Source organism: Helianthus annuus, chromosome 17, assembly GCF_002127325.2.
Source record: "Helianthus annuus cultivar XRQ/B chromosome 17, HanXRQr2.0-SUNRISE, whole genome shotgun sequence".
In the NCBI taxonomy this organism is placed as follows: Eukaryota; Viridiplantae; Streptophyta; class Magnoliopsida; order Asterales; family Asteraceae; genus Helianthus; species Helianthus annuus.
The window spans coordinates 171252899-171310274 of NC_035449.2; the positions used below are offsets into that span (position 1 = coordinate 171252899).

The 57376-nt window shown below is 39.0% G+C and overlaps 3 protein-coding genes and 1 non-coding gene across 4 annotated transcripts; 1 reads left to right on the top strand and 3 right to left on the bottom strand.

Annotated features, from left to right (window-relative positions):
• The first annotated feature begins 2566 nt into the window (after positions 1-2566).
• LOC110925220 (extensin-1-like) lies at positions 2567-5810 on the top strand. The gene is made up of 5 exons (XM_022169186.2): positions 2567-2708; positions 3556-3603; positions 3725-3766; positions 3902-4635; positions 5319-5810. Exons 1-4 carry the CDS (start codon positions 2567-2569, stop codon positions 4576-4578), a joined length of 909 nt encoding a protein of 302 aa, XP_022024878.2. The 3' UTR covers positions 4579-4635; positions 5319-5810.
• A 4359-nt stretch (positions 5811-10169) lies between these two features.
• Positions 10170-10275, bottom strand: LOC118489518. Its single transcript, XR_004887538.1, has one exon. It is a non-coding gene; the product is annotated as a small nucleolar RNA R71 (small nucleolar RNA).
• Positions 10276-24043: 13768 nt separating this feature from the next.
• LOC110925219 (ATP-dependent DNA helicase PIF1-like) lies at positions 24044-24997 on the bottom strand. Its single transcript, XM_022169185.1, has 2 exons — positions 24820-24997; positions 24044-24687 (listed from the first exon to the last, which is right to left on the bottom strand). The coding sequence occupies exons 1-2, from the start codon at positions 24995-24997 to the stop codon at positions 24044-24046; spliced, it is 822 nt and encodes a 273-aa protein (XP_022024877.1).
• A 480-nt stretch (positions 24998-25477) lies between these two features.
• Positions 25478-29429, bottom strand: LOC110925217. The gene is made up of 6 exons (XM_022169184.1): positions 29317-29429; positions 28694-28788; positions 28172-28610; positions 27120-28056; positions 26245-27017; positions 25478-25751 (listed from the first exon to the last, which is right to left on the bottom strand). Exons 1-6 carry the CDS (start codon positions 29427-29429, stop codon positions 25478-25480), a joined length of 2631 nt encoding a protein of 876 aa, XP_022024876.1.
• Positions 29430-57376: the final 27947 nt, after the last annotated feature.

Below are 57376 nucleotides of genomic sequence, written 5' to 3' on the forward strand. Positions count from 1 at the left end.
AGAAATTAAAAATGCGGTGTTTGAATGTGGTGATGATAAGGCTCCGGGTCCTAACGGCATTAACTTTCGTTTCATCAAGCGTTTCTGGAATTTCTTTGAAGATGATTTGGTTAGTATAATGGCTGATTTTCACTCCAACGGTATAATAAACACGGGGTGTGGCTCTTCTTTTATAGCGTTGATTCCCAAAGTTATTGACCCTATCGGGTTAAATGACTACCGACCGATCAGTTTGGTGGGAATAGTTAATAAGGTGATTTCGAAGATCCTGGCGAATAGGCTCAAAAGGGTGTTGGATGCGATCATTACCAAGTCTCAGTCTGCTTTCATTGGTGGCCGTTCCATACTGGACGGTCCTCTTATCGTCAATGAAATTCAGAATTGGTCCAAAAAGACGAGGAAAAAGGTTTTCTTTCTCAAGGTCGATTTTGAGAAAGCGTATGATAACATTAACTGGAATTTCGTGTTGGATGTGTTAGACCAGATGGGATTTCCTAGTAAGTGGTGCTCTTGGATTAAGGGTGTTTTGTCTTCAGCTAGGGCCTCGGTGTTGGTTAATGGATCCCCGACTTTCGAGTTCAAATGTCACAAAGGTATGCGTCAGGGCGATCCTATTTCTCCTTTCCTCTTTGTCATCGCCATGGAAGCTCTTTCTTGCATGGTGAATAAAGCCTGTAGTTTAGGGATTTTCAAGGGAGTTCCCCTCCCGAACGGGGGTCCGATCGTTTCTCATTTGTTTTATGCCGACGATGCGATTTTAATGGGAGACTGGGATATCGAGAATATCAAAAATTTGGTTAGAATTCTCAAATGCTTTCACGTGTGCTCGGGCCTCAGAATTAACTTAAATAAGTCGAATTTGGTGGGGGTGGGGGTGCAGCCGGTTGAGGTTGAAAGTATGGCGGATTTTGTTGGCTGCAAAGTGGATACGTTCCCGTTTAAATTTCTAGGCCTCCGTGTGGGGTCTAACATGAACCGGACGATAAATTGGCAACCAGTGGTTGATGTGTTTGAGAAGCGTCTTTCGCTCTGGAAGGCTTCGCTTCTTTCGATTGGAGGAAGAGTCGTTCTGATTCGCTCGGTGCTAGAAAGTCTCCCGTGCTATTATTTTTCTTTGTATCGAGCCCCCGTCAAGGTTATTAATGATCTGGAGGCTCTTATTAGAAAATTCCTTTGGGGAGGAAATTCGGAGGTGAAGAAAGTCCATTGGGTTGCTTGGAAAGGGTCGCTTCGCCGGTTAACATGGGCGGTTTGGGTCTTCAGCATCTTAAAGACATCAACACGGCTCTTTTGTCTAAATGGGGGTGGAGATTCAAGAATGACCAAGGCAGTTTGTGGGTTAAGGTTATTAATGCTCTTCATGACGGTAAGTCGGATTGGGATTTTCTTCCCGTAAAAAAGGGGTACGGTGGGGTTTGGAACAACATTGTCTCAGTCTTGAAACGTCCGTTGTTCGACAATATCCCGTTGCGGAATTTATGCAAGGGAGTGGTGGGGAAAGGGGACAGTATTCTTTTTTGGCTTGACCCGTGGCTTGATAATGTTCCTTTAAAAGAAAAATTCCCCGCTCTTTTCAAGTTGGAGGTGGTGAAGAATTGTAGTGTTTTAGATCGTCTCGGTGGCGAAGGCCTTTGGCTCTGGAGGCACGACCCGGACACCACCGAAGAGTTGGGTGAGTGGGAGTCGCTTAGGGCGGCTGTGGCGACGGTCTCGCTTTCGGCTGGTTCCGATAGGTGGAAATGGCTGGGTTCCGATTCGGTTGAGTTCTCGGTAGCGGCAGTGAAACGCTCCATCGTGTCCAGCCGCGACTTCAGCAATCGATACGTTACGAAGTGGAGTAAATGGGTTCCAAAGAAATGTAACATTTTCGCGTCGCGTGCGGAGATGAATAGGATTCCTACGGTGGAGGCTCTTGAAAAAAGAGGTATGGTTCTGATTGACGATGGGTGTAAATTCTGTAATGAAGGCCTGGATTCGGTGACTCACATTTTTACGGTTTGTCCCCTAGCCTTGGGTGTGTGGGAAAAGATTAGTTTTTGGTGTAGGATTCCGAGGTTTTTTATTTTTTCGTTTAGAGACCTGGTCGAGATTCATAAGTTCGGAATAAGAAGGTCGGTGGAGCGGAAAGCCATTCATGGTATCGTTCTCTCCGCGTGTTGGGTGCTTTGGAAGGCTAGAAACAACTTGAGGTTTAACGACAAAAAAAGTAGCATTGAAGAAGTGTTTAGTGAGATTATGGTAGTTAGTTTCTATTGGTTCAAATATAGAGTCAAGAATGGTAGTTTTGATTGGGGAGATTGGTGTAAATTTGTGAATATGTAAGTCTTGTTTTGTTTGTCCGTCCCGGTTTTCAGGTTCGGTTTTTTTAATGAAGTTAACCTTTCAAAAAAAAAAAAAAAATTATAGTGAGCAATCAATAGCATCTTAAATGCAGGCAACAAAGAATCAACAACCACATACCTCATTTGCTTTAATTTACTATATTACCATACCTCCATCTTTCTTTTTTGCTATATATATATGACTTAAATCATAACCATTCCCCACACCATTTCTTGACTCAAAAATGGGGACAACCAAAAACCTACAAACTTTTCTTTTATGGGTATTTGCTGCTGGTTTTTGTGCTGCTTCTTCAAGCTTTCAAGATGAGAAAAACATCTACTTTTACTATACTCCATACGCAGATGCTTCTCCTCCTTCCATTGGTATAAACTTTAACTTCTGAATGATGATATTTTATTCTTTGTGATTTTTTCTTATAGAATGTTATGCATTCTTTTGTTGATTCTTGATTTATGGGATTTGTTTGTAACGTAGTTTCTTAGGGTGAATACCTATTTGGAATAGGTAAACTCCCCATTCACCAAATCAGACAGTGACACGTCAATTCACCTAAATTGTTTACCTAATGCTCAAAAACGTTGGTGCTGGTTTACCTAATAGGGTTTAGGTAAACTATTTAAGAAAAAAAGAAAAATGTGTGATTAGTTGAGAAGAAATCGACCCCACCACACATCCATCTCTCTCCCCTTTCCCTCCCTCTCACCGAGTCGGTGAAGGTTCAATTCGGTAAAGTTGCTCGGTAAAAGGTTTAGAAAGTTTAGAGATTTTGTGTGATGAATTTTATGAAAGTGGTTTCTGTAACATTTTAATGTACCCTTTTGCTATATTATTGATTTGTGGAATTTGTTTGCTGTTTCTTATCAAAATCCACCGCCTGCTCATGCAAATGATCCACCAGTTGGTACGTAAAAGTTTAAAGATTTTGACTGATGAGTCTAGTAAAATTAAAATTCTTTTTTCTTTCGTATTTTAGCAAAAATATAAGTGTTTCTAAGAGGTTTTTGGATTTTGTTTCTAGTGATATTAACGTGGCAAGTGAACATTTTTGAATATGTTCACATTGCAAAACTAAACCAAAAAGTTCACAAATTTTTAGTGATGATTTTGTTTTGGCTTTTTTTTTTTTTTTTTTTTTTTTTTTTTTTTTTTTGGTAAGACCTTAATTTGGCATTTTTCTAATACCTGATTTATATTTTTGTTTGTTTGTAGTTCCTTACCAAAATGCACCACCAGCTCATGTAAATGATCCACCCGCAGGTGTGTGTGTGTGTGAACGTGTGTTTATTTGTTTGTAAAATCTGACATACGTTTTTTTATGATTCTTTAATTTATGGTTTTTTTATTTATTATTTTTTATTTTTGTAACGTCTGTTTGTAGTTTCAAATCCACCGCCAGCTCATGCAGATAATCCTTCCCCGGGTAAAAGTTAATAAAATATTATGTCATAAATCTTGTAAAATTTGTGTGTTTTTTTAACAGTAGAGTATCCTATTTCTATCTACTCTTATACCTTGTTATTTTTTTTATTATTGATTTACGGTGGTTTGTTTGCAGTTTCATACCAAAATCCACCGCCGGATCAATCAAACAACCCACCGTTAGGCGGCGGCAACACACCACCGGTTGATCATACACCACCTCACCACCACCACCATGAAGACAAACCACCAACTAACTGTGGAACACCACCACCACCATCACCATCACCACCACCACCATCACCACCATTATCACCATCACCACCACCACCACCACCATCACCACCATCACCACCATCACCACCACCACCACCATCAACACCACCACCATCATCTAGTGCCTATGGTGACCCCACTCCACCACCTCCCAGCGGAGGAAATTCCCCTAGTGGCACTCCTCCATCACCAACCGGTTGCAAAGACCCGTCAAATTCTACTCTTGTTAGACCTGTAGCAGCACCCTCCCCAAGTGAGCATCACAACCGTTCCCCACCACCACAATCTGGATACCACTACTACCCCCCACCTTCTACAACCACCCCACCACCCTCTGGACATTATTATCCTCCACCTTCTACAACCACCCCACCGTCCACTCCTCCTACTGACTCTCCGTCCACCACTCCTTACTACATCACCCCACCGCCACACCCCAAGCACACCACTCCACCACCACACCCCAAGCGCACCACTCCATCGTCTCACCCCAGATCACCCACCACCCCACGGTCTACCCCCTCCTCCGCCTGGTGACGTGTTCCGATCACCTCCGTTTTTCCCAAATATACCATTCTTTGGTGGCACATGCGAGTAAGTCAATCATTATATCGTTTATAGTGTACAAACTCCTGTTATACACGGGCAGCTCAGTGAACCAAGGGCGTTATTGGTTTACTGGTCGGACCAGAGAAAGTGGCCTATAGCCCTCTCTAAAACTGATGAATGATGAAGCGATACGTTATTAAAAAAATTGAAATATAAATATATAATGATTTTTGAGATAAAATATAAATATACTAGTTTTTTTTGAGTTTTGAGGTCAAAAGAAAAAAAATAGAGTTTAAAATAGTAAATTAATGGTTTAATGATATTTTGGAAAAAAAAAAAAAAACAAAAAAGCATTAAAAAAAAGTTGAAATCCCACCGACCACCTCAATCCGGTTTTTGGTGTCGGTTCAAATGAAAACAGTTCAAATACAGATAGTCGGACTACTGGTGATTTGGGATCATACCTCTTCATTTTGAAAACACACAAAAAAAAAAAAAAAAAAAAAAAAAAATCATTGGTGAAATATCCATGTCTGTCTTGGCCTGGATGAGGTCCCTGAAAAACATACACATTTAAGTAGGTAATTTTTTTATAAAATTCAAATTATATCACGAGCCAAAATTTAAAACAATATTGGTACTTAAAAGGGACAAAATTTATTAATTTTACACCTGAAAGTGCAAAATCTAACCATATCCTATATTATGAATCATTACACATACAGTTTCTGGAGGACACACCCAAACTTGATCCCAGATCTATGCAACTGGTGGCGTAGCACATTCGGCCCACTCTTGGGGCTAGGCAGCATTCCCGGGTTCGGCTCAGACATGAGCTTTCAGAACGCACTTTCAAACACCAGAACCGATGGCATTGGTGCACTTTACCGTGAAGGAACCGCTTCTTTGCTCAACTCTATGGTAAACCCGAACTTCCCGTTCGCAACCAACGATGTGGTAGAAAGTTTCGTGGCTGCACTAGTCTCGAATCAGGCGGCAGCGGCCCAAGCTCACCTTTTCAAGCTAGCCAATGAGGGTCAACTCCAGCCAAGAGTGTAGTTACCAACTGCATTGATCTTTGTCTATTTCATATAAACTTTTATTTATTGTTTGTAGTGGGATATTTTTGATAATTAGCCGCTACGATATATGATGTTCTGCACCATGTATGTTTACATGGATTATCAGAAGTTTTGGATAAAATGATGAATTTATGAGATTATGACTGTTGTTGACCATGGTCAAAGTATTTATGAAAGTAATGTGAAGTAACAGAAGTGGAGTTTAAAGGCATTAAAGAAGGGTTGGTTATAGCATACGTACTAGTACTTTAGCAAGTAAATGCTTTGGTACTCACTTTTGAAGCAACAAATTAACTCATGTACCCAATGATCTAAAATGGCTGGCATAAAATTCAAATATTGGGACACTTTTTGTTCTTAACCTCTTGGATTAGTAACTCGATGTCGGGTTTCCACGCATCTGGGAGAGCCAAGGGGCTGGCAGCGGTCGAGTAGTCAACCTTGGTCACAGCGCTCGGTGTTACGGTGGTTGGCACGTCGTTCCTTGCCGTTAAAAAAAAAGTAACTAACTCAATGTGTGTAACACATTAAAAAAACATTAATGTCCCACATTTCATCCACCCACGATCATAGAGATTACCAGAATTAAAATTGAAATTTTAAACTCTTAATAAGTAGCAGAGTTCAGTACCAACTCTGTTCAAACTTCAAACCCTAAACCCATGGAATCTCACATTATTTATCCTTTTCGAAAGCAATTTGTTCATTCATATTTCAACAATTATAAATCAACAAAACAAATATTCGACAGATCTGCAAGCAGTTCTTTTAGTCGTTTTATTGAACCTGAAATGTAACTCATATGTTAAAAAATACAATATGAATGAATTTGGCCCATTTCCTGTTTAGTTAGTCATTTAAGCTTAACCAATTTGGCCAATCAAAAATAAATTTAACCCGAATCAATTTGCTTATAAACGGTTAAAATGGGTTGCGGTTTGACCTATTATTTTTTCTTTTTGATTTTTTTATTCTAACTTTTGAACATGTCAAGAGGTCGACCTGTTTAATAAAATGGGTTAAACGTGTTGACCCAAATACAATACGTTTAATTAACAGGATTAAGCTTGTCAACCAAAATATGACATGTTTATTAAATGGTTAATCACACATTCACACATAAAGATCATTCATACTTACTCCTTACTCCTTTCATGCAGCTGAGGCTGCTTCAATTTTTTCAAGCTAGCTCACAATCTCACTTTTAGCACATATTATCCAATCTTTCATGCAGCAACTGCAAAAACACAAGAATGATACAAGTACGTGACAATGTAAACTCCTATAAAACATGTTAAAATATAGTTGTCCAAAACTTTTCAGAATCAGAGAAACCTCCTCCTCACTTGGTGGTTCAAGAATTTATTAAGGAGAAAAGAAAAGTTCAATTTTTCTAGCCAAATACAACAAGGGTGTTAGTATTATAAAATACACATCAATAATCATAAGTGTTGGTATTCGAACTTGCAAATCACAGGTTTGAAAATAAAATAACTGAGAATCAAAGAATAATAAACTTGCTTGTATTGAATGAAAAGTGATGATTACAATTGACATACTTGAACCCTATATATACTATACGAATAGATGCGATTGTAAAGACGTATCTCTTCACGAACGGTTGCGACTCTTGAACTTGTGGTTGAGATTGATCTTGAAGAGGTGCCTTGAAGAATCACGTCCCTTTTGTCTGTTCCCGTTGCCGCCAATCTGAAGGGGTGCGACCAGAGAGATGTCGATCCCTTTAGTTTGTAGGTTTCAAACTTTCATCTTGTCGCTTCCGGTCCTCGTACTTTCTAACTAATCTAATTACAACATTGACGGGTGGTCCGTAGGACAACCCTTAAAAGGCTTAAACTTAACGCACATTCTACATTTTATCCGGTTATTCGCGTGAATTAGGTAATCACAAGTTAATGGTGGTGCAGGTGTTAAAGTGTACAAGATGCAGCTTTTAGAGGGCTTGAAGGGTGCTAGAGGCTGGTGTGATCGAAATGTGTGGGAACCAAAGGGAAACAAAGGAAACGAGAGCAAAAAGTCATTCAAGGCCGTAACCTACGGCCTCTGCCGTAGGCTACGGCACCCAAAGAAGTGCCAAATTGTCCGCCGTAAGACAGGAGCAAAGCGGCGTAAAGGTTCACTGCTCACCGTAAGCTACGGCCTCCTGCCGTACCTTACGGTGCTGATGGAAGGAGTATTGTTCGCTGGGTGGCGTAAGCTACGGCAGGCGCCGTAGCTTACGGCGCCGATTGTTCCAAATTGGTAACTCCTGCATTAATTGGCCGTTTTATGGAGCTTTAAGGGTCCTCATCATGGGTCTTCGGTTACACCTGAATGGAACACGACTTGGGAGCATAAATTAGAGTCTTGAAGGCTTGGGAACACATCTTTTGCATAATCTTTTCACTAGAATCATTTGGGGAACAATCTTGGCACTAAATTCTGGTCTTGTCTTTGTTGGTGGAACTTGTGAACATTGTTATTTCTATTTTGTCATGATGTGTGTTAAAGCCATGAGTGGCTAGGTACTTTAATGACTATCTTGTGGTGAAGGTTTGTTTAGACTTTTGTGTTCTTATTTGCATTTCTAGAATATCAATCTCTTTTCATTTAAATTGATTGTTATGGTGTGTAATCGATTGTTAGTAACAGGTTGATTCTTATTTTAAACTAATTAGAAACCATACGTTCTTGGTGCCGTTGGCAATCGGGATATCATGGGTATAGTTAGGTTTGGGTAAGGGTTGATTGATCATCGGGTGATAACCTCACGTTCTCGGAATCTGAGTACTTCGTCCCCTTTCATCACTGCAATTGTTTATGCATGAACTATGTCTATGTAGTTCTTTCTAGTTAAATGATTAACACAAAAGTTGAAGCAAACCGGATACACAAGATAGTCGTTTATTTCTCAATTGTTTACAACTTCAAGTTTCATTTCGCAAATTAGTTAATTAATCTTAGTTTTTAAAACCAATCAAATCAAAACAACTCGTGAATTTTATTTTTCTTGCAATTAGTTTAATTTTAGTTAACTTAGATAACTTTCAAATAACACATTTTCCACAAACTCTCTGTGTTCGATACCCGCTTACCACTATTTACATAGTTGTTTTTGGGATTAAATTTGCGTGACCACGACATCACGTCAAATTTTGGCGCCGCTGCCGGGGAGTAGTGCGCAACGTGTGTTATTTTTGTTTTTGCTTTAAGTTTGTTATTTTTCTGGTTTACGCGAGGTGTGTTAGTGTGCAGGTATTTACAGGTGCATGCGTACTAGGAGCTCTCACAAGCTATCACCATTGGCGTTTGATCCGGAAATCGAGCGAACTTTGCGAGCAAACAGAATTTTGCTAAGGGAAAATACAATCAATAGTTCACCAACAACACCAGTTACACCAATTCGATACATGGATCCACCACCACCACCACCCACTACGGGTGAATTTACCTCATCATTCATACCAACATCCACTCAACCTTCACCTAACACTACCATTCCACCAAATACTACCGAACCCACCATACCTCAACAGGTTACACCAACCAACACCACACAGCCCATTACTACCCAAGAAGAACCAACCGTCACCTTTAACCCTTCCACTACTATACCACCATTATCCCATTTTTTCCCGGGTGCGGGTCCATCATATTCGAGCCATACTATGGCACCAATTTCGTCTATTGTCCATGCTACACCGTATCGACCACCAAATCAATCGGGTTTCCAATACTCGACTATTCCATTTGGGCAATCATCGGGAATTCAAGGAGATGGGTATGATGAAGGTTATGAGGAATTTGAAGGTTTTGATGAAGAAGGATACGGTTATGGGGGTGATGGAGAGCAAGGGGAGTACGGTTATACGCAAGGCCAAGTACAAGTGATTCCAAATGTTGGTGGGGTTCAACAACAACTTATACCTCAACATATTAGGCCAAGGCCACAAGGGCCGCAAATGCAACGTCCGGTTCCTTTGCAACAAGTTCGACCACAACAGGTGCAACCGCAAATTCAAAAGCCAATTCAACAACCAATCGTACCACAAGGGCCCATGCAAAGGCCAATGGGTCAAGTTCGTCCAAGAGGTCGATTTGGTGTGCCAAGGAGGCATCTTAGGGAAAATGCAAGGGGAATTGAAGCACATTTTAGACCGGTGATAACGCACAATCCTTCACCGGTGGTTATTCCTCATAACAACCAAGGGAGAACTTTTGAAGTAAGAACCAATTCGTTACAAAGTTTGCCGAAATATAAGGGGCTAGCAACGGAGGAGCCTTATTTCCATTTGGAAGCCTATGACTCAATTTGCAATACTCTTGGGAGTCAAGGTTTTTCGGCCGATGATATCAAGTTGGTACTATTTCAATTTTCTTTGGAGGACAAGGCAAAGAAGTGGTTCTACACTTTGCCTTCAGCATCTATTTATACTTGGGCGGAGATGCAACAAACATTCTTAGACGAATTCTATACCGCCCAAAAGACCAATGATGCGAGAAAAGGATTGAGAAGCTTTCAACAACAACAAGGCGAAATGTTCCATGAAGCATTCGAGCGTTTGAACATGATGATTAAAAATTGTCCACACCATGGGATTGAGCTTTGGGAGTTAATGAACGCTTTTCATGAAGGGTTGTGTGCCGAAGATGCACGAGATTTGATGTCCATCACAAATGGAACTTTTGGCACAAATTATGAGCATGAGGATTGGGAATTTTTGGAACAAATGGCGATCACCTCAAAGAGAAAGGCTCAAGCTTCAAGGAGAGCACGACCGGCCGTTACTCGAACACAAGTGCACACGGTTGATGATGGTAATATACAAACTTCTAATCAAATTTATGACGTTTGTGCATTGTGTAATGAAATAGGTCATGCGGCGGAAAATTGCCAAGGAATGGTTGAAGGGCAATTTGAAGAAGTTCATGCCATTCAAGGTCAAGGAGGGGGTGGTAGAAATTACAACATGAATTCTAACACTTATCACCCCGGGTTGAGAAATCATCCGAATTTTCGTTATGGGAACCCTTCGAATCAATCAAACCCGAACTTTCAAGGTAGCCAAGGGAATTATGGTTCGCGCCAACCTTACAATAATCAAGGTGGATATAGAGGTGGGAACAACCAAGGATACCAAAGGCAATACCAAGCGGGTCAAGAAAAAGGGGGGTCTTCGGGTGGAAATGAAATGATGGAAATGTTGAAGAGTATGCAAGCGGAGATGCAAAAGAGGAACCAAATGGATGACGCACGCATACAAAAGGATGAGGCGCGAGACAAAGCAATCCAAACTTTGACCACTCAAATGGGTCAACTTGCAACCGAAGTGTCCGAATTGAAGAAGGGTAAAGGTCAATTACCAAGCGACACTAAGGTAAATCCATCTCACGGTACGTCAAGAGGTAACAATGTTAATATTCATCATGTGAGTGTTTTGAGAAGTGGGAAAGAGTATAAAACCAATCCTTCACCGGATTTGGTTGAAGGGGTGGTTGAGGATATAACGGGTCAAGAAAGTGAGGAAGAAAACGAACCACCCATTGTTTCTTCTAAAAAACCCAATTTTGAAAAACCCGAAATTATTAAAGAAAAAGAAAAAGTAAATGAGGGTGAGGGGTCTAGTGAAGTACCGTTTCCTTCGGCTTTATTAGACCCGGGTAGAAAAAATTTTATTTCAAAACGGGGTCCTCAAAAAGAGGAAATGTGGGAGGTCTTCAAACAGGTTAAAATTAATCTTCCTTTGCTTGAAGCTATTAAACAGGTACCCGCTTACGCCAAATTTCTAAAGGAATTGTGTACTCAAAAGAGGCAACAAAAAGTGCCTAAATTGGTAGATTTGACGGAGCGGGTAAGTGCGGTATTGAAAGGTGACCTTCCTCCTAAGTTACAAGATCCGGGAACGCCTTTAATAAATATTCAAGTTGGAAATTTTCAAACTACGAGGGCATTATTGGATCTTGGAGTCGGAGTAAGTATCCTACCGGGGGGGTTATATGACCAATACGATTTTGGTCCATTGAAGCGGGTTGAGACAACGGTTGTATTAGCCGACTTGTCTCATAAACTTCCCCGGGGTATCATACGGGATGTTATAGTTAAAGTTGATGAATTTTATTATCCCGTTGATTTCCTTGTGCTAGATTACTCATCCGCGGACCCAATTCAACAACAAAATGTTATTTTGGGTCGGCCATTTTTGAACACCGCACATGCTATTATTGATTGTCGCTATGGCACAGTTGACATGACATTCGGTAATAGAAAAATGAGGTTGAATGTTTTTACTAACGGTACTAATGTGTATGGTGATGAGTGTTTCTTGGCAGATTTAATAGATGGCTATGACCCGAAGGTGTTCGAAGAAGAAATTTTGGGTTCTTGTGTTTGTGATATGTCTTTGCAGGTTCATACATGCGAGTTAGAGGTTGAAGAGAAGGAGCAAGAAGCTCTCGCGGTGAAGGAAGGAAGTCCACCATGGACTTACCAAACGGATACATTACCGGTGGAAATCGATTCGGGCACCAAGCCTTCTTTGGAAAGTCCACCAAGTGTGGAGTTGAAGGAGCTACCAAAGCACCTAAAGTATGCATTTTTGGGGGAAAATGATACCTTACCGGTAATCATTGCTTCCAACTTGGAGGTAGCTCAAGAGGAAGAATTGATGCGGGTGTTGAAGGCCCATAAGGCGGCAATTGGGTGGACGATAGCCGATTTAAAAGGCATTAGTCCATCAATTGTGATGCACAAGATTATTACAAGCGAGGATGCGAAGCCGACCCGTGAAACACAAAGAAGGTTAAATCCGAATTTGAGAGAGGTGGTGAAGAAAGAAGTCATCAAGTGGTTGGATGCGGGGATCATTTACCCCATTTCGGATAGTGCATGGGTAAGTCCGACACAGGTAGTGCCTAAAAACTCCGGCATCCAAGTAGTGAAAGATGAACAAGGTGAGCAAATCGCCACCCGCCCGGTAACCGGGTGGCGAGTGTGTATTGATTATCGCAAATTAAACGCGGCTACCTCAAAAGACCATTTCCCGTTACCCTTCATTGACCAAATAATTGAAAAACTTTCCGGTCAAAAATATTATTGCTTTTTGGATGGGTATTCGGGATATAACCAAATTGCTATTCACCCGGACGACCAACACAAAACCACGTTTACATGTCCATATGGTACATTTGCTTTTCGGCGAATGCCATTTGGATTATGTAACGCCCCCGCCACGTTCCAAAGATGTATGATGAGTATATTTTCGGACATGGTCGGGGAGTCTCTTGAAGTGTTTATGGACGATTTTTCCATTTTTGGTCCAAGTTTTGACTCTTGTCTTAATGAATTAGAAAAAGTTTTAAAAAGGTGCGTTGAGACAAACTTGGTACTAAGTTGGGAAAAGAGCCATTTTATGGTTCAAGAGGGTATTGTTTTGGGGCATGTCATTTCGGACCGGGGGATGGAGGTAGACAAAGCAAAGATTCGGGTAATTTCATCTTTACCCCCACCAAAGAATGTAAAGGGGGTGAGATCTTTTTTGGGACATGCGGGGTTCTACCGAAGGTTTATTAAAGGCTTTAGTGTAATCACAAAACCTTTATGTAACTTATTATTAAAAGATGTTCCATTTGATTTTACTGATGAATGTTTGCAAGCGTTTCATGTGTTGAAGGAACAGTTGGTGAAGGCTCCCATTTTGCAACCACCGGATTGGTCAAAGCCGTTCGAGATTATGTGTGATGCTAGTGATACAACTATTGGAGCGGTTTTGGGGCAAAGGGTAGATAAAAAGCCGGTGGTGATATACTATGCAAGCAAAACATTGTCCGAGGCGCAACTTAACTACACCACAACCGAGAAAGAATTATTAGCGGTGGTGTATGCCTTGGACAAGTTTCGATCTTATATTTGGGGAAGCAAGGTGATAGTGTATTCGGATCATAGCGCGGTCCGATATTTGATGGAAAAGAAGGATGCAAAGCCCCGGTTGATTCGTTGGGTGCTTTTACTACAAGAATTCGATCTTGAGATTCGGGACAAAAAGGGATGTGAAAATGTTGTTGCGGATCATTTGTCCCAAATCCCGTTGGAAGGTGTTGATGACCCAAGTGAAATCAATGAACGGTTTCCCGATGAGCACTTGTTAGCCGTCTCTACTTATGTTGCACCTTGGTATGCCCATTACGTTAATTATTTGGCTAAGGGTGCAATGCCAAATCATTGGACTAGGAAGAGACGACAACAATTTCTTAGTCAAGTGAAGCAATACATATGGGACGAACCCGACTTGTTCAAAATCGGGGCCGATCAAGTGATACGAAGATGTGTTCCCGAAACGGAAGTTCTAGAGATTTTGATTCATGCTCATTCATCGGCGTGTGGTGGGCATTTTAGTGGGAACAAGACGGGTTATCGGGTGTTATCTAGTGGGTTTTATTGGCCTACGATTTTCAAGGATTCTTGTGAGTATGCCCGGAATTGCATCAATTGTCAAAGAATGGGAAGTATTTCGAAACGTGATGAAATGCCGTTAAACCCGATTTTGGTAGTAGAAGTATTTGATGTTTGGGGAATTGACTTTATGGGTCCTTTCCCAAACTCAAATGGGTTTTTATACATTTTGGTGGCGGTCGATTACGTGTCGAAATGGATTGAAGCTATTGCCACAAGGACCAATGATCACTCCGTTGTATGTAAGTTTGTGCAATCTAATATTTTTGCTCGTTTTGGTGTGCCTAGGGTGATAATAAGTGATGGCGGGTCGCATTTCAAGAATTTCAATTTTGGGAAGTTACTCAAGAGATACAATGTGAACCACCGCGTTGCTACACCATACCACCCGCAAACGAGTGGTCAAGTCGAAGTTTCTAACCGGCAAATTAAAGAGATTTTAATGAAGACGGTGAGAACGGATCGGAAGGATTGGTCAAGCAAGCTTGACGATGCGTTGTGGGCCTACCGAACGGCTTACAAAACTCCACTTGATACCACTCCTTATCGGATGGTTTATGGGAAAGGATGTCACTTGCCTATGGAGTTGGCACACCGGGCGTATTGGGCAATTAAAACGGTAAACGCAAACTACGATGAAGCGGGTCGGGCGAGAAAGCTTCAATTGAATGAAATAGAGGAAATAAGAGATCAAGCCTATGAGTGTGCATCCGCATACAAAGACAAACTTAAAAAAGTTCATGATGCGAAGATCAAGAAAAAGAACTTTGAAGTGGGTCAGAAGGTGTGGCTGTATAATTCAAGGTTGAAATTGTTTGCGGGGAAACTAAAAAGCAAGTGGATGGGTCCTTACGTTGTCCGAAGAGTGGGAAGGTTCGGAGATGTTGATATTCAAGACGAACGAACAAACAAGCAACAAACGGTTAACGGGCATCGCCTCAAACCGTACTTGGAAGGGAATGATATCAACAACCTTGAGCTAGATAAAGTGGGCTACATTTTACGCCCAGTGGATGATGAAGAAACGTGAAAGAGGCCCAGGTTTGGTATTTGTAAATATTTAGTGTAGTTTACTGCGTTTTGAATAAGTCTCGTTTAAACCGGTGTTTGAAACAAGTGTGGGGAAATTTTCATGAATTTCCCGAACATAGTGTTGAGGACAACACGGGTTTTTAACGGGGGGTAGGGTAAAATTTATGTTTTTCTTAAAAATTATGAAAACTTATAAAAAAAAATATATATATATATATATATATATATAATTAAAACAAGTTTTTCCAGCCCCCCTGAGCCCAGTACTCGCCGTAAGCTACGGTGGGGGGGCCGTAGCTTACGGTGGCTATCAATCTTTTAGAACCTTACGGCGATAGGCTCCTGTCTTACGACAACCATAAATTCCCAGATATCACCGTACGCTACGGCGTGGTGCCGTAGCTTACGGCGCCGAGCGGAGTTGGGGGCTGGTGCCGTGTCGCTGTTTGTATGTAAAAAAAAAAAAAATATTATAAAATCCGAAAATTTATTAATAATAATAATAAAACAATTATCTAACCATCCCCAACCACACACTTCTCCCATTAATCCCCAACCACACCTTTCTTCTTCTTCTTCTCTTCTAACCTCTAAGAACTCTAAGAACCCTAACCTTCACACTTTCATAACTTTCTCAAAACAAGTCCGATTTCGGTGATTCTTGGGTCCATTTTGGGTGGAATTTCACAAGGAATTCAGATTTAGTATTGAATCTTGAAGATTCCTTAGTTTTCTGGGTCGAATTTCAAACCCTAGGTGCCGAAAATTTGGGTCTTTTTGTGGGTTTTTGTGTGAACTTCAAGCTTTAGTGATTCTCATCTTCTACAACACCAAGGTATGCAATTTTTGTCATTCTTTGAAGTACATTGAGGTTTGTAAGTTTCCATTATGTTTTTACTTACACACTTGCTTGTATGAGATAGAAGGTAGAACTTTGTAAACCATTGATTGTTATTAGTATAAATGTGTTGATGTTTTATGAAATTTTGTTGGAAAAATTCTGATTTTAGGAGACATCATGCCAAAATTTTGTTTGAGAAATAAAAATTTTGGGTTTTTGCACATTTATATCTATAACATGAAGCAAGTGTGGGGAAGATGGGATAAAGATAACTAACTTGAATTGTTTGTTTGGTTGTGAATGTGTGTAGGTATGGCGTCTAGGAAAGGAAAGGGAATTGCAAGTTCTTCCCAAGGGGATGCGGCACAACAGAAAAGGAGGAAATTGGCTCGGATTGGTGACCCGGATTCGGAGGAGGATGCACCGCCAAGGGGGCCAAAACCGGATTGGACATCCGGTTCATTATTAGACCAACCCGCGGAATGGAGAGAGGATCTTTTTCACGAACAAATGAACAAGTTAAAACAACGGGGAGAAGCGTTTATTTGTGAAAAAGAAATCCGGGAGGCGGATTTTGCCCCGTTTGGGATCATCGCCAAGTTTAACGCGTTGGGTTGGGGAGCGGCCACAAAATGCTATGATGGTGAGACGAAGAAAATGTATGACGCGCAGATTCAAGAGTGGGTGGCATCACTCGAATGTCCCCCATTCAAGGCTCCGAACAAGATGCGGTTAGTTGGGAAGTGTAATGGTGTAAAAGTGGAAATGTCATATGATTCTTTGCGCCGGGTGGCAAAGTTTGATGATGGGCCGGCCAATGAATATATCTACCCGAGTCTTAGGGATCTTTATCATGAGCCCGCGAAACATGAACAATGGCAAGCCATGCTTGATTACCTCTTCCTTCCGGGCACAACACATGGGAAGTTATATAGAAGAAATTTAAGGATGGAAGCGAAGTTGTTATTGACGTTGTGCATGTACAATGTCATGCCAAGGCGGGGTGACAAGATGGAGGTGCGGTTTCAAGAAGTACCAGTTTTGTATATGTTGATGAATGGGTCACCCAAGGTTCCTTTCCGATTTTTGGTACTAAACAACATTTGGTTGAGCAAGAATAGCGGGGAAAGGAAGATTATACCCCATTGCCGGTTGATTACGGCATTACTCAAGAAGTATGGGGCAATCAAAGGAGATGAAAGAGGTTCTTACAAGAGGTTTAGACCATTCGACCTTAAGAATCTTGGGTCGGATTGGACGTACACCGAATCGGATAGGTTTCATAAGTTGAAAACGGATGGTAGAAGGTGGAGAGCGTTAAAAGTAGACGCGAGACCGTTACGACCGGGGGAGGAAGAGGAGCCCGAGTCAACGGATGATGAAGTGAGCGGGGATGATGATTACCGCGAAGACACATTCACGGTAGATGCTCAAGTAAGAGGTGTTGGTCAAGCGGGGGTTCAAGGAGCCGGTGTACAATCTGGCTATGTGGGGAGTGCATTTGACTATGCACAACAAGCTTATGACTCGTATTGGGCCCATTCGGGGGATATGGGTCAAATCATTCAACAAAGGCGGCCACCCACATTCGGTGAATGGAGTGAACCAAACCAAGTGTTATTTGATCAACAAACTTTTTTGGGTGCTAGTGCGGAGAGGGCTATCAAAAGAAGCTATGATAGAAATGAGCAATGGAACCGTGCTAATAGATATGCCCATGAAGAAGAGGTGAATAACCGTTACTTGGATGATCGGCAAAGGCGCATGCACGATCAATGGCATGCGGGGCAACCGGTTGTGGGAGATCCACCCGTTGTGGACTACACCACACTTCCACCATATGATGGTAGTGTGTCATACCCCACCCCACCATTGCACCACTCTCAATGGGTGGATCCGCATGCTATGAGTTACCAACAAGCAAATCCAAGTAGTGATCAAGGAAGCAGTAGTGGCGGTGGAGCATTTGGTTTTGGTGAATGGACGGATGTGATGACATCCATCTTTGGGCCTCCACAGCCGAAGTATTACTAGCCAGGTCGTATTTCGCTCCTTTGTACATTTTTGTATATATGTTTATGTGTTTATGTTTATGTTGCGGTTGGGAGGTTGGGTGGTGTTTGTGTTAATATGTTTGTGGGTTGTGAGCGTTGGTGGTGTCTATAAAAAAAAAAAAAAATGGGTTTGAGAATATAAGCAATTGGGGATGTTCTTGTTGAAAGCGATCTTTCCCTCAAAACCATACATTGGGACAATGTATCCCAAGTGTGGGGATGGGGGAAATTTTTGAGAAATTCAAAAATTTTGCAAATCCAAGCGAAAGTGTAAAAATTTGAAAACTTGATATTGTTCCATTTGACACACCGACACCCATTTCAAATCTTTTCTTGGTGAGAATTGAGCCACGCATGATTGTTAGTGATATTTCCTTGTTTGAGTGGCGTTGTGTGTTGTGTGTTAATAGAACTTGTGTGTGAATACTTGTTAAATTCTAGAGTCAACATGCTTTTGAAGATGATAGGGGACTTCTAGGATGCCTCGTCTAGATGAGTGCGAATGTGGGATTTGGGGGGTTGGACCTCATTAATTATATATATGAGCATGGTTGCGAGAGGGGCGGGGGTTTGGACATTTAGTTGCCCATTTTGTGCTTAAAGCCTATCATTTGTTACCCCCTAGTTAGTTACCCAAAAATTTACCCGATTTGACCCGGTTTTATAGTATTAGTGGTTGTTTAGTAATTTGTGATTTAGTTGTTAAGAAAAAAAAAAAAAAGAGAAGAAAAAGCAATGAAAAAAAATATAAATAAAAAAAAAAAAGGGTGATGTTTAGTTGTTTGTATATAGTAGTTAAGTTTGATAGTTGTTCGTTTCATGGTGTAATAAAAGACCGGGTTAAATCCTTCGCTACTACATATATATTCCTTTTCCTACCCTTGCACCTAGCCCCATTACAACCCGTAAGTTTCTTTGATTCAAAAGCATGCTAGACATTGGTTAGGAGGCAACTTGATTTTCATACAAGCTTATTGTCGCACACACACATATACGCATTGAGTGGTTTAGCATAATTTGCTAATTTTTCTTGTCACCGAGAGTTTGTGAGGGGTGTGTCTTGTGGTTTGATAAAAAGCTAGTAAAAGGATGGCACTTTGGTTTGGTTTGCATGATTGGTCGCTTATGGTTAAAAACAGTTTTTGAAGTGGTTGCTTGGGACAAGCAACGGGTAAGTGTGGGGATGTGACGGGTGGTCCGTAGGACAACCCTTAAAAGGCTTAAACTTAACGCACATTCTACATTTTATCCGGTTATTCGCGTGAATTAGGTAATCACAAGTTAATGGTGGTGCAGGTGTTAAAGTGTACAAGATGCAGCTTTTAGAGGGCTTGAAGGGTGCTAGAGGCTGGTGTGATCGAAATGTGTGGGAACCAAAGGGAAACAAAGGAAACGAGAGCAAAAAGTCATTCAAGGCCGTAACCTACGGCCTCTGCCGTAGGCTACGGCACCCAAAGAAGTGCCAAATTGTCCGCCGTAAGACAGGAGCAAAGCGGCGTAAAGGTTCACTGCTCACCGTAAGCTACGGCCTCCTGCCGTACCTTACGGTGCTGATGGAAGGAGTATTGTTCGCTGGGTGGCGTAAGCTACGGCAGGCGCCGTAGCTTACGGCGCCGATTGTTCCAAATTGGTAACTCCTGCATTAATTGGCCGTTTTATGGAGCTTTAAGGGTCCTCATCATGGGTCTTCGGTTACACCTGAATGGAACACGACTTGGGAGCATAAATTAGAGTCTTGAAGGCTTGGGAACACATCTTTTGCATAATCTTTTCACTAGAATCATTTGGGGAACAATCTTGGCACTAAATTCTGGTCTTGTCTTTGTTGGTGGAACTTGTGAACATTGTTATTTCTATTTTGTCATGATGTGTGTTAAAGCCATGAGTGGCTAGGTACTTTAATGACTATCTTGTGGTGAAGGTTTGTTTAGACTTTTGTGTTCTTATTTGCATTTCTAGAATATCAATCTCTTTTCATTTAAATTGATTGTTATGGTGTGTAATCGATTGTTAGTAACAGGTTGATTCTTATTTTAAACTAATTAGAAACCATACGTTCTTGGTGCCGTTGGCAATCGGGATATCATGGGTATAGTTAGGTTTGGGTAAGGGTTGATTGATCATCGGGTGATAACCTCACGTTCTCGGAATCTGAGTACTTCGTCCCCTTTCATCACTGCAATTGTTTATGCATGAACTATGTCTATGTAGTTCTTTCTAGTTAAATGATTAACACAAAAGTTGAAGCAAACCGGATACACAAGATAGTCGTTTATTTCTCAATTGTTTACAACTTCAAGTTTCATTTCGCAAATTAGTTAATTAATCTTAGTTTTTAAAACCAATCAAATCAAAACAACTCGTGAATTTTATTTTTCTTGCAATTAGTTTAATTTTAGTTAACTTAGATAACTTTCAAATAACACATTTTCCACAAACTCCCTGTGTTCGATACCCGCTTACCACTATTTACATAGTTGTTTTTGGGATTAAATTTGCGTGACCACGACATCACGTCACGAACGGTTGCGACTCTTGAACTTGTGGTTGAGATTGATCTTGAAGAGGTGCCTTGAAGAATCACGTCCCTTTTGTCTGTTCCCGTTGCCGCCAATCTGAAGGGGTGCGACCAGAGAGATGTCGATCCCTTTAGTTTGTAGGTTTCAAACTTTCATCTTGTCGCTTCCGGTCCTCGTACTTTCTAACTAATCTAATTACAACATAAACCAACTATCTACTAATTACAGAACGACCCCTATACCTATATTTAGTTTAAAACATCAATACTCCCCCGTAAACTAAATATAGTTTAACAAAGGTCTTCAACTTGCTCGACTTGCAGTAGCATTGGCTTCTCTTCCAATGCGAGGTTGGTTTCTTGTTGCGTGTCTTTCTCCTTTTCCTTCCACTTGGTGCAATCTCTTGCAAAATGACCAAGTTCTCCACAATCATAACATCTGAACTTGCTCTTCTCTTGGTTTCTTGGACCCATATCTTTTCCACGTCCTCTTCCTGCTTTGAAAGATCCTTGTCCTTGACCTCTGCCATAGTTTTGAACACCACGGCCCTTTCCATGATGCAAACTTTCAAACTGATTATTTGTACTTGCCATCATGAGTCCTCCTTGATTATTATCTTCTTGCTTGTCTTGACTTTTGAGACGTTCTTCAAAAGCTATTATTCTTCCCACTGTTTCTTCAAATGACATTTTGTCTATTTTCGAATATTGTTCGATATTTGCCACGATGGGTAGGAACTTCTTCGGAACGGAGATGAGTAATTTCCTTACGAGTTTCTTGTCTTTGATAATGGTACCGAGAGTTTTAAATTTGGATTTTATACCACTCAACTTGCTTGCGAAACTACTTACTGTTTCGTTCTCATCCATCTTTAAAACTTCTAGTTCGCTCCTCAAAGTTTGTAGACGTGCTTTCTGAACCAGATCTGCTCCGAGATAACGAACTTTGATTGCATCCCATACTTCCTTTGCTTTTTCGTATTGCGCAACTTGCATCAAAACATCTTCCGGTAGTGTTTGGAAGATAATTGCTTTCGTTGTGTGCGCCTTCTTTTCGTTTATCCCTTCCGTTGAAACAACTGTTTCCCAAAGACTATATGCCTTCAAGATTGTTTCCATCATAACTGCCCATTGGGTGTAATTCGCCTCTTTCAATTTTGGGCATTGAAGAGATACATTCCCTTGCTCGTGGAGTGACGTTGATACATTTCCTTCTTTTTCTGTCATGCCTCCTTTCTTTCTTGCCTTGTTTTTCTTGCCTATCTTGCTTGTGATCGGATGATCCTTTTCTTTTGACCGTGTAGATCAAATTTCTTACTTAGTACTTGCGCCTGACCAACTTGCTAACCAGGTTCTTGCGTTTCTGACCGACTTGCTAATCAGATTTTTTTTGTGTACCCTGACCCACTTGCTAATCAGGTTCTGACCGACTTGCTGATCAGATTCTTGCTAACTTGCTGTTGCGAATTTGATCAAAACTATCCAACCAACTTGCTAATTGGACTTAATTTGATCGACCCGCTGTACTTGCTTTTTCTTGCTTTGACCAAGAATGGTTGTTTCTTGCTAGACTGAATCATGATGATTCGACGTGCTACTTGCTATTTTGAACCAAACGATCCGGAACTTGCTATTTGAACCAAGAATCGGTTTGACTTGCTAGAACCGATACGGGTTCGATTTCTTGCTATACGTATCGTTTATGATTCGAAAATTGACTTGCTTTATTTTAAAACATGCTAATGATCCCCTTTTCAATGTACAAAAAAACTTAATTTCTTTTTCTTTTGAACACTAGTTCCACCCACAATTATTTTCTTGCCTTTTAATTTCCTTTTTCTTTTTTTAAATAAGAACACAGGTGCGTGTATTTGCTTTTGAATTGATTTCAAACAAACAAAATTGCATTGATTATCCCCATGTTCTTTACTATTCCCAAGGCAAGAATAAAACAAATTCTTTATTGTGGTTCGATTAAGTCAAAAGAAAAAAACACACTTACGAAATCGAACACCGTCGCCCGGTTCTCTGATTCAATCGGCAAACCCAGATTATCGTTTCTTGCTCGTAATCTTGCACTGAGATTTTTCTTTCTTGCTTCCTGGATCGATTAACGTGGTGCTCTGATACCACAGTTGGTATTCGAACTTGCAAATCACAGGTTTGAATATAAAAGAATTGAGAATCAAAGAATAATAAACTTGCTTGTATTGAATGAAAAGTGATGATTACAATTGACATACTTGAACCCTATATATACTATATGAATAGATGCGATTGTAGAGACGTATCTCTTCATGAACGGTTGCGACTCTTGAACTTGTGGTTGAGATTGATCTTGAAGAGGTGCCTTGAAGAATCACGTCCCTTTTGTCTGTTCTTGTTGCCGCCAATCTGAAGGGGTGCGACCAGAGAGATGTCGATCCCTTTAGTTTGTAGGTTTCAAACTTTCATCTTGTCGCTTCCGGTCCTCGTACTTTCTAACTAATCTAATTACAACATAAACCAACTATCTACTAATTACAGAACGACCCCTATACCTATATTTAGTTTAAAACATCAATAATAAGAACCATGTAATATAATTCTTATCTATCGGTATCAGATGACCAATTCCAATCTTGCCTTTAGTTCAAGAGAAAGCTAAAAAGATGCATATATAAAACAAATGATTCAGTGTCTACGCATGCATTTCAAGAAAAAAAATAAACGCTGTAGCTATTCTTACCATAGGTATTGCAATACTTTCCAAAGCTTGATTGTAAAGAAGAACATCACCGAATTCATTGGATCTCTAACCATATCAGAGTCATAGTACACCGATGAGATTAATTGGGACTTATTTAAGTTAATTGTGTATACCTTTTGCCTAACTCCAAGATAGATATGCTTTCATCAAGCTTGCTAGTCATGACAGCAAACCAGATATATGAGCCCAATCGCTACAGATCTTTAGCCATATCCTCCTATCTTGAGATCTCCAAGAAAAAGAATGAACCTTCAGGACTTTCTGAAGAGCTAATTCCAAGTAATCAAAAGCAACACCTAATCAAACTTTAGTGAAAGAACGGGTGTCACATTCTATTTAATAAAATATAAATTCATTGATACAAAGAAGCAATAAGAAAAAGGTTTGAGTCACACCAACTTCTTTCAAAACATCTCCTCGGGATTTCCAGCTTCTATGGCTCCTTCAAACCATTCGTGGAGACCCGGAGCTTCTAGAACTTGCTACAACACAGCTTCAACAGGCAACTGCAATCCAAATAACTTCATCGTATGCCTTAAAAAATCGAGCCTCATCAGGCATGTACTTGAAGATAATGTTATTAACAACATGTGTTCTCAGGATAGGCTTAATGCAGAGCAAGTATCAGATGCTTTCAAAAAGTTGTATTGCTTTCCAAGAAATGTAACAACAGTTCCTCCATTATACCCAACAGACATTGCCAGGTTGACAGAAGTCTAGTATCATCATAGATTTTGTAAAACTTCTTTGTAAACCGCATTAGTAGTGGTTGTACATACTCGTTTCTCTTTATCACAAATCAAAATTTTCAACCCCTTCCTACTTTTTACTCTAGATACAGCAACATAGAGCTGGCCATGACTAAACACTGGACGTGGAAGATATAAACCAACACGCTCCAATGATTGTCCTTGACTTTTATTTATTGTCATAGCAAAACACAGTGAAAGTGGGAATTGTCTTCGAGAAATCTTCACTGGTATTCTTTTATTGGAAGGTGTCACCTTCAGTCTTGATATCAAAGTATGATGACCTATATTAGTCCCTGTGATAATTTTTGCTTCAATCACAACTTTTTCGAGCCTCGTGACTTGTAAACGTGTACCATTACACAATCCATTTGCCTGATCAATGTTTCTGAGTAACATGACTGGAGCACCAAGTTTCAGTACTAATTTATGGTTAGGTAAACCAGATAAACGAAGATTGTTTAACACATCAGGAGGAAACAATACCATATTAAGCTCTGATTCTTCCTCCGATTGACATGAACTATCTGAACTAAAATAAACCTTTTCTTCACCAGGCAGACTCTCTAACAACTCTTTATTTATTGAATCCACTACTTCATTAGTTGGAGCAAGAATCGCTCTTTGTTAGAAATACGTTAAATCCCACAAAAACTTATTCATGTCCGAATATATAAATGAAATGAGAGAAGAAATAGGATTGACTTGGTCATGAATAAGTAAATCATCTGGTATTTCAATATTAATCTCACCATCATTTTCTTCACCAAGCAGACCATCACGAAGCTTTAAAATCCATTTTCCAAATTCCTTTATTTCTTTCAAATCTGCTTCTTGACAACCAACTCTTAATCTCATATTCTCAGTTAGCTTTAGTACTTGACAGTGCCGCCATATATATGAAGAATTCAAAGAAGCATTGACTATCATTGTTCTGGTACCTTTAGGGATGACCGGAAGAATTTGTCTAAAATCACCACCAAATAGAATTACCTTTCCCCCAAACGGCTTGGATTACATGCTCGGTTGACTGGAATGTGATATGTCTCTCATTGTTCTATCAAGAGCCTCGAAACAATGCTTGTGAGTCATAGGTGCTTCATCCCAAATAATCAATGTTGCTCTTTTAACTAAATCACCTAACTCAATATTAGGCTCTATCGAACATATTGAATTCTCATTAATGTTGATTGGAATTACAAACCTTGAATGAGCAGTTCTACCACCATCCAGCAAAAGTGAAGCAATTCCACTGGATGCAACATTCAATACAACTTCACCTTTTGATCGTAATGCAGCTGAGAATGTCTTCCAAAGGAATGTCTTTCCAGTTCCACCATAACCATATACAAAAAACACACCTCCATCACCTTTTTCAATCGCTTCCATAACAATTTTATATATCCTTTCCTATTTGGCAGTTAAACACTTTACATAACCATCATGTTCCCTTTGAAGAGCTAGTCTGTCATACGATAATTCTTTCATTATCAATCGATTGTTCGACGATGAAACATAATTGTCCGGAACACTTGGCATATCATTAAAATTTCTCACTGTACTTCCATTGGTAAGTAGCAACTTTTCAATTTCAGATAGACAGATATTTTCAAGTTCTTCTTGTTGAAGATCCAAATCTAAAACAAATGTTGAAAAAAGTATTAGTTTTTTCCCAATAATAGAGCTATTGCATAATTTTAATGTAGTTGTATATAACTTTAATAAAATAATCACATTACCTGCAATACCAGTTATCTTTCGTTGCTGATACAAAATGTCTTCACATAACAGGGACTTCGTTTCTGACCAAAAAACACCAGGACGAGATATCGAATTTGACAGCAACAACATTACAAAAAAAAAAAGTCCTCAAGAAATCTCTGGTTGACCATGTGATAGCTTCTTTGACAGCATTAACATATTCTTTATCATCATCCAACAGTCCCCGTGCAAAACATGCATCTTTAAATGTTTGAAAAACCTGCCCATCAACTGTTTTTATATCTTCAAAACAGGTTGGTCCCTTAATATGATTCAGTAAAATCCTTAGGTAATAACAATCACCAAGTGATGGTGGGACATAATGTATCCTCCCAATTGATCCATACGGATGCTTTCTTCGATTCCACTTGCGATTTTTAGTATTCTATACATAATATCCCGGAAACTGAACATACCTCAATGTCCTGGCAAATTCATCGACTTTATTACAATTCATCCACTCTGTGAACATTGTCATTTTCACAGTTGGATTAGTAACAAAATCACACAAATTATCATGATCGTTATACACAATACTTTGACCATCTTCACAATGAAAAGGTAATACTTCAACAGCTGGAGATCTATAATGTATATCATACATGAATATTCTCCAAGCAGCTTCACAAGCAGAGATATATCTACAATCAAGGTATGCTTTTATCTCATCTACAGCTACATTCTGTTCCGTATCATTCTTGGTGCTATTGGCTTGAAAAACAGAAGCAGTGACTCTATCAGGCCCCTTATTAATATATTTAAACAAATATTTGATAGAACCTGACTGGTTGCACCATTCAATGTTAATGTGGCACTGATACTTTCTGAGCAGGAGAGCATTGTAAGGAACTACAAATCTATAATCAAGTGTCACACCATTCTTTACTACTGTATTACTTGTTTGACGACGATGATAGACAGGATATCCTTCAGAATCAACACAAGTCTCATCTACATATTTTTTGGGAAACTTTTTAGAACATTTTTGCTTAACCATACATGGACAAAGTGGGTTGTTTGTACCACATGGTCCATGAATCATAAATTGCTTGACAAGCTCATATAATTCAGGATCTCTTTCTTTATCTGGTATCTCAGCACTAATAACACGATCAATATCAGATGCAGTTGGAAATTTGCTTTCAGCACCCAAGAACAAACATATGTGAGCATGTGGGAGTCCACGCTTCTGAAATTCCACTGTTTACATAACTGAAATTTTTCAACAGTGAGCTGTTAGATAAATATAATTAGATGTTCAAAGTAAAAAATATAACTAAAGGGTACCTACTTGTATATCACCAAAGAATTTATCTTTCTTGAAATCTTTTATAAGATGATCCAATTTACACTTGAATAATCTAGAGATAATATCCGGTCTGTCTTTAGCATTAAGAGCTTTATCGTGCAAACACCTGTAAATCTCAGGCCAGTTTGGATTACAAGTCACCGTTATGAATAAATCGAGATATCCAACAGACTTGCAAATTGCCATAGCATCCAAGTAGTTTTGCATCATATATCTAGAACCACCAGTAAATGATGAAGGTAAAAGTATAGGTTTACCACAACTTGAGGCATTATTCTCTCCACTTTCAATAGTAGCATTCAAGTTCTTAAGACTTTGCGTTCTAAGTTTAGGTTGTTGTGTCCTTATATAATTCAACCTGGCAGATTCTATCATCGTGTATCCATCAACCAAAAACTGCTGAAATAGTTTTTTCGCATTAAGTAACAATGAAAACTGATTCTGTCCATCTTGAATTTTGTAACAAAAGAATTTTCTAATTGTAAGATTGGTTCTAAGTACCTCATTATCAATCGCAATCCCTCTATGTTTAATACCAATTCTATAACCATCTTCTGCATATGGGAAAATAAGTGGATATTGCAAAGCAAGGTAAGAGGGATGAAGCTCACTAATTCTTTGAAGACCACCAGACTTCTTTCTAACAACAATGTCCAGTTTATCAAATGCTCCATCAAAATCACCATTTATTAACGCAACAATTTCTGATGTTGTTTGCAAATTGTGAACTCTTCCATCCTTATCTCTTGTTCCAATAAGCTTCAAACTTACATCTTGAAACTCATTTTCTTGAAAACAATCTCTTACCATTCTGAAGGACTGGACAAGACGATTGCAAGAATCCAACATATCTTTAAGACCCTTGATGGTTGTACTATCAAGCTGATTGTTTCTTGTAGTTTTGAATTCTATATGAGAACTGCCAGAAATATAAAATGTTAAAATTTACATTCATTTCAAATGATAATGAATGTAAATATACTGAGAAGCAAAATATATATTCATAAATGCCACAATTATCATAAAGAAATTACCTTACAGCTTTTTGACGATTTACCACTTCGTTTTGTGAATCATATATGTAAACCTGTGAGAATTTGGGTTCTTCCCCATCGTCCGGAAGTAGACTACCCATTCGATGATAATTCTGACCTTGTAGTCTAAATACATAAGAACCTTTACCTCTCTGATAACTTTTGTCAACCTTCCCATCAAGAGATGTGAAGGAAAACATCATGTTATATGCTCGAATATTATCCATGAAATTGCGAGACTGTGAGGTATGACTTTTATATAAATGACGTAGTAATGGAGGAGGTGTAAGAGGTGATGGTAGCTCAACATCTCCATTTGAACAACAAAGAGAATAGGATGTTTTCTTATGTTTTTGATTTCCCCTAAGCATTTCATCTTCCCATAACATTGCATCACATTTAGAACACACAAAGATGGCATCTCCATGATCAATATAATCTATAGACTTAGCAACTTTATAAGTCAACATAAGTTATCTACATATTGAAAACTTAACAAGAATTTACATTCGTATCTTATACCTTTAGAAATTCCATGAATCTTCTTAACCACAGAATCTGCTAACATCTCTTCACTCATTGGTAATTCAATTTTAGATATTCCACCTATATTGAAGCTTGTAAAATAAGACATATATAACAATTCATAAAAACTAAGATTAAACAAATATTTTGTTTCCAAAAATTTAAAACATACAATTTGTAATATCTGATAATGGAGTCCTCTCAACAAAATAGGATGTTTGCTTAGTACTTCCAAAAGGAGTGTGATGTACATTCCTTGATGAGATTTTTCTTGATGAATCTTATAAGACAAAAGTATATAAAATAAATGAACAAAACTACAATTCATAATTAAATTAGAAAAAAATATCTGCAGTAAGTTTACCTTTTTTTTTGTAGATGAGTGACACACATTACTACTAATATCTGGGGTAGCATAAGTAGGAAGGTGATACGCATTCCTTCTTTCGACATTGGTGGTTGAAGCTTGTAAAATAGAACATATGTAAGGATTCCAAAAACATAACATACACATACATATTTCTTTTAAATTTTGTTTGCAAAACTATAACACATACCACTTGAAGTATTTGAAAATGGAATCCTTTCAACAGAATCAGATGTTGATGCAGGATGACAACCTCTGTTGTTGAAGAACATACTTCCTTTTTTCTCTTTCTTCAGCACACCTTTGACGTTCACTTGCTTGAAGGTTAACTTCATACTTACTTGAAATTGTGCTATCTGTATCCATAATTTAAAATACTTGAATGAAGAAGATTGTTGACCACTCGAGAAAAGAACTTTGAAAGTATTGTGAAAATTATTTGAAATTACCAAAAATTATCTGCAGTAAGTATACCTTTTACTTCTGTAGATGAATGAAACAAATTACTACTAATATTTAGAGTGGCATAACCAGGAAGATGATACACATTCCTTCTTTCAACATTGGTGGTTGAAACTTGTAAAATAGAACATATGTAAGGATCCCAAAAACATAAAATATACATACATATTTCTTTTAAATTTTGTTTGCAAAACTATAACACATACCACTTGAAGTATTTAAAAATGGAATCCTTTCAACAAAATCAGATGTTGATGTAGGATGACAACCTGTGTTGTTTCTCTTTTGTTGAAGAACATACTTCCTTTTTTCCGTTTCTTCAGCACAGCTTTGACGTTGACTTGCTTGAAGGAGCACTTCATATTTACTTGAAATTGTGTTATCTGTATCCAAAACATATCTGCAGTAAGTATACCTTTTACTTCTGTAGATGGGTGAAACAAATTACTACTAATATTTGGAGTAGCATAAGCAGGAAAATGATACACATTCCTTTTTTCAACATTGGTTGTTGAAACTTGTAAAATACGAAACATGTGTAAGGATTCCCAAAACATAACATATAAATATGTATTTCTTGTAAAATTTTGTTTGCAAACCTATAAGACATACCACTTGCAGTGTTTAATAATGAATTCTTTTAAAAGAATCGGATGTTGATGTACTATGAGAATCACTGTTGTTTCGCTTTTGTTGCAGAACACGCTTCCTTTTTTTCCTTGCTTCAGCACAGACTTGACTTTGACTTGCTTGAAAGAACAGTTCATACTTGAAATTCTATTATCTGCATCCATAATTTCAAATATCTGAATGAAGAAGAGTGTTGAGCACTCAAGAAAAAGACTTTCAAAGTATTTTGAAAATGGTTTGAATTATTTGAAAATGATTTGAATTATTTGAAAATGACAACTGTATTATTAGGGGGTAAAATGTAACTTCCTTATCTCAATGGCGGTTTACCTTTTTACATAGAGGCAGATAGAAACATAATTTACCTTTTTAACAACTCTCCAAATCCCCTTTACAAAATTGTTTGTCTAATCTCATAAAAAGTGCTTCAAGTTTTAATCACCGATGTCCATTTCAATATTGAATCACTGCACTTGAATACTTCTTACTTTTGACATCATCAACAACTTCGATCAAAGTATAATAATATTTATTAAAATTTGTATATACATTAGTTTCATATGCACATGATTAACAACTGTTATGAAGACTGTTCTCAATGTATTGCATGTTTTAGATGATATATCAATTTAATTTTACAAGCTTTTTTTTTTTATTTTTTATAATGTTTCCGATTTGAAGTTTTCTTTGATATAGTGTTACATTTGGATTCTTGAAAGCAATCGATAAGGTATATTTTGTTGTTTATCTTACTTGATATTAAAGAATATGATTAAATGACAAATCTTTTATTTATGGACTTGCAGAAAAAAAAAGTTATTGACAGTGGTACTCGATTCTACAGTTTTTAGAGGAATCTTTATTTATTGATATACTCTAGATAAATCGATAAATATTAAATGCGTTATTTGAATGACATAGATATGTTAAACATTGTTGGTTCATATTTGTTATCACAGTCTTTATAAATAATGAACTATCTGATAAAATACATTGTCTCATTTTTTCTTTGATTTTTAACCAGAAACATCATATCTTGGAAGATGTCTTTTTATAAATATTTGGATTCTCTTAATTCCAAAATCTTGGTAAGATTATTACATTAAAACCATTTTCTACAGTTTTATTGTTAACAATTAATTCACATATAACAGTTGCCAATACTTAAATACTTGAACTCAACAAATAATACCACAAAACTCTGCAAACAATCATTTACTTAAAGAAGTTCCTGGTAACGTTGGCGTTATAGAGTGTGTAAACGGTATGAGATGGGATTACCGATTCTCAAAACATAATGGAAGTTTTGCTCTAAAAGAAGGATGGTCCTCAGTTGTCTTTGACCTTTCATTGAAAGAAGGATGTCTGTTGGTATTTAAAAAAACTGCACCATACACATATCTGCTGACACCTTTTGAAAAAGTTCATCATTATCCAACAAAACTCCCAATGATTTCTATGTTCACATCAATATCGTTTGAGAGGAACTTTGGATGTATGGATTCATTCTCCCATAGTTTTACTGATGTTTGTAAGGACGTGTTGGTAAGTTTTGGTATTTTAATCCAATACTTTAATGTTACTATAGTAATTAGTGATATAGTTGTTAATTTTACTGTACCTTTGTTGATTTCATAATTTTATATCTTTTTGTTCAGCTAATACCCAAGGAGTTAGTTAACGTCAGTATTGGAGTTGGTAAACATAAAGAGACATTTAAGATCTATGTGAATCAGTGGGACTCTTTTGATGTAGTACTTCAACGTGATCCTCTTCGAAATTGTTACTTTATAACTGATGGATGGGAAAAGGTTGTACACTATATGGGTATGCAAACAGGAATTGTACTTGTTTTAAGATACATAGTGGATTACATCTTTCTGCTTACTGCCTTTGATTTGAATGGATGTGAGATTGTTGCACGCAAATCCAATGACAGTCCGATAGACGATACTTCCTCACCCAATTTAGAAGTTTCTCCAATTACCGAGGATCTGGATCACCAGTCGGATGTTGAAGAATCCAATGACACAGATTCTGGTAGTGATTATGTTGTATCGAATGAATCATCCGATGATATCGACGATGCAGATTTTGATGCCGCTGTCTCAGATTATGAAGTTGATCCTGATGTATACCCCTAACAATTCGTATGGTACTGCAGCAAACATTTTGTAAGTTTATTCTGTTAATATATTATTCCTCATTCTTTGGATGTTAAATGTTTGTGACGATTAAGCTGTTTTTTTGTTACTTTCCTTAAATACATTATTTATTTCTTATTAATTATTGGTATTTTATATTTATTTTTAAGCGTCTGAATGTGAAAGTAGCGTCTTTATCAAGGATTCATTGAACATTGAAGATGACAGTTGAAAATCTGAATGGAGTTGACACTGTAATTGACTTTCGACGGGAGAAGCATGGCAAGGGATTTAGATACGCGGCTTGTCAATTCACCAAGAAGTTCACGAATCCCAATGGTATCTACAGAAATATGAGATGCAAATTTGTCTACTCTGAAGAAAAAGCCAAGCTGATCTTAAAGAAAGTCTACAGATAGTTGTGGTTGTTGGTATTATCTCATTTGAGATAAATTATGGGATGGTGATGTATCAAACTTCTATATTTTGAAAACTTATGACTTACGAATATTTAAATTATATTCATCTATGCTTATCAAACTTAAACCTTTGTTGTACATTCTCCATATATTTTAATTGGCTCTTCATGATACATTACAACTTGAATTATACTCTGTACATTTATGGGCAGTCATCGATACTTAAAAGGCTTCAACAAATTTATGGGCAATCATTGACACTTAAAAGACTTCAACAAATTTATGGGTGATCATTGTCATAACTTCACTTGAATTAACCTCTGACTACAAAGAAATTTATGCACTCAACCTCTATTTAGATACCGTTTGACAAACCAAAAGCTCTGTGAAACAGAAAATATGTTCAAGTAGTCTGTTGTTCCAAACAACCTCTGCTGATAAACACAAAGACTATTATAGAAAATAACCTCTGCTGATAAACACAACCTTTGCTGCTGAATATGAATACAAAAGCATCATAAAGCTAACATCTGCTGTTACTTAACAGATGATACAATCTTTAAACATCTGAAACATCTGCTGTTGAAACAAAGGTCTGCCAAACATAACATCTGCTGATCATTCCACAATATAGGTTGCTAACATCTGCTGTGCCTTAACAGATGATACAGTTCAACAGAGGATTTCAAACATCTGTTTACACACGCATCATGATGAACATCTGCTGATAAACACCGAGACGGTTCAACCAAAGGTCTGCCAAAGAGAACCTTTGCTATGGACTAACAGATGATGCAGTTCAACAGAGAATGTTTAACAACAGTGCTTTAACAGACCATGATCAACAGATGATAAGGTCTGTTGAAGCGAACACTGCTCAACAGATTCTAACAGTTTTCCTACTAACCAATTCACTAAAGCAGTACTTAGTCACTAAAAATAATATTCAAAGTGTAGCAATTACATAACATACCATTAATCGAATCAACATGGGGAGCAGTCAATCATGGAAGCAACATAATTTTCATCATAGACACTGAAATATCATAAAACTGTGAATGAATATACCCAATCCGAAATTGTTACCCATTTTCATAAATCTAACAACCATCATCGAAGCTGTAACAAAATCTAAACACTGTTACATAAGAAAAACTGATACATAAATACTAATGTTGAATCCGCTGTAGATGCTAAACCATTGCTGTTACTGACCAGTGGTTTTCCTTTGGTTGATCAGGCCTTAGGTACATAAGTGCTTGTCTTTAACAGGGCTTTGTCTTCAACAGTTGATAGGTCTCATCAGTCTTTAAGTCCATCAGTCTTTATAAGGAGCAGTGGTTAGTTATAACAGTCCATAGCATGATCAGCTGTTATAACCACTCCATAACCCTTTGAGAGGAAGCAAGTGTCCGTCTATTCAATTGAGAGGAATCATTGCATTACATCCCTGTTGAAAAACAGAATCAATAAATTTAGGGAAAATGGGTTTAAAAGACGATAACCCAACAGTGGAGGATCTCATTCTACAGCTCCGATAAATTCAATGGTATTCTCAAATAATGGTTCCTAGATGTTTGAAGACCGAAAAAGACCGACAAATGTCCACAGTGCTGCTTCTTTGGACATTTGTCGGTCTTCAAAAATCTAGGAAGCATTATTTGAGAAAACCCTTGAATTTATCGAAGCTGTAGAATGAGATCCTCAACTGTTGGGTTATCATCTTTCAACCCCATTTTCCCTAAATTTATCAATTCTGTTTTTCAGACCTCCCAAAGCCACCTATCCGCCTCCAAATAGATCGAGACAGCTTGAAGCATAACTTGGACTTGCTGTCATTCCACCAGTTCAGTATTTAATCCCAATATACCAACTCAATACAAATAACAAATATTTGGTGTGATATAACTGTAAATAACTCAGGAAACATATTTGAAACCAAAAATATGGATTATAGAGATCTATGAATGAAACATGTGTGAATAAACCAACAAAACAGATTGTGAAAAACAAAAACTACAAACATATCAAAATCAATCTACTCGTAATCACATGGTACACCAATGCAAGCATCTGAATAAACAATAACAAATCAAAGACAAAATCAAAAGGTACAAACATATCAAACAAATTTCATAGAATCACGAAAGAAATTAGGTCACGGATTGTTACCAGATTTAGCGAGAGAAGAATCGATGGAAGCATTGGAAAGATGACGATTTGAAGAAACTTCAATCTGGAAAAGATGTAACAAAGCTCAAGAAATAACGAAGAAGAAGAAGAAGAAGAAGAACTGATTACAAAGTATATTAACAATTAGCAAAAGAATAACAATTACCTGATTTATTTTAAACACATATAGATCTATTTTTAAACACAAACAGACATTACCTCTTCATCAATAAAGTTGAGATCTATTTGATGTTATGATTACATTTCGAAGTTCGGCCAACGAACTCAAGACTTCCACACCAAATAACAAATCCAACATGATCTACCTGAAGAACATTTAGCATACAAACCTTCAGTTTGTGATAAAATAAAAAAATCAAAAAATATCTATTTTTAAACTACCTTCAGCTCTACATAATATTCAAATCGATGGTAAAACATGATGAATCAAGAATACACACATATACATCTATTTTTAAACACAAATAGACATTACCTCTTCATCAATCAAGTTGAAATCCATTTTATAACCTTGATTACATTCCGAAGTTCGGCCAACGAAATCAAGACTTCCACACCATATAACAAATCCAACAAGATCTACCTGAAGAACATTTAGCATACAAACCTTCAGTTTGTGATAAAAAGAAAAAATCAAAAAATATCTATTTTTAAACTACCTTCAGCTCTGCATAATATTCAAATCGATGGTAAAACATGATGAATCAAGAATACACATATACATCTATTTTTAAACACAAACAGGCATTACATCTTCATCAATAAAGTTGAAATCCATTTTATAACCTTGATTACATTCCGTAGTTCGGCCAACGAACTCAAGACTTCCACACCATATAACAAATCCAGCAAGATCTACCTAAAGAACATTTAGCATACAAACCTTCAGTTTGTGATAAAAAGAAAAATGTAACACCCCGTATTTCTGAAAGTCAAAGTCAAAGTCAAGATTGAAGTCAAAGGAAGAAAAGATCGCTAATTGCGATCTGTCTCTTTCCTTGCTCAATCCCTGTTTGACTTTTTTACTGTAGTTAGTCTATTTATTTTTATGTTTTTACATTAGTTGTATTATGTGGAGTAATTAATTACAATCGAATTAATCGAAGTTTATTCATCGATGCAAACCACTTTACGACTGTGAATGATAGGAAGTAACAATGCGATAAAGTCAATTAATCAGTAATCGAACTAATCTAATCATCATCGAACTCGAAACTCGAATTGTGCAACTTTGGTATTATTGTTATACGTGTGTGTGTGTGTGCCTTATGTGTTACTTGTGCATGTTTACTTCATGTTATGTGTGGTAATCAATCAAAACTCGACTCGAAACCAAAACCCAATCGAACTCAATTGAAATCGAATTATCATAATTGGTGGAGAAGAGACAGTGCAAGATATAGATGATTGTATGTTAGATATAGTGGTTGGGATTAAAAGTAATTTGAATAGGAAACTCTATCGTACTCGCATCGTCCTTAATCGAAATCGAAATATCAAAAATCGTCGCACCGAACGCTTGAATCGTGCAGCTGAACGATCAGGCTACCAGCCGATCGAACAGCCAGCCGATCGAACTGCTGTCCGATTGGACAGGCTGTCCGATCGGCCAACACTTTCCTCATTTGGCATCCTATAAATACCCCTTGTCACTCTCAAACTTTCTACTTTTGGAAACCTCTGTCCGACCAGCTCGTGCTTCCCTCTTTTTCTCAGATTTCTCTCGATTCCGGTAAGATTTCATCTTAAATCTTGTACTTTCTTGATCTAGACGCACTCCTACACCTTTCTATCTTTCAAATCTTAACTTTTAACCGTGAAATCACCAAGATTCAAGTGTTCTAGGATGATGTCATCATGGTGTTCTTGAAGAACTTCATGTTTTGGCCTCAATCCACCAAGAATAACTTGGATCTAGCCGATTTCCACATAAACAAACAAAGATCTTTCATGGATCTAAACATTTACATGATGGAAAGGATTGAAAGATGGTTTTCCAACTTTCTTTCAACTCTTTTACACTCAGTGCCTTCAAATCGATAGAAACGGAGCTTGTGCCGACTTGCTAATCATTCCGGTGGTTGCATGACTCAAGATCCGGATTCTATCCACGAGATTCACCGATTTCGGGTTAAACGTTAAACTCTGTCCCGAACAGTTCACCGGCCGCATTTGGGTGATTCCGGTCCGATCAAGAGAACCAAGTAAAGAAGAGTTTTCTATTGTTCAACTCGCTCTCAAAATATCTCAATAAAAAGACAAATCAGAACAGCCAAGTGTTAGATGAACAGGCCGACCAGGTCAGGATGCTGACCGATCGGACTGCTGTCCGAACGGACAGCCAGCCGATCGGACAGTCAGCTGAACGACGGGCCAGCCGATCGGCTAACACATGGCCCTACACTTAATAAATTTTGAAGACTAGTATTGAACGAACAGCTGTTCGATCGGACTACCGTCCGACCGGGTTACTCTTCGGATCATGAGATACTATAATTCAACACTTAGTCGACTTTCAACATGTTCAATGCACTAGGAGTGCCACCCGATCGAACAGCCGTCCGATCAGGTGACACTCTGCTGAGAACTTGTCTTGTTAGAAGTACCTAACCGATCGGGCTGCCGGCCGATCGAACGACCGTTCGATCGACCGACCTGAAAGGTAAAGATACTTCAATATTTTCTAATGCTACAACGAAAACTTCAAAAGTCAAACCATCATACACAAACACATCCTTCTCAAAGGAAGAAACAATCCACTCGAACAGCCATCTGATCGGCCTACCGACCGACCGGACAGCTGTCCGAACGGACTGCCAACCGAACTGTCAGTGTCACGACCCCCGACCCACCCTGGACGGAATCGGGAGCCGCGAGCAGCCAAGTGGTACCGGTGGTTATTTTTGAAAAACATTGCAGCAGAAATTTCATCAGGACCGTGAGTTAGGAAAAATATCAGAGTTTAGAAAACACCGGATTTTATTTAAATAGATGAAATAAATTCATGTTTTACAAAGGTAGCTTTTAATATAGATAAATTTGATTATATAAAACAATATTTCTTAATTTGATTTAATTAATAAAATAAGCCACTTCTTGAAGTCTGATGTACTGCAAAGTACATATGTTTATAGTGTATATTTCGGTCAGTTTTCAGTCGTTTAGAGTCTAGTTTAGGTAGAACTGCGATACTGCTGACGTTAAGCTTTGATTTCAGGTCCCGTAGCTTAAAGTGTTGAAAAACGAGCAAAACCGAGCAGTTTGGAAGAAAATCGGGATTCGTACGCGCGTCGGGAAGAGCCGGAAGCTGATAAGAATAAAAAAATATATACTGGAGGCTCCGCGTGACGCGACCCCCCTAGGCGTCACGCGAGGGGTATGAAATCCGGAGAAAATTAGGGTTTTGTTGGATTGAAGAAAAAGAAACCGAACACAACTCTGAATACGAATCAAGAAACCCTAGGACGAATTTCGGAGGTGATTTTGAGCATTCTGGAGTATTTTGCCGAACGGGAATCATCCGGTTGAAGCTTGGATCGTGAGAGTGAAGATCTTTCGGGTTTTATCTCCCGGTGTTTCTTATTTTCGCGTTTTCGATACTTTATGATGAATTCTTGTTTTGAACTTGTTTTGTTTGCTTTGAACATCATGTTTCTTGGCTAGACTTTAGATACTACCTAGATTTGATGATGGTTTAATTTACTTATGGATCTTTTAACGGTTTTTATTGAATTGATTATGGATTGACTTCGAAAGTAACGTGTTCTAGATTTTCTGATTTGGTGTGTGTGCGTATTTACTTTTGATTGTGGATTGTTACTGTTTCACATAGATTTTGGTGGATGTCTTTCACATAATAGATATGTGTTGATTATTTGCATCCTTGCGGGTTCGGGTGATCTTTGGGTAAATCGGCCGATAGCCTTAGAAACAGTAATTAAAATATAATTAGAAGTAAATATTCTGCTTAACTTGTCGCTGAGAGGCTCGAGTTAGTTATTAGGTCGCGATGCAGTATATAGCTAATTTAGATTTTGAGAGAAGTCGACGTTAGTTCCCTAATTGCATTTGTGTCTAGTAAACCAAGTCAGGACCTAGAATTGCCTTAGATTGTCGCGCTGAGAGGTAGATAGTCGTATTAGGGCACTTTTAGAGTCGTTAGAGGACTGAGAGGAAATCTAACAGTCGGTAATCATAACAGCCTTGTAGGGTTTCCTAGGTTTCTTCCTGAGAAGGGTCGGGAAGTCTTAGCATTGAAATACCTTAAGGTTTAGTATTTTACGATCCCGGCTCCATACATCAATAAAACCGTTAGAAGTCTATTTGGAGTTAAACTGGATTCAAGTCTAGGTAGTCCTTAATCGCATCTGAATTAAAACCCTAGTTTCATTCTTAATTTAGTTTAATTTCAATTTAAATGCAATTTTAGAATTTTAGTAAACCCCCCCCCAAACACAATATTTGTTTAGTCGTGTCAGTGTCTAGTCTAAGTTTAGTCGTTAACGTAATTCATTAGAGTCCTTGTGGGTTCGACATCCGGGCTTACTTTGCTGTGCTAGAGTCGACCGGTACACTTGCCGGTGAGTAGTTTAGTCAGGTTAAAGAGTCTAGATTTTTATCACTTGAGTCTTAATTTAGGGTAATTTAGTTTATTTAGTTGAACTACTTTTTCCACATCAAGTTTTTGGCGACGTTGCCGGGGACTCTTGGCAATTGCGTTAACTGCTTTGCTTGGATTTCAACTGATATCGTTACGTGCTTTTTGTGTGTTTGTGAGTCGTAGGAGTCCAAGTAGTTTTAGTGTCTTTTTCGTATTTCTTTGAGTCTTTTATTGGAGTTAACTTACTTGTTTTATTCTTGGTTTTGCAGTTCATGCCCCACACGCGTTCGCAAGGACCAGTGAAGCCACCAATTGACAAGTCTTCCTTCTCCACACCAATCCCTCAGGTTCGAGAAGCCCCAACTTCATCTTCAGCCCTTTCTGACTCTACACTTCCATCTAAACCACCGAACTACGACTTCACCCCGAAGTCATCACCCCATAATTCCCCACCACCCTCCCGTCACCCTAGTCCACCACCAGTTCACCAAATGGCCGAGAACCAAACTGTCCACCAGCGTTCCACCATGGGTTTTACCGCAAACTCACCCATCACCCTCCCTGAAATCACCAATGATAAGTCTTGGCAAATTCCTTCATACATCATGACTGCCATTAACAACTCTTGTCAGTTTCACGGTCGTGATAATGAAGACGCGCCAGCACATATCAACCGTCTCACCCGTCTGTGTAGCACCTTCGGCATCGAAGGTGTGAATCTTGATGCCTGCTATCTCCAAGTCTGCCCCTTTTCTCTTGCTGGCCGCGCAGCCACCTGGCTTGATTCGCAGCCGGCAGGTACTTACACCACTTGGGCTGGACTTAGAGATGCCTTCCTTGCTAAGTATTTTCCACCTGCGAAGGCCTCCCGCCTTCGAGATCAGATCCATTCCTTCAGAATGGAGCTTGACGAACCTTATCACTTAGCATGGGAGAGGTTTCAAACATTGCTCTCGCGTTGTTCCCAACATGGACTGTCGGATTGGGCCTTAGTAGAAAAATTTTATAACGGTCTTACCCCTGAGTGTAAGGCCCGATTCAACACATCCGCAGGAGGCCACCTAATGGAAAAGAAAACTGTGGCTGACTGCAACGACCTCTTTGAGAGCTTCGCTCATGCTGATATAGATAATAGTGCTACCGGCAGGAATTCCAATCCTGTGATTACTTCCTCATCTTCTCGAGGAGTGAATCAAGTCGTTTCAGACTCAAAGGTAATATCTCAGCTTGACTATATCACCAAAGAGTTGCTAGAAATTAAGAAGAAGGTAGATAGATGCGAGGTTTGTAGAGGGGGACATGACACCATAGATTGCCCAACCATCACCCTAGAGCAGGTCGAGTATCTAGCAGGTCAAAATAGGGGTCCAACTAACCCGTTCAACAATAGTAACTCTAATTGGCGTGCTAACAATTATCGCTCCTCAGCTAACCCCCCTGGTTTTCCGTCAGGTCAATACCAAAGTAGGGGGCCAGGTTTTTATTCTAGTGGGGGGTCGGGTCAAACAGGTCAATTTGCTAGTTCAGGTTCAGGGGGGCAGTTCAGAGGTGAGGGGTCAAACCAAGAGGTTCAACCTAAGAGTGAGGGGTCGGGTGGTAGTTTGTCTAGGATAGAGGACCTTCTTTCCCAATTATTGGTTAAGGATCAGGCTACCCAACGTACCTTAGAGGACCACGCTACGCTCCTAAAGAATAATCATTCAAGCTTCTTAGACCTTCAAAGGCAAGTTGGGGATATTGCACGCCAGTTGCAAGAACGACCTCCCGGTCAATTTTCGGGCAACACAAGGCCCAACCCATCTGGCTCTTTGAAGGCAATTTCGACCCGTAGTGGTAGGACCTTAGGAGAGGTAGTGAGACCCGAGAGTGTTGAGATAGAAGATGAGGACCCCGTAGATGAGGAGATTGAAATGGAGACGCCCAGTAAAGTGCAACCTAGGTTAATCCCAGAAAGTACCGCACACACCGGGGGGTCTTCGAGTGAGAAGAGTGTAGGAAAGAAACCCGTTCAAGTCGTTCCATCACCCAATGTTGATATTTCCCGTGCTCCGTTTCCTTCCCGCCTTAAAAATCAAACCTATTCCAAAGAGTACGGGAAATTTTTAGAGATCTTTAAGCAGCTTAGGATCAACCTTCCTTTTATAGAAGCTCTTCAATCAATGCCGAAATATGCAAAATTCCTAAAAGACCTTCTAAAACGCAAGGATAGGTTAGGAGAGGTTTCTAACATCCCCCTTAGTGGAGGATGTTCCGCCGTAGTGTTGAATAAGGTTCCGAAAAAATTGACGGATCCGGGCCTTTTTACTATCCCGTGCTTGTTTGGGAGTGATACCGAGTGTAGGGCCCTAGCCGATCTAGGAGCGAGTATAAACCTAATGCCATATTCCTTGTATGATAGGTTAGGTCTAGGAGAGTTGTCACCTACACGCATGTCTTTGTCGCTAGCCGATAGGTCCGTTAAGTATCCACGAGGTATTATTGAAAACCTTCTAGTCAAAGTGGATAAGTTCGTCTTCCCCGTAGACTATATTAGTGGAGCCGACCTAGTCGAGAGTAGGATAGAGGAGGTAGTTGAGAAGGTAGAGGAGATTGTTAGTGAGAGTGAAGAGGTAGACGAGGACGAGTGGGTCCCCGAAGTGCTAGAATTGAGTGAAATTAAGAGTGAGAGTGAGAGTACTCCTATAGAGAAACCCGCCCCTTTAGAACTCAAAGTCCTCCCATCCCACTTAGAGTATGCTTTCTTAGGTGAGGGTTCCGAGTATCCCGTCATTATTTCGTCTAAGTTAGAGGAGGGAGAGAAGGGTAGGTTATTAGAGGTGTTGAGAGTGAATAGGGAAGCCATTGCATGGCGTCTTTCGGATATCAAGGGCATAAGCCCCGCCTATTGTACCCACCGGATACTCATGGAAGATGACAATAAGCCGGTGGTGCAACCTCAAAGGCGCCTAAATCCGAACATGCAAGAGGTTGTTAAGAAAGAGGTTCTTAAGTTGTTAGATGCTGGGGTGATCTACCCCATTTCCGATTCACCATGGGTTAGCCCGACCCAAGTCGTCCCAAAAAAGGGTGAGATGACGGTGATCATGAATGAGAAGAACGAGTTAATCCCTTCCCGTACCGTTACCGGTTGGCGTGTATGCATAGACTATCAAAAGTTAAACGACGCCACCCGGAAAGACCACTTCCCCTTACCATTCATTAACCAAATGTTGGAGCGTCTAGCGGGTCAACAATTCTATTGTTTTCTCGATGGATTTTCGGGTTATTTTCAGATCCCCATCGCCCCGGAGGATCAAGATAAAACGACATTCACATGCCCTTACGGCACTTATGCGTATCGCCGCATGCCTTTCGGGTTATGCAACGCTCCGGCAACTTTCCAAAGATGCATGGTTTCCATATTCCAAGACATGCTTGAGACTTCCATGGAGGTTTTCATGGATGACTTCTCGGTTTATGGCACCAATTTTGAACAATGTCTTTCTAATCTTGATAGGATGCTTAAGGGGTGCATAGAGACAAATCTTATGTTGAATTGGGAGAAGTGTCACTTTATGGTGACGGAGGGGATAGTGTTAGGACACAAGGTGTCGAGAGAGGCCATAGAGGTGGATAGGGCCAAGATAGATACCATAAGTAGATTGCCTCCACCTACTAGTGTTAAGTCCGTTAGGAGCTTTTTAGGTCATGCGGGCTTTTATAGGCGTTTTATAAAGGATTTTTCCAAAATCACACGCCCGATGACTAGGCTTTTAGAGAAGGATGTACCTTTTGTCTTCGACGAGGAGTGCATCAAGGCGTTCGACTTCTTGAAAGAAAAACTTGTTAGTGCCCCGATACTTGTTTCGCCCAATTGGAGCTTACCTTTCGAGCTCATGTGTGACGCAAGCGATTATGCCGTAGGTGCGGTCCTAGGTCAAAGAGTTGATAAACACTTTCATCCGATCAACTACGCAAGCAAAACTCTAAACGATGCTCAAGAGAACTATACCACGACGGAAAAGGAACTCTTAGCCGTAGTGTTTGCGTTTGATAAGTTTCGCTCATATCTCGTGCTTTCTAAAACCACCGTGTTCACCGACCATTCCGCTTTGCGATTTATTTTCCAAAAGAAAGATGCAAAGCCACGTCTTATTAGATGGATTCTTTTGCTCTCCGAATTTGACATAGAAATTAAGGATAAAAAAGGAGCGGAAAACGTGGCCGCCGACCACTTGTCAAGATTAGAGGATCCAAAGAGAGAGGAGGTTCGTGAGGATTCCATAGGAGATACCTTTCCCCACGAAACCATAGATTTTGTTAGTGCCGAGGTAGAGGGTTTGCCATGGTTCTCGGATTTGGCAAACTATTTGGCAACCGGAGATCTTGTGAGGGGTATGTCCTACCAACAAAAGAAAAAGCTTCTTAGGGAGGCTAGGAAGTATATTTGGGACGACCCTTACCTCTTTAGGATAGGTGGACATAGAGTGCTTAGGAGATGCGTTTCAAAGGAGGATGGTTTAGACATCCTTAGACATGTGCACGAGGGTTTAACGGGAGGCCATCACGGGGAGAATGTGACGGCACAAAAGGTATTTGATAGTGGGTTTTATTGGCCAACGGTAGTTAAGGATGCTGTAGAGTTTGTTAGGACTTGTGACCGTTGCCAACGTACCGGCAACATCTCATCCAAGGATGAAATGCCTCAAAATCCCATCCAAGTCTTGGAAATCTTTGACGTATGGGGCATTGACTTCATGGGACCTTTCCCATCCTCTAGTGGGAATAGGTACATCCTCGTGGCCATTGACTACGTTTCGAAGTGGGTCGAAGCTCAAGCTTTGCCCACCAATGATGCCCGAGTGGTGGTGAGATTCCTTAAGAAGTTGTTTACGCGTTTCAGAGTCCCTAAAGCTATCATAAGTGACCGTGGCACGCATTTTTGCATTCCGCCATGGAAAAGGCACTTGCACGCTACGGTGTCACTCATCGTCTTTCTACCGCGTACCACCCGCAAACTAGTGGCCAAGTAGAGAATGCTAACCGAGGGGTGAAGAGAATCTTAGAGAAAACGGTAGGAAAAAGTAGAAAGGATTGGTCGGAAAAGCTCGACGACGCTTTGTGGGCATTCCGTACCGCCTATAAGACACCGTTAGGCACAACACCCTTTATGATCGTGTATGGCAAAGCTTGCCATCTTCCGGTAGAATTAGAGCATAGGGCATTGTGGGCATTAAAAACCGTAAACCTTGACCTTACCGAAGCCGCAAGGAGGAGATTCTTCCAGATTCATGAGTTGGAAGCATTGAGGGATGCCGCTTATGAAAGATCATGGAGTATCAAGGAGAAAACCAAGGCATTGCATGATAGGCGGTTGAGAGGTTTGAAAGATTTTAAGGTAGGTGACAAAGTACTTTTGTTCAATTCACGGTTGAAATTGATAGCAGGAAAATTGAAATCGAGGTGGAGTGGCCCGTATGTGGTGAAAGAAGTGTTTCCATACGGCACGGTTAAGCTATACGATGAGGTCGACAAAGGTGTGTGGAAGGTAAACGGCCATAGACTGAAACATTACTTGGGAGGTCCTATTGATACTACTGAAGAGGAAGAAATTCCTCTAGAGGACCCACCTACCTTTGCCGAACAGTGAGCGCGAAAAGCTTCGCGTGTAGAGTATGTACCGTTTGTAAATTTCTTAATTTTTCGTGTTTTTCGTAGTTTTTCGTAGTTTTTTCGGTGTTTGTTTTGTGTTGTTGAGAATTTTGCAGGTTTCATCGCCGATACGTAACGGAGAAGGCATGAGAAAAGAGGTCCCAGGTAAGTGTCTTGGACACTTAGAAACATTTTTGAGGGTTTTGGATGGGTTGGGAAACTTTCAAAAAAATTTCTAAGGCATGGAACAAATTTTTGGACGAAACATTCTGTGAAAAACGATGCCTCGCGCGACGCCTAGCCCCTTCGCGTCACGCGAGGGGTAAAGGTTCAAAAACAAATTTTCTCGGATACGCCGCGTTACGCGAGGCCCCCCAGGGACCCCCACCGCGTCATGCGACGCCTTGTTGAACCTTTTAAATTCGTTTCTTTTGACCCTGTTCACTGCATTTGTTCCTTTCCCTTTTTCCAAACCCTAGAACGCGAAATTGCACTAAAATCACCATAACTCACTCATTTCTTCACCAAATCACTCCGTTCTTCTTCCTAATTCACCACAATCACATTCCCCACAATCTTAACCATCTATTTCACCTGATTTCGCACTCCATTTTCACGTTTTTGGGCAAATTCGTGTGCAAAAAGTTCAAGACTTCATTTTTCTTGTTCAATCCGATTCCAAGGTATGTTTTCTGTGATTTCTCACTAGTAGGTAGCTTTATTGCTTTGTTTTAGTGTCGGGTCAGTCTTGTCTTGGTTTTAGGGTTTGTGTAGGGTCTTAAAGTTAGAATTTTTTGACCTTGTTCTCATGTTAGTGGTATGCGGGTGGCTATGTTTGGATGTTTACATACAAATAGGGTCTGTGGATGGTTCGGGTTGGTTTGCTTGAGGGTGTTTAACACTTGTGGGGTATGTTTGTACTACTAGGCATCACGTTTGAGCTTTATGGGTTTGTTTGGTATAACTATGAATTGTTGCTAAAAAAATAAGTTTTTGAACTGATTTTTGCAAATGAAGTTAGTTTGCTAAACAGATTTTGTTGCCACCAAAGTTGTGTCAAGGTTTAAAATGTCAAACTCTCACGTGTGTTCGCCTCCAGTGTGGGGATACTTTGGCACTTAAGCTTAATTGAGGACAATTAAAGTGCCGGGAGGAGATAATGTACATTGAGTCGTAGGTCGTTCGAGTCGTTGAGTTTAGAAGTGTCTTTAGGATAGTAGTTTGAGTCTAGTGTCGGGTTTACTTATATGCATGTACAAGTTCACAACTTTTTGCCCGTACTCAATCTCCATTCGGGTAGAATGATGTGTAACTTAAGCTTTTGTAAACGGTAACCCATATTTTCGAAATTAGCCGCGAATGAAATGCTATACGGCTATTTTTTTTAAATGTTTTTTATTTCAAAAAAAAATTAAAAAATTAAAAATACCAAAAATAGCTTGTGATACTAACAATCTGCATTGTTTTTTTCTTGTCGAATATTTCTTGTTTTGCAGATCATGTCAGGTGCAGGTTCCTCGTCAAACCCAAGGAAAAGAAAAATTAAGTATCATGGGAATGACAGGAGAGTGTATGCCCGGATTTAAAGGTTGGTTGATCATCCGATGTTGGATTTTGAAGAAGATACCGAAGAAAGGGTAAAGCTCAAAAAGTATGTGGTAACTCAGACTCTGGAGCATCGTGTCATAGACTGGGAATGGTTGCAAAGTATGGGGGCAAGTGAGCGGGTGGCAGAGTTGTTAGGACCGAGGTTGAGGATGGCTATGGATGCTTGTGACGAGACGCAATATACTGAGCTTACTATCGAGTTTCATTGTACCTTCCATCACAAAGAGGGTGCTTTTTCTGAAGCTAATGCGGTGTCGTTTTCTTTGGGTAGAAATCTTTATGAGATGACCATACCTCAGTTTGGAGTGGCGTTGGGTTTGTACTCTCCGGAAGAAGTAGCGACGGAGGAGTTCATTAATGGTTTAAGGGGTGTGTTTAATCACCCTCGGCCCAAGTGTTTGAATTCAGTGGATTTGGAAAGATTTTGGGATACAATTGCGTCTCAACCATTCTCGCGTACGAACCTTATTACATCGGTTCGTGATCCTATATACAGGTATATTTTGAAGATGTTGGCGACGACAGTTGTAGCGAGGAAGTCGGGGGAAAACAAGGCGAATTGGTTGGATATTTTCGCATTGATGTGTATGGTGGAGAAGCGGAACTGGAACTTGGCTAGTTTCTTTACGTGGTCGTTCAATAGGCCTCGTCGGGGAGGTAAAAGGGCTGCTATGGATCTAGGCCCTTACATAGCTAGGTTGGCAAAGAATATCCGGGCCCTTACAAAGTACAAGACTGAGCAGATGAATGTGGGTATGCCAACGGTTCGATGGGATGTTGCGAACCTACAGTTGGCAGGTATTCTTACACACTCGGATCCACCAGAGTGGAACTTCGAGGTTGGTGCTCCTCCGCCACGACAGCCGGCGCCTCGACAGAGGCGTGAGATTCCACCACCACAGCCAGTTAGACCGCCGAGACCCGACCCGTTCACTCCTGAGGCTGCTTTTGACTACATGCAGCAGAGGGTTGATCAGATGGAGAGCAGGATGCGGGTTGACCACCAGTGGACCATGCAGAGCCACCACCGACAGGATGACATGCTTAGGTACACGATGTCGGGTATGTCACTTAATGCTCCGATACCCCCACCCTTTGCAGGATTACTACCTCCACCAGTTTATGGAGGCGAGCAGCAGACCCCGTATGTTTACGGTCAGTATCCGGAGTATGACCAGTGGGGAGGTCAGAGTGGGTATGCTTATAGTGGTCAGTTCGGGTGGCAGCAGGCTGGTGGGTCAGGCACGCAGCAGATGGAGGAGGATTCTGAGGAGGAGTGATGTGGCAGACTGCAGCAGCATATATATCCTTTCATGTTTTATTTTATTTATGCTGTTTCTGTAGTTCGATATGGTTGTATCTGTTAGACATATTTTTATTTTCTTTTTGAACTTGGGATGTTGCTACGATGAACGTTTGTAGAAGTATGCTTGGTATGGTACTTATGTTAGGTTGATGATTTGGAGCCGCTTTCCGTTCGTGTGAGAGAGAGTTTGGTATTGTTTGCTGAGCACGTTCGGTATTGGAGGGCCTATGTGGAAACGACTGGCACTTTGACAGTCTCACATACTGAGTTAAGTCATTTTCCTTCTTTTTGTTGTTGTATTTTTATTTTTATTTCGTCGTCTAGTCTAGTTAGTTAGTTCGTTATTTTTTTCGTAGTTTTAGGTAGTGTCGAGTCGTGTTTTCGTTCTTGCATTAGGGACAATGCAATCTCTAAGTGTGGGGATGGGAATACATGTACATAATCGAGTCTTACATGTACATAATCGAGTCTTACATGTACATAATCGAGTCTTAATTAAAAAAAATTAAAAAAAAATTAAAAAAAAATATAAAAAAAAATTGAAAAATCAGAAAATGTCTTTCGAAATAAAAAGAAGTTTGCAAAATAAAGCGGAAAATGATAGAAAAGAAAATTTTTGCTTGGGTTCGAATAATAATAATATGAGATTTAAATAAATCGAGCTTGCGTCTAGTTAGGGATATGTGGGTAGGCCCGGGTTTGGTTTTAAGTCCCTTTGAGCTAATATACCTTACTTGTCGGTCCGCTAGTGGGTTTTCGCCTGGGAGATATGGGAAACTAAAACCGCCAATAATTGTATAAGGGGCACCGTTATAAGTTAAAACCGTTAGAGTTTTTTATCATAAAAAAAAATAGAATAAAAAGTGGGCTAGAAACTAAATGAAAGTAATGCATTCCTATGTAGTTTGTGGTTGGGGATAGCGACTCTACAGCCAAATTACCTCTAGGGTGTGTGAAATTGACCGTGCTAAAAAAAAAGAATAAATAAATAAGTACCGAAACCTAAGTAATCTGTGGTTGGGGATAGCGACTCTACAGCCGGATTGCCTCTTGGCTAGGGAAAGCACCGTCTAGTCTCACGAATGAACGAAAAAAAAGGAAAAAGTTTGATTGTAAACTCTCTTGGTTTTGATATAAGACGGTTGGGAATTGGTCAAATGATCGTTCTTTTAGTCCTATAAGCTTGAGGCGGGAGTAGGTGGACTGTTGATTCTAGTGTGAGACCCTAGGTGGATTGACCGCACTTAAATTAAATTTGTTAGGACTGGTTTGACTCCGAAACGATTGCGTATGAACTCGTACGACGTGCGGAATCCGTGTACGAGCAAAACCGAAACACACGAGACGTACTATTAACGTGATTCTTTGATAGATCTAAAAAGATACAAGAACCGTGAATCACCTTTTGCCTTTCTCTCTCTACTTTCTCTCTCTAGCTTCTCTCTCTAACTTCTAAGCTCCAAAGATCAAAATGGCAAAAGTTTCTAACTAAAAGCCTAAGGCTTCTATTTATAGGCCAAAGGTGATAAGGAATCTTTCCTTATTTACAATAATGCCACCTTGCCTTTAGTAACAAGATATTACATTGTAAACACTATAGTTCTTCTGTTTCTGCTACGAACTGAGATGACGGAGGCGATAGACATTAATGTACCAACAGACTCCCCCTTGGATATTGCCGCAGTCAATCTCAATCATTCAGACTCGTAGCTTCTTTTCTTTTCTTTCTCTCTCATTAGCTTGAATATAATTCCGGTGGATCTGTCTTCAGCTTTAGCTCCCCCTTTCGGTAAATACTTCAGGCTCCCCCTTTCGACAAGCTTCCGTGCTTTGGGATCGACACCTGGCTTTCCAGATACAAGCTCTTTCAGGAACGATACCTGGCTCCTTACACGCTTCCGTTAGCATTGAGCTCGTCTTCAGACTCCCCCTCAGACTCGGCTGTCGGGATCGTAGTCTGGAATAACATCTGCAACACTCATACGTTTATAAGTGACAATGTTTTGAGATTATCCAGAAATCGTAATCTGGCTCTTTAAACTTTCTAAATCAAGATTCTGGCTTTAAGATATAATAATATGAATATATCCAGGATTATCTTGACACTCTCCCCCTATCAAAATGCTTTATAGATTTGACAGCGTTAAAGAATCCAAATCGAAAAACTGACTCTTTTAAGATTTTAACAATATGAGCATCCAAATCCTTCACGGTTGATCATCCAAGTCCAAATTAATGGCCTAGGAGATATCACAAACTGTTTTTGAATTTTGATTTTAAATTTTAAAAACCTTCAAGTTTCAAATTAATGAACTTGATTTATTTCCAGAAACACGATTAGCATACTTAGATTTTGAAACACAACATTCAGACATCGGTTGTCGAAAATAAAACGTAAATCAAAATCTTTTTGTATTTTTCTGAAAATATAAAGCAGTAAAGAAATATGTACAAACATATTTACAGACAATATTTTTGTTTGAGTTCGTGTAAGAGGATCATATCAGTTTTTGAAACAAATCACTAGCACCGTTAAGCTTTAATCATTTTAAGTTCTAAACGATTCACCTCGATTAACGATATAGTTGTCCTCTTAAATTTTCACACAATTTTCAATCTATTCAGGATACGCTTTAGATGTTTTAGGAACTTAGCTCGATTTATGTGTCCCACCTCTTGAATATACTCCCGTATCCAGAATCTCAATATTCAGTCTTACAGGCAAGAGTACTACAATGATGTCTGTACATAAATTAGCGTTTAAATGCGAGAATTGAGGGATCTCAGGTCAGAACTTCCGTTCAGCAGAGAGATATCAATTTTGACTTTGCGGTGTGTCCCCTTTAGAGAATCTTTTAGCTACATCAGATGATTATCAATTTTATTGTCTAATCACTGAGGGCTAGAATGCTATGTTTCAAGCATTTACTGCAAAGCATTATCCAAGGACTAGGTCAGAACTACCGTTCAGCAGAAGTCCCGGAATAATACCCCAGACATCATAGAGTATTACCACCTAGTATATCAGAATACGAGACCTTTCAAACGAGATTTCAGGGGTTACCTATATATCCAAGTAGTGTTCCCCACAAATTTCGCAAGTTTGAAATTTTAGGTTTATATCCCGAATAAATCTACTAAATGTACGAAAACCTATCGTCACATCATCAGTGAGACCATTTATCACATTTGACATTACATTTCTTTAGCGTGCTGTGATAGTCCACTGATGTACTATCATTTCCTCTTTTATCAACAAAACTCAAATTTTTGAATTTTATCATGTTTTTGGCTTTTTCAAATATTCTAATGTTTTTGGATTTTCTGACAATAATATCTCTTACTCCCCCTAAAATTCAAAACCATTTAAAGAAAATTTGACAACCTGATACTGATAGCTTTGTCTCGCCATCCATTTTCTGCATCTCATGCATAGATTTGCAGATGTACCCCCATGATTTACAACACATTGATCTTTTACAGTTTGAAAACTGTTTTTCAATCTAGTGAAATTAATCATGTTTGTTCAGCCGTGAGGGTTTCGGCGTATTCAATCAGAACTTCCCCTGATAACAAACTATTTTCCCATTATGATTTCAAAACACTTAAGTTTGTTTTAATCAAAATGGTTTTTTTTTCGGAAAATAAGTTTTGTTTAATTCACACACGGGGTTTATTCATCACCTTGATCTTTCATCAACAAATTCGAAAGTTAAATCAAGTACAACTTAATGTCCTTGATAAAACATTTCTCAAGAAAGATGCCGATTCCTACTCCTCAATTACCAACCTGGGAGTTCCGGCAAATTCAAATATCATATTTTTGAATTTTTGTATTTTTGAAAAATTTAAAACAAACATATTTTTGATTTTCAAATTTTTGACAAAATGAAAACATATTTTTGGTTTTAAAATTTTTTTTTTTTTTTTAAATTTTTAGAGTTTTTGAAAATATTGTTTATTTATGTACAGAAATCAAACAAACTCCCTGTTTAACCGTTGCAGGGATCAGCAGCTTCCGGTGCCAGGCTGCTTCGTTTCTCCTTTGATTGACATTCAATTTTCTTTAGAAACACCTGCACATTCAAATTTTATCAAATACGACACAATAATTTTCTTTTCAATAAAGATGGATGCCGATTCATGCTTCGCGATAAAGGAAGCTCCGGCAAATCAAATTGTTCAATCAAACATTTTATCCACCCAAGCCTCACCAGCCTTGGGTGTAACCTTGACTCTAGCAATCTGAATTTTAAAGTTTTCAGCCTTAAGTGGTGGAAAATTTGCATCATAATCAATCGAAATTGACTCCTCAGCCTTTTTCACCTCATAAGTTGAACTTTCTGTTTCTGTTTTCGATTTCCAGATTTGTTTTTGTTTCTCATTTTTAACTAAATCAACATGTTTCTTAACACTCCATGTTTGACCTTTTGGAGTCCCACGTTTGTAAAAATGTGACTCTTTTTGAACATTTGGACTCTGAACAACATCTTTTGGTTTCCAAGATTGGTTTGGTTTTGTTGCATCAACAGTTGTTTTCCAACTTTGTGTTGTTCTAAGTTCGGGTGTCACTGGTTTCCAAGTTTGTTGTGAGTCAGCCTTTGACAATTTTGGCTTCCAAGTTTGCTTTAATTCAAACTTGGTTGACTTTTGATTCACAACTTCATATTTCTGTTTTTGAACATAAACAGACTTCTTTTTCGTCTCAACACCAACAGGTTTCAGATTTGGACATTTGCGAGCAAGATGTCCTGTTTGATCACATTTAAAGCATGTTCTCTTTGAAACATCTTTGACCTGTTGTTGTTGCTTTTTCTGGGCCTGAAACTCTTCATTTGACTGTTGTCTAAATTTGAGTTCTTTCTCTTCTTCTGAACTTGTTCCGTGAACGAAGTTCATTTTTGCCTGAAAATTCGGAGTTTTATTTTTATTCCAATTTTGTTTCTTTTTATAACCCAACCCAGCCTTCATGTTTTTCTTCTTGTAACCAGGTTTGTTATAAAAAGTTTTGTGACATTTACCAGCAAATTTTGGAATTTCAGATTTTTCAATCTCAATCATCTTGAAAACTTTGTCAATCTTTTCTGAAATCACATTCTGAATCGGGAATACAACGTCTAAGAATAATTTGTCCGATCCAATCATGGTATAAACCAATCCCTTTGAATCATCATTCAAACTTTTCTCAGATTTTGTGTTCTTCAGATATGCATCATGAAGATTTCCTTCATCTTCATCATGTGATTCAGATTTACCTGTATGAACCGACTCTTCGTTCAAGACACTTTCAACGACTTTACCTACCACCTCTGAATCATGAATATCATCAGATTTGGAATAGGTTATGTCAATGTTGTCTGGCAATTTGTCTACCATGTTGAAAGCTTTTTCGACCTTTTCCTCATCATAAAATGCAAACTTTTCCGGTGGTGGAACTTGATGAAACTCTGAGCCAATGCCTTTCTTGTTCTGCTCAGACTCACCATCACCCGGTTTTATATTGAAAATTCGTTCAAGCACATATGACGACACATGGTAACTTTTTAACTTGTTGTTTTCCTGTTCTAAATCAACAATCTGTTGCTTTAGCTTAGCAACATCCTCAATATAGGAATTAACAACATCTTGTTTTATAGCATACATTCGTTTAAGCTCTTTTGTTGTTTCAGACATATAATTCATTCTTGATTGAGCATATTTCATTTCATCTTTCACTTTTTCATATGACTCTTTTATAATCTCATATGATAATTTCATTGAATCATATTCCTTTTTCATTTCTTGACAAGCAATCTCTTTTTGTTCACATTCATTTGTCATTTTCAAAACGTTTTCTTTCAAAACCTCATTTTCTTTTTCTAATTTGTTACATTTTTCTGAAAGTTTTTCATCATTTTCTTGTAAAACTTTTTCTTTTTCTAACATTTCTTTGCATTTAATTTTGAAAATGTTTTCGAATTTTGTGAATTCCAGTTCTTTTATTCTGAACTGCTCATCTTTTTCTGTACAAGCTCTGCACGGTACCATGCATTTCTTGCACTGTTCAAATGGTTTTAAGAATTTAGAATCAGAATGTACCTCAGTGTTTGGCACTTCGGTGTTTTCAGCTTCCTCTGGCTGCTTCATCTCAGCATCATTCAGCTTTTGTTCAACACTGACTTCTTCGCCAACATCACCAGCATCTGACTTGACATCCTTCATTTCTTTTTCTTCAATTTGCTGTACTTCTACTTCTTTCACAGCTTCAATTTTTACAGCTTCTGTTTCGACTTCTTCAGCAACCTTCTTCAGATTAACTACCATCTCTTCAACACTCTTCTTCATTTTCTCTTCATCCCTTTTTCTCAAGCATGACAGCATAGCATATCAGATATCTTTCTCGTATTGTTTAACATATGCATCATCTTTCGTCACTCTTCTGTAATATTCAGCTCTCAACGGGACAGCAAGAAGAACATCATCAAAGATTATATCTTTCTTTGGAACAACTGGTTCTCCTTCTCTGTTGTAATAACACTCTCTCTTCTTGTCCCATCGTTTGTTGCTGACAGCATTCTCATATTCTTCCTGCATCTCATCCATTCTTCTGTAAACCACATCTCTTTCTTTATGTGTTTTCTCACTCAAGATCTCTTCTCGAGTTTTCTCTTCTTTTTCTTCTTTAATTTCAGCAACATTCGCAAACTTTCTTGGTGCTGTCGTAGCTTTCCCATGAGCTGTTTTGCGAACAATATCATTTCGATCTTCTTCTGGACAAATTTGAGACCAATCATATCCTTCATCAGGATATATGACAGGACAAGCTCTTGAAGTTGTTTTTGGTCTATCTTCAATTAACTTTGGCTCTTCTCTGCTTCGATGGTAGATCGCCTTTTGATAATAATCATCATTGAAAGGACGTTCATTTCTTTCAGCAACTTCTGCATTCTTACACTCTCTTTTGAAATGACCTTTTTGCTTGCATTTGAAGCAGGTCACTTTTGACTTGTCGAATCCAAGCTTTGTTGATGGACCACCAAGAGATTGTTTCCCAGTAATTTCCATGTATCTTTGAGCTCTCCGAATGCAGCTTGCTAAACACCAACGAATATCAATAAGTTCCATCTCCTCTGGATCAATCTGGTCGTAGTCTTCTTTCGTCAGTTCAGAATTACCGATTTTTCCAGCTACCAGACCTTCATATGATTCCAGGACAGATGCAAGAAAGCTCATTTGCTGCTTCGCTGCATTGATACTCATTGCTGGAGAATTCTTCAGTTTAAGAGCAATGTTGCACAAAATTTCATCTGTGTCTTCAGAATTTGTTTGTGAAGATGAATGATATCCAGAATGATGACTTGTTGACGTTGTTTGAGATTCATTCATCTTTTCACCAATGAATGCTGTCTTTGGTGAACCAACGCCTTTCTCTGAAAGTACACTACTTTTGTAATACAAGCCAACATTCTGTTGACGTGAAGACTCTGTCATCTTGCTTTGTTTCTGCAGCTCTAGATCATGACTCTCAATCTTTTCAAACAATGCATCAAGAGAAATTGTATCATATGAATCATCATTTTTCAAAATAAACACAAACGTTTGCCACTGATCAACTCGTGGTAACGCTTCAATCACTTTATCGATGATTTCTTCTCTTGTTTTAGCAATTTCAAATCTTTCGAGTTCAATTTTTAGGTGACAAAATCTTTCTATCATTTGCCTCACCGATTCTCCTTTTAAACTATCAAAAAGATCAAATTCTTTTTTAATTAGCGCGATTTTGTTCTTTTTAATTTGTTTGCCACCCTCAGCTTTAATACGTAAAGCTTCCCAAACTGATTTGGATGTCCCGCTATGATTTAATAATGCAAATATATCGTTTCTAATTGCTGACTGTATCAATGCGATCATCCTTTGTTCGGCGGCAAATTCTGCTCTGTCGTCTCTGGAGAATTTTTTGAACTGTAAATCTTCACCTTTGTCATCTTTTGGCTTTTCGTATCCGTACTCAAGACAAAACCAACTTTCATGTGCATACGCTTTTGCCCAATTAATAAATCTTTCTTTCCACCAAGTGTAATCTTCAATGCTTTCAAGCGTTGGTGGTTTAGAATGCGTTCCGTAAAAGTTATCATGCTTGATGTTCTCATTGATTGCCTTTGTGATGGTTTTTGGTGTAACAGTTGTAACTTCGGATGATTCAGATGTGAATGCGTTGAAAAACGTGTTATAAAATTCCTCAGCCATAGTTTTGAACTTTGAGTAAACACCTGAATGAATTATGTAAACAACCGATTAGTTCAAAGACTTTTAACAAACTTGATTTTGAAAGTTAATTGATTTGATATGATTTAAAAATTTATATGATCCAAATCAATTCTAAAATACTTTCTCAATTTGATTATTATCAACCGATCGGATGGGGGTTTGCTAGCCGATCGGGTGAAAATGAATGCTAGTCGATCGAGCAGGAATGATATACTAGCCGATCGAGTGGGAGGGATACTGTTCGATCGAGTAGGAAGGTATTGCTGTTCGAGTGGGACTTTCTAGCCGATCGAACAGTTGTTCGATTGAAGTGCACTAATATGCTGTTCGATTCAAAGTTCCTGTTCGATCCAAAATTCCTGTTCGATCCAAAATTCCTGTTCGATCCAAAATTCCTGTTCGAACCAAAATTCCTGTTCGAACCAAAATTCCTGTTCGAACCAAAATTCCTGTTCGAACTAAAATCCTATTCGATCGAGTGACCTGTTCGAACGAGTTGCTAGTTCGATCGAACAAGAACTGATGAACAGTTTGACGAACGGTTTCAGCAAAAAGTTCACAAAAACGCAGATTTCTCTCAAACGGCTTGGAATTTTGACCTGAAAATTTGTAGGATCATAGATCAGATATAGGCGCACAACATATCAAAATTTCATCCAATTTCAACCGTAAAAACACTGTTAATTTTACAATTTTCAGATAAAAACGTGAAGAACAAGAAAGTATGAAGAAATTTGACAAATCTGAGTAAATTCGACTCTGAATCTGAAGGATTTCTGTGCGAATTCGTGCGTTTGATCTGTGCAATCGAGCTCCTGCTCTGATACCACTTGTTAGGACTGGTTTGACTCCGAAACGATTGCGTATGAACTCGTACGACGTGCGGAATCCGTGTACGAGCAAAACCGAAACACACGAGACGTACTATTAACGTGATTCTTTGATAGATCTAAAAAGATACAAGAACCGTGAATCACCTTTTGCCTTTCTCTCTCTACTTTCTCTGTCTAGCTTCTCTCTCTAACTTCTAAGCTCCAAAGATCAAAATGGCAAAAGTTTCTAACTAAAAGCCT

Bases quoted from the DNA above. Each gene is read 5' to 3' on its own strand.
- LOC110925220 (XM_022169186.2), top strand. From the start codon at position 2,567: ATGGGGACAACCAAAAACCTACAAACTTTTCTTTTATGGGTATTTGCT. The intron at 2,709-3,555 runs GTATAAACTTTA...GTTTGTTTGTAG, and splicing joins TGCTTCTCCTCCTTCCATTG to TTCCTTACCAAAATGCACCA. The intron at 3,767-3,901 runs GTAAAAGTTAAT...GTTTGTTTGCAG, and splicing joins TGCAGATAATCCTTCCCCGG to TTTCATACCAAAATCCACCG.
- LOC110925219 (XM_022169185.1), bottom strand. From the start codon at position 24,997: ATGATAGTCAATGCTTCTTTGAATTCTTCATATATATGGCGGCACTGT. The intron at 24,688-24,819 runs GTGAGATTAATA...TCTAACAAAGAG, and splicing joins GCTTGGTGAAGAAAATGATG to CGATTCTTGCTCCAACTAAT.
- LOC110925217 (XM_022169184.1), bottom strand. From the start codon at position 29,429: ATGGATACAGATAGCACAATTTCAAGTAAGTATGAAGTTAACCTTCAA. The intron at 28,789-29,316 runs GTTGTCATCCTG...TTATTTTACAAG, and splicing joins TATGTTCTTCAACAACAGAG to CTTCAATATAGGTGGAATAT. The intron at 27,018-27,119 runs GTAGGTACCCTT...GTGGAATTTCAG, and splicing joins AATTCTTTGGTGATATACAA to AAGCGTGGACTCCCACATGC.